Genomic DNA, 72089 nt, shown 5'->3' on the forward strand with positions numbered 1-72089 from the left:
TTTCAGTGCCCCTTTATTTTCATTTATCACTTTGATTTTATTTATGTATATTTTATATTTTTCAATCAGTATTACTGTTCTGAGCATTATTTTTTTTTTTTTATTCTTTTAAATCTTTTTTTGAAAATCTATTTATTTATTTATTTCCCAATTTATTTATTTTTTGGGTCTCTGAGGAGGATGGACTGTGTGTGTACATATAAATAAAGTTTTAGGAAATGGAGAATTACAAAACAAACAGATAGCAGGGCTTTTATATGTGCTGCATTCTGCAATCATGCCTCTATACAGCCTTGTTCTGGCTTTGAAATAAACAGTTTTGAATATTTTTAACAACAACATTGACCTCCAGCCCATGGTGTTACAAAACATCAAACAAATGTTGCATTCGAAAAGCATTTTCAGGCATTGAATACACAGTTTTCTTCTCCATTCAAAACTTTTGACTGTTGTGAATAAACACAGCATCTTCTTATGAGGGTAGATTTTTTTCCCACAAAGCTGCTTTCTGTTCCACTTCTGTTTAGCACTTATCAAGTCTAACTAAGAGCAAGGAAATATTTACACCAATTACAAATCACAAGGCTTTTAGATATATTGCATTATTAGCAACTGGCTTTGAAATGAACAGTTTAAGACTTGAGCGTTGACCACTAACCCACAGAGTTACAAAACACTGAACAACTGCTGCATTGTTAGCTATTTTCTTTTTGCACACTTGTGACTATTAAAAATCCCCCACGAGGACAGATTTTTTCCCCCAAAACTACTCAATCTTCAAAGACAAATGCTTAGTTTTTTTCACTTCCACTTATCAGGGCCAACTAAAAGTAAGTAAAAGTCATAAAATTTTCCAAAATAAGAAATTCAAATTTGTTATTTTGCTTTTGCAGAACAACGTTATTCATTAAAATAAACTGTTTTATACATGTTTGACTGTTAAAAATAAACTCAGCATCCCTATATGAGGACATCATTTTTTCCAATACTACTTGCTGTTTAAAGGCAATGCTTAGTTTTTATTGTTATAAGGTCCGACTAATCCTACATAGTTATGAGAAATCAAAAAATCTCAGGAGGGTAAAACACTTTTCAGAACAGAGCTACGAAGTGCTTCAAACAGAACATATTAAAAAAATGTACAACTTTTTTATTCCGTCTCAGTTTGTACATTTGCAAAAACAGTCTAATAGTATATGTATATTTGCATAAAGTACAGGTGCAACATAAAAGCAAAGCGAAGAAGATACATAAGAGATCAGTCTGTCAACGTGACTTCAGTTGATGTTTGTTCTGTAACAGATCCCAGATCAGATTACAGTTGATCTGCAAGTTACACAAGGACTACAAAAAAAAGATGTGTTTACCAACGGCCAGGTAGCACAAGAATCACTTAATGGATTTACATGTGACTGACAGAGATGTTAATGCACACGTTTATAAAAATGGAAACACACATATAAACTTGCAAATACATCAATACACCATCTGATGTCAAGACAAACCCCCCCAAAACTGACATTCAATACCGTTTTTATTTTAAATGTATTATTTCATCAAACATTTTCCTTGCCACCAAAAACTAATTTTCTCTCTCATGAGTCTAAATGCTGTTTTAAAAGATTTCTCACCATCCCAAATGTTCTTAATTGCTATTTTTGGCATGGAAATGCACAGATTAATACGAAACAAATACTTGGCGAAACAATAACTGCTGGTTGTGTTTAGTAGTGTTTTCTTTAACATATGCTTAGTAGCTATCAAACAATTAAAAAACATACAGCTTTAACCTGAGAACTGCAGGATGTAATGACTGCAAATGTGATTTGTATGGTGGAATTTAGACTTTGACAGTGGATTTAGATCAGGAGGCAACAACTGCAGTTTATTAAATGTAAAACATTGGCCATTTTAGGTTTTTACAATTTCTTTACCTAAAAAGGGTTGACCAGCAATATGGAATATGCAACATGTATAAATGTTGCTGGCAGTATACAGCACAACTGTTAATTGTGTAAACTAAAGTTGAAATAGTTAGTTGAATCAGCAAATATTTCAATAATCGATTGCGTTAGGCCATTTTTTTAGTTAAATTGCCCAAAACTTGACAGCTTTCTTCCTCTTAAATGTCAATATTTATGCTCTATGATATTAAGAAGAATGTCTGTTTTTGTTTTTGGTTTTTTTTTTGAAAGTTGTTTGGAAGAAACAAGCAACTAAAGACGTAACCTTTAGCTCTTGAAAATATTCATATTTACTATTTCCTGACCTTTAAAGCAAATAAAAGAGAAAATAATCTGTAATCAATACAAACAATTTTAGTTGCTATCTCAATATAAATAATATTCTCAGGATGTATTTGGTTCCTTTTCTGAACATGTTCACTTGATTATTACATTTACGATGAGAAATCTCGATATTTTCAAGTGTTCTGACCAAAAATGTGTGTTCACACAAACATTTATCAAGAGAAACATCCCACTGAAGTTTTGTTTCAGGTGATGATGATGATGATGAAGTCTCAAACTCACCTTAGTTCACCAACTGAAAAATATTTTAGCTGCTGTTGATTGGTGTGACTGATGACAGAAGTGAGACCCAACTACACAGTCCGAAACCAACAGAATATCTGTCATGTATATATCATAATATTCACAATATACAGTCATTTTGTCAAGACTTAATGTGATTGATATGGCTTCATGGAGTCAAACTGATAAGGGGATGATATAGAAAGCATCACATTATTGTGTGAGATGAGTGTTTTTGTTCAGCTGTTCATGTTTAACTGAACTGAACATCTGAGTTTCCCTTCAGAGCCACTTTTGGTCTGTTTTTGATCCTAATTATCCCAGAGGACCTCCTCGTTACCGCTCCAATTGATGGAGGAGGAAGGAAGTTTATAATCGTGTTCAATTAGAGCTCCTTCGCATTTTGTCTGAGCCTTTCCACTGTGCTAATGACTTATTTGTACCAATTATTTGCTTTGCTGAGCTTGTTAACCCCCGTGTTCACCTTGGCAGTTAAAGCGATTGCTGTGAGGAGCGTTTCACAGTTTCCCTTTTTACAGGTCCCATGAAATGAACAAGTGATTTTTCTGTTGTTACTTTGTGCCTGTGGGCCACTGCTCTGCTGTCTGATGTTGTTTATCACTTCCTGTTTGTCAAAATATGCATTTTTAACTATAGCTGTGCACCTCAGACCTCACTACTCAACATCCTGTCTGTTGTGACGATGCAGGTTCTTCACAGTATCTGAGGGAATGAGTCAGTTTAATCTCCAGCATCATGTGGATTTGTCTCTGTTGTCTGCAAAAAACAGACAAACAAAAGCTATAAAACGTTTTCTTCCTCTTTGTTTACTCCACCTCCTCAGCATGTGTGGGTGATAGAGTCAATTGATCTTCTAACCTTAAGTCTAAAGGTGTGTTTTGTGTGTTGTGCATCAACTTGTGAAATGAATAGTTTGGTAAGAATATGACAAAATGGCACTTGTACAGATTAATAAAAAAAGATTATCATGTTAATGTGGGAAACGTTTGAAAATAGCCAGCTGTGTCCCCCCAGGAACACAGGGAGCTGGCTGCAGCTTCATATTTACTGTGCAGACACAAGAGAGTGTCGATACAAGATGGGACTCGACTGTTCGGGCCGATTTTAAATAAATACTTGAAATTTTTATTCGATTTGGCTGGGTTTGTTCTAAGATGGGCTTACTGTCTGTGTTGCGTTACTTTTTGTCCAATGCTCTGGTTTGTTATTTATGTTATCGTTAGCTCGGTAAGATTGGAGCACGTCAAACAAAATTTGTCTTCAGCTAACGTTGCTAGAAGCTCACTGTGCTTGTTCGAGGCGTTCTGGCCAGTCGGCAACCGCGGCAGCGACAGGGACTTTAGCGTTGATGGAAGAACCATCGAACAGAGAGTGACAGTGCTGGAGCCATCCACTGTGGATGCTATCCGCTTCATCAATGATAAATCAAAATAAACCATGATGGTAGATGATAGTTCAGTTAACAGCAGTCATAGTTCATGACTTGACATGCGCCAATGATAAAACTCAAAATGTATTATTTAGAACTGCTGATAACATACAGTAGTGTGTGTTTTGTGTGTGTGACAGGTGTGTATTACTATACAGCCAGGCTGTAACTATGGTAACAGCAATAATGTGGCAGGGACAAAGCCAGTGCTTAAGTCACATGACTTGTTTCGGGCTTGGGTCGGGTTGAGACAGATATTTGCAGCCCGAGCCGCACTCCAATGTGAGTGGTACTATTTTTCTCATCTGTTTCCTAGCAACAAAGTCAATGAGTGTAATACCAAATGTTGAACTATTCCTTTAGGTCCCATTGCGACACGTAGACTGCAAAACAAAACTGTTTGACTTTTTTTGACTGAGGATGGGGTGTACAAATAAATTAGGACTTTTTGTGGAAGTAAAGGGAATTCTAATGCTTCTTTGTTATGTTGTAATTAAATAGAAATTAATTTTATTGCAGTGAAGTTGTTCTATATACAATGTTCTAAAATTAATAAAGTGATAAGCATCAGGGTCCTTCACAGACCTGGTGTAGATAATACCACCTTGGGTCTGGACGGTTTTATCAGCAGTAACCGCCGTGTGAGCGCAGTTCAGCGTAATGTTACATACATCCGCTCTTAGTACTTTTTAAGGAGCCATACTTTCTAATGGGTCTCTCCTGGATTCAACTATGTGAAGTGTAAAATATGGTCCTTTTATTTTGTCCAGCAGAGTTGCACCAGCACTCCCTGACCATGAACAAATTGAAGCATTGCAAAGTTTTTATTGCAAATGCATTGAGGTTTCTGTTATCCTGGCTACCCCCTGTGTGTATATAAATATATAGTATAGTATATATACAGTCACAGCGACATACTTGATATTCAGCATACAGTCAGGGTGCTGTTAGTTTGCTGCAGGATGCCTCCTCCTCTGTTTTGTTTTGTCTGTTACATGAATCCTTTCAAATCCCCTCCAGTCCTCCCGAACAAATAATTGTAGGCATTGTTCTCACCAGTCTGTGTGATCAAAGACCAAAGAGAAGGCTTTTATAACAGTAAAAGCATTGAATTATACATAACTATGAAAACTCAGCACACACACACACACACGCACGCACACACGCACGCACGCGCGCGCACACACACACACACACACACACACACACGCACACACACACACACACAAAGCCCTTCTCTAATTTGAGCCCCTGATCCTGAGTGGGCTCTTGTGTCTGGCAGAGACTGATGAAAGCTTCTCATCTTAAGGACAGGTCAGGAGATGGAGCGAGGCCTGAACGCTATCAAAGGGACCAAAATGACCTCTGGGAGCTGAAGCACCAGCGCTCTCTGCCTCTACACAAGCTCCCTTTAATCTCACACTGCTCTCCGCAAGCACTTGGTTATCCAGCGAGTGAGAGAGAGAAAGAAGAAGGGTTTCTCTTTTTTATCTTTTTTTTTTGAAAAAGAAAAAATACTGCATCCTCATACACTCCTCTCTGTTTTTCTTCAGGCTACTTGGTTCAGCCCAATCGATGTGGGTACACAGAGAAGACAGATGTGGAGGGGTGTAACTGCTGAAAATGGTATGGAGGAAAGGAGCCGGTGGAAGTGGAAGATGAAAACATAAAAGGCCTGTCTCGCTGAGAGAAGGGAGAGAGAAAAGTCTCATCATTTTGCCCTCCATTTCTTCTCACGGCACTATAAAAGAGAGATGAAATCAGAAGGCTGTCAGGTAAAAGGAGAGTAAAACCTTTGCCTCTCAGCTGAAATGGACCAAGGAGAGAAATGGAGAGGAGAGCGGCAGAGCGCCCTGCATCACTTCTCCTTCACGGCAAAAAGCTCTCGACTGTCAAGAGAACAAAAAACATCTTGCATCAGGATTTTACAGGCCGAGCCTTTCAAAGTGGCTCGAAGCTTTTTACTGCAGCGCAGTCAGCTTTTAGCAGACGTCAAGGGAAAACGTTTTTTATGAATTGGATGAAATTGCTCTTGAATGGAAAATGAAACGTGCCACATTTATAGTTTTGGGAGTACATCAAGATTTAGACAAATATAAAAAACAGAGCTATATCTGTGTATCATCTTGTTTCATGTCAAAGAATAACAGCTTCTTTTTTTTTTAATGAAGCGTGTCGTCAAAACATATTTACGTGTCCCACATGCACACTGACACATCCTGTTCATGTTACTGCTGTGTTACAGGACAGCCGGAGATGGTACTGCAGAAGAAGACAGCTTTGGTAAACAAAAGTTTACTTTATTGCAATTTCTATCAGTGGAAACATTTTCAATTAATGTATCTTTAAAGGATTCACTGTCATGTGTTTATGGCAGCTAAAATTCTTTTTAAATTGTGTTTTGGTCAAAGTGTTTGGTTATTGTTGGTGAATTATCTCCGTCTTGGTTAAATATTGAAGATTCAATGGTGACATAAGAAAGGACTTGTTCATGCCCCATATTGCATCTCTAAGCACCCTGCCCCCCTCTTCTCTCTCTTTCTGTCTCTCTCACATACACAGTCAGAAATCACAGCCTTACAGCCAGCACCCCCACAAGAGTGAAAATGAATGCAGTCACCTCCTGTGGTGGGAGCAGAACAAGAGAGTGGGAAAGGACGTGGGAGAGGAAGACTGAAAAGACATGGCAACTCTTCAGGGCAGTGAGTCAGGAAAACAACACACATTTATAGTACATATCATGAGTAATCTATGGAAGCCTGTGCCTGACAAAACACATGACAGGCAAAAAAGGCTCTAGTTTCTAAATCGACTTTCGGCCGTAACTGGCATGTTTTTAATTTTGTCTTCAAATCCAGTTTCACAATCATAACTGATATCAGCCACAAATTCCCGAAGTAGTTTGTCATTTTCTGAGGTGTGTGTGGGAGTGTGTGAAATGCGAGTGCGACTGAATGTGTCTGTGCCGGTTCTGTGATTCAAGTGAAGCAACAGAGAAGTCGTTCTGTGTGTGTGTGTGTGTGTGTGTGTGTGTGTGGTTTGGCAGGCCACACGGATCCTGAGCTGTGTGTCTCATCCCTCCCACCATTACTCCTGTCAGCAGGCCTGAAACCACAAACCATCCCGCCTGGAAACAAAGCCATTAACTCACAACAACCGTCTCGGTATCTCTCACACCTTTTTTTTCTCTTTCTTTCTTTTTTTTTAAACCTCAGTTTAGATCTCCTCTCTCTGTCACACTTCACTTGTTTCATATCAGTGTGTGTGTGTGTGTGTGTGTGTGTGTGTGTGTGTGTGTGTGGTGACAAATGTATTACAAGCCTCGGTGTCACAATCATGACATTTAACAGTTTCCATTACCAAAAATTACACCTACAGTAGCTACTTGTTTTCTCTGTCAGTAGTGACATTAGGTTCCTGTTTTTGTTTTTGATAACCATCCCATTTTAATGTGTGAATTTAAACACATTATTTACACCAAACTAGTGTGTTGATGGATCCGAAAAAGCACCAGATTGGTGTTCAGACTGGCATTTGGTAAAATATTTACTCTGGTAGATATATGGGGTGCTTCTCTCAAGAAGGGCTGAAACTAACAATTATATTTATTCTTGACAAATGGGTTTAGTATTTCCATCCATTAATCAATTAGTTGTTAGGTTTGTAAAAATGTCTTTCTGAAGCCGAAGATGACATACGCAAATGTTTAGTTTTGTCCACAACCCAATGATATCAAGTTTACTGTCATAAAGGACACAAGAATAAAAGTAAAATATTGACATCATATTACATAAGCATTTAGTTAAGTGGAATCAGAAAATAAAAAATTGTTAAAACTCCCGCAAAAAAGACGTAAAACCCCAAAACTTGGTTGTCAGCCTGCTGCTTGTTTAATTTAATTCTTTCACATTTAATTAGGTTTGACAAAGCAAAACCTCACTGTGACTTAAACGTAATCATTAATAAATAATGATAGTTCATCACATTCTGAAAAATATATTTCCTGCTATATGCATTATGGTACTTTCAACTTACTGTATAACAGATTTATTATCACCCACTTTAGTTACATTTACTCAAAGTGTGTGTATGCAGAAATATCAGATAATGAGGAAAAAATAGTCCAGAAGCACATTGGTAAAAACACAACAAACATGATTTTCAGTTTTCAGTTAAACTCATAGAACAACACTGTCGAACCAAAAGTCATTTCGATCTTAAATATAACCAATAGTACGATTTTGGCAGCAGTGGTGCAAGGTACATGTACTTACCGTACGAGTGATGTGGAAGTAGGCTACCTCGAATTTGTGATTAAATATTTCAGCCCCAAAATGTTCATTGGTACATGACTTACTAATCCCGTGTGACACTGAATTTGTGGAGGAAACTTTGTTTTTCTTGCACGCCTCCCTGGTTAATGGAAAATCCAAAAAATTAAAAATTCTTGACCGATTTAAGTAAAACGGGTCTTCTTTAACAACAAAACTATATGAAAAGATCTATCAAAAATGCCTTGATAAAACATGTTAAAAAAAAATCAGAGAAAAAGCAAAGCTATCGTATGACAAAAAATGTCAAAGATATTACCTTTCCGAAAAACTGCTGAAAACACCTGAATACAGCATGAAAAAGTGTGCCAAGACACGCCATGACATAAATTATGGCAAAAATTGCCAAAAACATGTTAATATAGCATGTTGAAAAAATGACCGAAAAAGGCAAGGCTATAGTAAGGCAAAAATGTCAAAAAATGACCCGTCCCAACAACAGCTTGAAACATGTTAAAACAGCATATAATAGCGTGCCAAGACACGCCATGGCATACAATGTTGCAAAAATTGCCAAAAACACCTTAATACAGCATGTTGAAAAAATGACCGAAAAGGCAAGGCTATAGTAAGGCAAAAATGTGAAAAAATGACCCGTCCCAAAAACAGCTAAAAACACTTCAAAACAGCTTAAAATAGCGTGCCAAGACACACCATGGCATAGAATGTTGCAAAAATTGCCAAAAACATCTTAATACAGCATGTTAAAATAATGACCAAAAAGGCAAGGCTATAGTAAGGCAAAAATGTCAAAAAATGACCGGTTCCAAAAACAGCTAAAAACACTTCAAAACAGCTTTGAATAGCGTGCCAAGACACGCCATGGCATAGAATATTGCAAAAATTGCCAAAAACATCATGATTTCACATGTTGAAAAAATGACCGAAAAAGCAAGGCTATAGTAGGGCAAAAATGTCAAAAAATGACCCGTCCCAAAAACAGCTAAAAACACCTCAAAACAGGACAAAATAGCGTGCCAAAACACGCCATGGCATAGATTGTTGCAAAAATTGCCAAAAACATCTTGCCAAAGGGTTAATAAACTGTTTGCATATGTGTTCTACCACTAACAAAGTTTGATTCTTATTTAAGCTTACATGTTTTTAATATGTTAATAAAATGACCGAAAAGGCAAGGCTATAGTAAGGCAAAAATGTCAAAAAATGACCCGTCCCAAAAACAGCTAAAAACACTTCAAAACAGCTTAAAATAGCGTGCCAAAACACGCCTTGGCGTAGAATGTTGCAAAAAATGCCAAAAACATCATGATTTCACATGTTGAAAAAATGACCGAAAAAGCAAGGCTATAGTAAGGCAAAAATGTCAAAAAATGACCCGTCCCAAAAACAGCTAAAAACACCTCAAAACAGGACAAAATAGCGTGCCAAGACACGCCATGGCATAGATTGTTGCAAAAAATGCAAAAACATCATGATTTCACATGTTGAAAAAATGACCAAAAAGGCAAGGCTATAGTAAGGCAAAAATGTCAAAAAATGACCCGTCCCACAAACAGCTAAAAACACTTCAAAACAGCTTAAAATAGCGTGCCAAGACACACCATGGCATAGAATGTTGCAAAAATTGCCAAAAACATCTTAATACAGCATGTTAAAATAATGACCAAAAAGGCAAGGCTATAGTAAGGCAAAAATGTCAAAAAATGACCGGTTCCAAAAACAGCTAAAAACACTTCAAAACAGCACAAAATAGCGTGCCAAAACACGCCTTGGCGTAGAATGTTGCAAAAAATGCCAAAAACATCATGATTTCACATGTTGAAAAAATGACCGAAAAAGCAAGGCTATAGTAAGGCAAAAATGTCAAAAAATGACCCGTCCCAAAAACAGCTAAAAACACCTCAAAACAGGACAAAATAGCGTGCCAAGACACGCCATGGCATAGATTGTTGCAAAAAATGCCAAAAACATCATGATTTCACATGTTGAAAAAATGACCGAAAAGGCAAGGCTATAGTAAGGCAAAAATGTCAAAAAATGACCGGTCCCAAAAACAGCTAAAAACACTTCAAAAAAGCTTTAATAGCATGCCAAAACACGCCATGGCATAGAATGTTGCAAAAATTGCCAAAAACATCTTAATACAGCATGTTAAAAAAATGACCGAAAAGGCAAGGCTATAGTAAGGCAAAAATGTCAAAAAATGACCGGTCCCAAAAACAGCTAAAAACACTTCAAAACAGCACAAAATAGCGTGCCAAAACACGCCATGGCATAGAATGTTGCAAAAAATGCCAAAAACATCATGATTTCACATGTTGAAAAAATGACCGAAAAGGCAAGGCTATAGTAAGGCAAAATGTGACAAAATGACCCGTCCCAAAAACAGCTTAAAACACTTCAAAACAGCTTAAAATAGCGTGCCAAAACACACCATGGCATAGAATGTTGCAAAAAATCCCAAAAACATCATGATTTCACATGTTGAAAAAATGACCAAAAAGGCAAGGCTATAGTAAGGCAAAAATGTCAAAAAATGACCCGTCCCAAAAACAGCTAAAAACACTTCAAAACAGCACAAAATAGCGTGCCAAAACACGCCATGGCATAGAATGTTGCAAGAAATGCCAAAAACGTCATGATTTTACATGTTGAAAAAATGACCGAAAAGGCAAGGCTATAGTAAGGCAAAAATGTCAAATAATGACCGGTCCCAAAAACAGCTAAAAACACTTCAAAACAGCACAAAATAGCGTGCTAAGACACGCCATGGCATAGAATGTTGCAAAAAATGCCAAAAACATCATGATTTCACATGTTGAAAAAATGACCAAAAAGGCAAGGCTATAGTAAGGCAAAAATGTCAAAAAATGACCCGTCCCAAAAACAGCTAAAAACACTTCAAAACAGCACAAAATAGCGTGCCAAAACACGCCATGGCATAGAATGTTGCAAAAAATGCCAAAAACATCATGATTTCACATGTTGAAAAAATGACCGAAAAGGCAAGGCTATAGTAAGGCAAAAATGTCAAAAAATGACCCGTCCAAAAAACAGCTAAAAACACTTCAAAACAGCACAAAATAGCGTGCCAAAACACGCCATGGCATAGAATGTTGCAAAAAATGCCAAAAACATCTTAATACAGCATGTTAAAAAAAATGACCAAAAAGGCAAGGCTATAGTAAGGCAAAAAACATCAAATTATGACATGAATGAGTGAATCAATGAATTAATCTTTTTATTGGCATGATACAAATGTACATTTAAACTCTGTGTGTCCCTTCTCAACACGAATCAAACAACATTCAAAAACACAAATCAAAATTCATAAGTAACGAATAAATAAATAATTTAATAGAAAGCAGCAGCGGTAGTGCATATATGATACTGACTTATATTAGGGGTGGGGCAATGTAGGACACAACTTTGGTTTAAAGTCTGTCTCAGTCGGTTTGTCTTGGCTTTGATTGTCCTTAACCTCCTGACAGATGGTACCCTTTCAAACATGGAGTGGCCAGGGTGTGTGACGTCTCTCAGGAACCTGTGGGCTTTTTTTTTTAAGTTTGTTGGAGTAGATATTGTCCGGTCCATGGAGCACTGATCCGCCATCACCACACAATGGAGTGTGTAACTCTCTGCGGGTGTGCAGCTGGCTTGCTACACTGAGGTGCTGTTGGTCAGAAAAGACTCGATGGTGCTTCTGTAAAATATGTCACAAAAACAGCTGAAAACGCCTCAAAAAAGTAAAATACTGCTTGCCAAGACACACCATAGCATACAATGTTACAAAAATTTCCAAAAACACGTTAATACAGCATGTTGAAAAGATGACCGAAAAGGCAAGGCTATAGTAAGGCAAAAATGTGACAAAATGACCCGTCCCAAAAACAGCTTAAAACACGTTAAAACAGCATAAAATAGCGTGCCAAAACACGCCATGGCATAGAATGTTGCAAAAATTGCCAAAAACATCATGATTTCAAATGTTGAAAAAATGACCGAAAAGGCAAGGCTATAGTAAGGCAAAAATGTCAAAAAATGACCCGTCCCAAAAACAGCTAAAAACACTTCAAAACAGCTTTAAATAGCATGCCAAAACACGCCATGGCATAGAATGTTGCAAAAATTGCCAAAAACACCATGATTTCACAAATTTTAAAAAATGACCGAAAAGGCAAGGCTATAGTAAGGGAAAAACGTCAAAAAATGACCCGTCCCAAAAACAGCTAAAAACACTTCAAAACAGCACAAAATAGCATGCCAAGACACGCCATGGCATAGAATGTTGCAAAAAATGCCAAAAACATCATGATTTCACATGTCGAAAAAATGACCGAAAAGGCAAGGCAAAAATGTCAAAAGATGACCCGTCCCAAAAACAGCTTAAAACACTTTGAAGCCGCATAAAATAGCGTGCCAAAACACGCCATGGCGTAGAATGTTGCAAAAATTGCCAAAAACACATTGATACAGCATGTTGAACAAAAATGACCAAAAAGGCAAGGCTATACTACGGCAAAAATGTCAAAATATGACATGTCCCAAAAAAAGCTGACAACAGCTTAAAATAGCGTGCAGAGACACGCAACGGCATAGAATGTTGCAAAAACATCCAAAACACCATAAGTTGGCCTGTAACATTCTATGCTACAGCATGCCTTGGTAGGCAATTGTATGCAGTTTTCAGATGTGACATGTTATATTTTGACATTTTTCGCAATACTATAGTATTGCATTTTGTGTCATTTTTTCGACATGCCATATTGTGGTGTTTTTGTTCGTGTTTGCAACATTCTATGCTATGGCGTGTCTCGGCACGCTATTTCATGCTCCAGATTGTGTTCACTGCGGTTGGTAATATTTACCTGCTAAGTGAGGCTGAAACAGTTGAGCATGTCCAAAAAGTGTATTGTTGTGTTGCAGTTAGGGGAGTCAGTGTGAATGTTGTAGTCACCTTGAAGTCAGGCAGATGGTGGAGCTGAAGACAGTTGAATGGTGAAATCTACAGTCTGTCAGGGAGGATGGGTCGAGTTTGGGAGAAGGGTATATGATGGCAGCAATGAGACGAGATGGTGCAACAGGGATGGAGGGTGGCCCGGGGGTTGGGGTCTTGTCCAGAATGTCACAAAAACGTCATAGTATCGTATGTGGTCCAGAATAACCTGAAATGGCACAAAATGGGACAATTTAGGATATCATTTGAAACAGCAGAAAAAGTCACAGTATGGCATGTTTTTGAAAATGTCATCGTATCTAACATAAACAAAATTAGAATCTACATCAAATTTGACAATAAAGCAAACAAGCTTTTTCCCAAATTTTCAAATTTTTTCTGTAAAAGTTACCTTCAAAATCCGATGTCATTCTCCCTCCGTTACAGGGTTTTTTTCGGGGGAGTTGGAGGGTGTGAGGGTCTAAGGGCAGAGGGCTATCGTATGCTGTAAAGCCCTCTGAGGCAAACTGTGTTTTGTGACAATGGGCTTTATAAATAAAATTGAAATTGAAGGAAATGGGCCGTTCTACAAAAACTGTTTTATTGATTTATTAACAACTGTACATCTCTTTTCAGTGCTGACAGCATTTGCTACATACTTTGGTGTGATCCAGAGGGACCGGGCGCATTTCGGCCCTTTAAATTTTCTTGTGGGAAATGCTGACAGGATCAGGAGCACAGTGTACAAACCAGGATTATTCTCTGTTGTCTTAACATGGGAGACACTGGATATACTAAAATGTGTTTATATTTTTGAAGTGCCATCCCCTCTGTCCTCAGGAGCATTTACACGTCTCTGCCAACCAAATATGTTCCAGAAATACTGTTTAGATACAAAGAGCAGAGGGATTCCAATAGCGCAGATTGAACCGTTAGTCTGTAGCCAAGACGTCGATGATGCGACTCGACATCCGTGTTACGTCACATTAGCAAAAAGCACATTGTCGTCCAGTTTGTGCCTGCTGCAGTGCTTCTGCTGCCAATTGAGGTCCAAGGGTCAGACTAAACATTAAACGTCCCCCATCTCCCAAAATCTAACAAGGTAAAACAAACAGGGAGAAAGATAGCACAGACTGAGAAGAACACTTTAAAAAGGGATTTTTTTATATATATGAATGAAATTTACATCCATCTGTTTCTGAATCATAATGTCCCGCTCTGTCCCACTGTGGTCCAAACCAGCCGAGGCTCTGCCAGAGTCAGAGGACTCCACGTTTTCTCCGTCCGGTAAGAGCACTGTGACAAAAGGCCATTTTAAAAATCTCCTCCAAACGTCCTACTTACAAGTTTCATGCTCCTCTGGTTTATTTCTGAAAAGATCAGCGCGCAGAATGTGCTTTAAGAAAATCAAACTGTTAAAAAGTCCTAATCTATGTTCTGCTCTCCCACTCAAATATCATGGCATCAGACAGAGTGGGTCCAAAAAAAAAAAAAAAAATCCTCACAAGTACACCCAGGACATGAAAATATATATATTTTTATATATAAAATGTCTTTTATTTAATCCGATATGTACACTTTTCACAAGACGTCTGGGGGAACGAGGTTATCAGAAATGAAGCGCCGCTTCATCCGGTCACGCCCAAAAATTCTCAAGGGAAAAAAAAAAATTTGAAATCACAAAAAAAAAGTGTAACCCAAAAAAAATAAACCCTCCAAAACAAAAAGGACAGAAAAAATAGTTCCAGCGCAAGAATCCTTCAGACAACAGCTCCATAGATATCCAACAAGTAAGATCCAAATGTGTCGTTTGTCTCTGTTGTAGTCCACAGACGGTCAGTCGGGAAAGTAAAAGTCATCTCGTCGAAGTGCTGAAGCAGAGCAGGAGCCTCCTTCCTCTCTAGTAGATGACCTCGTAGACGGTGGCCTTCTTGTCACCGGATCCTGTCACGATGTATTTGTCATCTGCTGAGATGTCGCAGCTCAGGACGGAGGACGACTCCTTCGACTGTGGAGGTGAGAAAGTAACTCGTTCGATTAGCTTTCTTTAATTCTGCGTAGTTATTGTTGAATTAGGATAAAGCAACACATTTTTACAAACAGTTAATTTTAGTGGCTGAAACTACAGAATGTTTGACATTTTTTATATTTTATATTTAAACAATTAATAGATCATTGAAATAGTTAAAATTTCAATAGTTAATAGTTAATAATTTATTTATCTTACTGTTAAGGATATTGTAGCATAGCATGTTCAAAAATGTTTTCATAAAACATCATAGTATATAAAAAAAAAGTCATACTATAAGTCTAAAAAAAAAATCAGAAAGCATTACAGTAAAATATGTTGAAAAATTTGTCATAGTAAAGTATGTCGTAAAAAAAACTCAAGTATGTCCAAAAATATTTCTAGTGTTTATGTGTTACCTTTTTAATGTAACTGTGCGTTTGTATTTTTTGTAGTTACCTGGAATATGCTGGCACCGTACGGAGTCCTCCACGCGTTCAGCAGGTTGTCCTTCCCTGTGCTGACAAACCATTTACCTGCAAACACACAACAGACGTCTTGAGAATATAATCTGAAGGTTTGTGTGTGTGTGTGTGTGTGTGCTCACAGTCATGTTTGTCTTTCCTAGTATTAGAATAGAGATTCACATTCTGCCTCCGGTCACAACAACATATGAGTCAGTAATAACCTCATCAATGGACATAAAAGCCTGATTGGATAAAAACCATTACACTAACAATCATAAAATGCACATAATGAAGAAGACTCACACTATTTCCACTCTGATAATTATTTAAATCACCCTCTGATTAATTACCCAACTGACTAGTTGGCTAATGATTTAATTAGTGGCAGCAAGAGCTCTGAAGCAGTGAGCGACATTTGAATTAACCAGTTCTGCAGTAGCAGTGATATGAGGCGCTGCTGTGGGGGGTCTCGTGAGGAGAAATGAATACTGACACTTCTGAGGGGGGGAAAAAGCGAGGCGATAGTGAAACCTCATTTGTCTAAGCCTTAAACTTGACACCAGCTGGTCTGCCCAGCAGGCACAATGATCTGCACCGAAAAAGCAATGACAAATTTAATGAGCATATTTATAAAAATAACAGCTTCCTTGTTAATGCAGGAAGCTTCGAGCCTTTGCTGTGTGCAGCTTAGACTGAACAGAACGACGAGAGCAAACGTTCGTCTGACATTTCAAACAATATAAACAGCGCTCATTAGGAGCTCAGAGAAAAATGTTCGAGAGCAAAAATAATCTATTTCAATCACACCCTAACATTGACTAAGCAACACTCGATGGATGTTTGAAGCATTTCAACATCGACAGAAACTGTTGCTTCCTCTTTGTTGTTACACAGAAGTGCTCATCATCTGATCATCTCGACTCCAGACTCAAGGTTTTTAACAGACTGCCCGTCAAACTGATTATGTAAAGACGAGCATTAAGCAGTCCCTCCAGGATGTTGGGATCGCAACAATTAATGCAAATTCAGCCAATTCCAATGAATTCTGAATAACCTTGCATTTTTTATAAAGCGACAAAATCTCTTTTCAGTGTACAGCTGTGTGCAGCGCATTGATTCGCTCAACCTTTTCCCGTGTCGTTTTGAGCAGAGCTGAAGGCGAATATGAAGGTCATGTCCTCCTACAGCTCTGCTCAACAGAGCTAATTTATTTTGCTTTCTTGTGCCAAAATATGGCAACAACACCCCAGTAAAACTCCAAGATCCCCAGTCGTGATGTCTTTGAAATAATATAAACACCAATTTTAGACTGACTGACCAAAAGTGCCTCCATCTTTTACACTAAAAATAACACCTTTGAGTTTTGGTTTCTGTGCTGTTGAATAGCTAAATGTTTGAGTGTTTCCCCACAGGTCTTTGTTGAGGAGCCTGTTACTTACCACAGTAGGCGAACTTGAGTGAGAGGACACAGCTTTCGTGCAGATGCAGCTGGTACTTATCAGGCTTGGTGTGGTGAAGCACCTCCACATTGCTGCTCTCCATGCCCACAGCCAGCCATTCTCCAGTGGGACAGTAACCGAGCGAAAAGATCTGCAACAAGCAGAGAAAAACAGATGTCGTCAGCAAAGATCGTCAACAGTATTTTCGAAAAAGGATCGCCTAAAAGACACACTGAATACATTCTTCTGCATGGCTTCTCTTTACCTGTGAGGTAAAGTCGTGTTGCTGGAGCTGCCGTCCCTCCCTCAGATCCCAGGAGCGGACCGTGTTGTCGAGCCCTCCGGTCCACAGTTTGGTGCCGTCGTGGGAGATGTCGATACAGCTGGCTCCATCTGTGTGGCCCTGGAACTGCCTGGAAACAGCACAAGACACAAAACACCAAGTCAGGAACAGACTAACAATGGACATTAGCTCTCAAATTGTGTAAATTGAAATTGCAAATATAAAATACGCCTTATGGAAATATGTCACTTTTGAAACAACATTCCATTTATCGCGAAAACATTTTTACGCTAGCATGAGGTGCTATTTCAGGGGATTTGAAGAGGACATATTTTGCAAAACTGCTATGGAAACATGGGAGCTTTTATAGTTCACATGATGCTATGGCTATGTGCTTGTCAGTAGAACTGGCTCCCTCAGGCGTGTTGCAGCAGGTGCTACAGGAGTTGTTTTTACATTGCGTGACTCTTCAAAAGTTGAGCGGATCATCTTGAAATTTTGAATCCAGGATTCCTCTGTGAAATTGTGGACCTTTACCTCCCAGAAACCCCTCTTATGTGGCTTCTCCCAAATATAAGGCTTTCCTTTCCATTATCACTTGCATATCACGCCTACGTCGCCTTCAAGTGGAAATAATGACAGCTAGTGCGGTCTGCAATAGAAATAAAGCTGCTAATGTTTTAAACATGTGTCGCCATCTCCAGAGAAGTCGCATTACATCAATCAAAGGAAACAGTGACATCTCAAAATTGTGTTTTATCGCCATTTTGAAAATATAGCTTAAGTTTTGTGCAAATCTAATGGAAATCTGCCTAATGAGACATCTTCAGCTGTTTTGTTTTTTTTTTTCTCACACACAAAAAGAATTCCTGTAGCATCCAAAGTGAGTGAATAGAGTCTTTCAGTTTGCTTTATTGGTGAAAATACGAAGTACTGACCTAACGAGAGTCTGGTTGTGGAGGTCCCACACGGCGATGTTTCCATCTGAGCAGCAGGAGAAGCAGACCTTGGCGTCGGGGCTGATGGCCAGTGCGTAGCACGCCGGAGCAGAGGAAGTGAGCTCGGCCTTTATGCGGGGCGTCTGTGAGGCCAGGTCCCAGATGGTCAACGTACTGGCCTCGCCACCCACTATTAGGGTGCGGCCGTCAGGCAGCAGCTTGCAGGAGCGGATGTAATTGTCCCGGTTCTGGAACAGAAACAAGTATCGTCACGATCCTGATGGTTCGTTGAATCTGTAAATTTATCAACATGTTTTTGTTGTGAAAAGATGTATGAGTGTATCTACGCCAAGATCACCTCTACTTAAACTCCAGCTGAGCTTTTCTTTGACAGGTGAAGTTTTTACACCGTTGCTGTCTCGTTCTCTTGTGTTAAAGTGAAAATGAGGATGTCAGCTTTAACAAGAGATACAGGGAGAGAGCAGAGCTGCAGCTGGCCAGGCTCCAAGAGAGCAGGAAGACAGATCAATAGGACTGTGGAAGCTCTTGGTCGAATTAAAACAGCACCCCGATAGCTTTATAAGACCCAATTGCACTCTGGACGCACCTTAAGGGCGTTGGAGGCCATATGAGTTGAACGGCATGAAGCCGCAGTATCAAAATGAGGAATGGGAGGCAGTTGGGAGGAAGTAATGAGCTGGGTAATGGCAGACAGGGTTGGCCAATCAGAACATCATTACTCAGCAGGCTTTTTTTCTCACCAAGGATTATTTCAGCACAGCAGAGAGACACTTTGCTGAATTATTCACATCTCTGTCTGTTGGGATCCGGGGGAGAAAGCTACAGAGGGATGTGAAGTCAAGCTACATTTGATGCTCAAGAAACTCTTAATGAAGGAGGCCGATTGCAGAGACCTCATGAAACATGACTGCGTTATGTCTCTGTGCTGCTCGGACACCTTGTTAGCACTCCGAAACATCCACAGAGATAACAACACACGTCTGAAACTCTAAAACAGAAGTCAGCGGCTGGTTACCAGGCAGTCGAGTTGGGACACTGGGCTCTTGCTGCCTGGTTGGCTGATGTCCCAAATCTTGACACAGCCCTTGCCGCCGGTGTAGACATGACGTGTTGGGTTGCTGATGGTGACAGCGCACACCACCTCCCCGTGGCTCAGTGTGTTGATCTGGCGAGCGTGGCGTGGGATGCCTGGGCCGATCAGTGCGTCAGGAGGGAAGGGCACAGGCTGCATCTGACCATCTGCACTCACGTGAAAAGAATAAGCTCTGCGGAGGACAGATGAAGGGGAAACACGGTCAGGCTGAGCTGAAATATCAGAGTTCATTAAGGAAAGAAGCAATGAGCAACTTCGCAAGAAATGTCCCACTAATTGCAAAAAAAATAGGAAAAGGTGACGAGAAAATGACCTGAAATTTCCGGACCTCTTAAATGTCGTGGTAATTTGGGGTCATTTCTTGTTAAGTTGCTCATTGCCTTCTTCTCGGGTTTCAAAGGGTTAGGCTCAAAAATAAAAAAGTGAAACCCAGAAAACAAAATGTTTTAGTCTTTGTGTTGCAAATCGTGTCTTCTATTTGGAGCAAGGATGTTAGATTATGTCACGTGTCCATGGGATAAGCACCTTGTACAACAGTAAAGCCATCTGTGCTAAACACAGGGTGTTGTATAAAGTTACATGGATTAAGCAGTGCTTCGAGGAAGATAATCTGCATCAATGGTTTTCAGGTTTGGTGTTAAATAAAACATCAAACAAAAAAATATTAACAAAATCCTGAATCCCATGTCTTCCCTCTTTTAAGATTGAAAGATTGATTTGAGACATTTTCATACTAATTAAGGCCTTATTTTCATATTAATGAATCCAATGCCTTGTATACTGATAAGAAAATAAGAAAATCCCAAACTGCTGATACTCACGGTTTTCCTCCAGAAATGGATGTGAGGCTGGCCGGCAGGCCCGGAGCTCTCATGTGAGGATGAGGGTCAAACCCCGCCTGCATGAAGAGGAGCCAAGAGTTAACAAACAACCAGTAACCTGCAAAGATGAATTAGACTAAGCTAATATTCAAATTAAAAACTATGCCTAGCTTTATCTGCTAACGCCCGGAGGAACTCTCGCACCATCGTTTCCAGGCAAATCCCTTGAAAGGCGCAGACTCAGCTTCGTTGCATACAGAGAAGCTTTACACAAGGCTACGACATCCCACTTGCTAATGCTAATGAAAGCCTGGGAGATTTTCAAACATGGAGATGCATTTTGGGGGCGAGCCTTTTTTTTAGAGCCTTTAGAATGCTAACTAACTAAGATCAAAGTAAAGGAGCCTGGCCGTCTTTGTACTTTCTCATTATGTACACACAACAAGCTGCAGCCAGCCGAGCAGAAATATTCATGAGTTAATGAGTTATGGAAATACAGGATGAATGCTTAAGTTTCTCAAAGTCATTTTGCAAACAGATTCTACAACCTACAGCCGCAGAAGATAATTCACACGGAGCCGGTGAAGGCTTGTTGAGTCAAACTGGTGGAATATATGAATGAATAAATGTGAAGAAGAGGAGCTTCCTCCTTCAATGGATTCATAGATTTTAAATAGAACTTACAATCGGTGAGCGTCCATAAGCGGCGGCAGCTGCAGCACTCATCTGTGGCGAAATGAGACCCGGGTAGACGCCTGGGCTCGTCAGTGATCCGTTCATTTCGTGATGACCCATCATAGCAAACGGGGAGGCGTAGGAACCCGCGATGGACAGAGGTGTACGCAGAGCTGGGGCGGCTGGAGAAGAGAAAAAAACATTTTAATTGATTTCTAGAGACTCAGAGACAATAATTTACAGCTGGAAACACTAAAATTTGTTTCATAACAACAAGTTAGGGGTTCCAACTAACAATTATTTCCATTTTATTCTATTCAGTGACAACCGGACAACTCAATCTGCTGAGGAAAATCCTGTGATATGACTGAAAGCTCCAGAACAGCTACCAATGGACCTTTTGGTGAGATTGTTTTGTAAACTTTTGTTTCCGAGGTCAAGAAAAACTTCCAAATATCAAGATTATTTTACCTTCAATGAATCTGGGGTTTATTTTATTGATTAACTGTCTCTTGTATTAATTGTATTGACTAATTACTGATAAAACTTCAGGAATAATATTACAGTTACCCCAAAAACAAATGACTTAATACAACTTTTCTTTTGTTTTTATCCCCTTCTGATCTGAAATCCAACAATCAATAACAGCCCGGATTCATTTTCGTAATCACACGTGCACGTCACCAAGCACCAAGCTGGTGTGGAAGGTGAAAACGCTATATTTCAGCAGCTGTAAAATATTTCCATTACTTTGATTTTGTTGGGAGGAAAGATGACCCCTTTGTCATGTGGGGTTGTAGGAGAATTACTATAACAAATTACTTTTGTCAGGGAGTAATAGTTAAAATAATATTACTTTTTAAAAGTGTAATGAGTAATAAGTTACATTTTTTGCGTAACAATCCCAACACTGATTAAGTCTATTAAATGTCACAAGATAGTGAAAAATGGCCATTACAATTTCCTAAAGCCCAATTTAAAGTCCTGTAAGAAAATAAAAGCATGTTATGCATCTTTGGAGAAACCTGATTCAATTTTAAGTACATTTTCAAGGAAAAATAGAAAATATCAAAAAGCTTATTGTCAGAGTCAATGAATGGCTTCAGTTATAAATGCAGTGACGTACCTAGTGCCTCCATGCCGGGGGGTTTGCCCATCGTCAGAGGCCGTAGTCCTGGAGTGGTGCTGGTTCCTGGTGTTGGTGCCTCGTTCCTGGGTGTTGGTGTGTTTGACTTCAGGCTCGGTGTAGACGACTTGTCGTTCTAAAAACAGAAATACTCTTTAAACCTCCGGGTGAAGCCTTCCTTTGTATTCACTTACTGAAAGTTCACTTACTCTCACTCTCAGCCACACACACGAATGTGAAACACACTGGAAAAAACCCCAAGTGAGTCAAAAATACCCCCATGAGCAGCGAAATCCAGAGTGACAATCTGAGTGGACGGCTCAAGGTAATCCAATCTAACACTGACACTTCATTACAGCCACAGCATGTGTGTGTGTGTGTGTGTGTGTAGGGGGCATAAACCTTTGCTTAGAATTTAAGCTTGTTAAAAGCGGCTAGACAAGCAAGATGGTGGCCCAAACACTCCTCTCATAATTAATCCATCTCTGTCTTCCTCTGCACACGGAGTTAGAGGAGTGGACGGTGGCTTTAGCCTGGTGACATACACTCACAGAAAACCCCAGGAATGAGTCCCAAAAACACAGAAATGAGTTAGCAGTTCAGCACCTCCAGTTCCCTCATCTGAAAGTCACTGGGTCTTTTGAATGGGTTTTTGGGAAGCCTGAAGGTCTGTGGTTAACAGACTGAGACTTTCATGTTTTGTTCTTTTCGTTCTTCTGCAGAATCCAAAGGAAAAATCCCATTGGCTTTTTGACAAGAGAACCAGGGCAAAGCTAACTTCCATGTCGGCCTACAGAAAAATGTCATTCCTGAGGCACTCTACAAGGTGTGGAGAGGTGCTGGGTGTCATAGAGAGCCTCAGGGCTGATGTTTTTCTGGAGGCTAACCCAAAAGCTAATGTCACCCTGGTTTCCTCGTCAAAAATCCACTGGATTTTGGATCACTGCAGAAAATAAGTTCTGTGGTAAACAAACATTTATGGTAATGTTCAGCAAGATATCCTTCACAAATAAACACCACTTACAGGATTTCTGAAGCCTAAATGCAATCACCAGAAGTAAAAAGTTAGACTAAAACGAACTACACCATGGTTGCATTGCCACCACAACAAGGCTGCAACGCCATGTTTGGCATGATGATGTTCTGTAGTCTCCTTCAGCCACTTGTTAGAGGCCGCCTATTTTCAAAACACATAAAAGCTTTAAAGTTTGTGAGTAGGGTATTTCCTGGCATATTTTATATCATACAACAAAACGTAAAAGTCTCTTCAGTCCCCCCCACAAAAAAAAAAAAAACATCGACTTTGAGACGTGGGAACCAGAGGTGCTGAAATGTTAACGGATTTCCAGGTTTTAGGACTCATTACTGGGGTTCATGATAGGAGGTGGAGGGTAGTGATGTGGACTATAAATCTATCCTAATCCTCTGTGCAACGTTTTTTGTAAAACCGATGCTGGAGGATTGTTTTAGCCCGGTTAGTGAGAGAAAATGAAGGAGAAGATGAGACGAGGCAAGAAAAAGCTGGAGACAGCAGTTCCCTCTCTGCTGTGTCTCTGGGTTATTTACAGCCTCGGGCCGAGGAAGAAATGACCATTTATTGGGTAAGCCATAAAGGAGATTGAGAGGAGTGAGCCACAGGGTTTGATTTCCTGAGAGTGCATCTCTGCCCCTTCAAGCCCCTCGTAGCAGCCGACTGCTAAGCCTCCTGCGTATTAGTCCTCCACACAGACACCCACTTCACTTGACAAATGCCCTTTAGTCTATCAGCCCCCCTCTGCTGTGACCGCCTTATATCATTCTCTCTCTCAGCGCATCCCCTCACACTCACATGGGCGTGGTCCTTTGCTTTGGAGGACGGCGTGCTGCCCGAGGAGGCGACGGAGGCGGGGCTGTTGGGGGCAGCGTCCTTCTTCAGGACTCGTGATTTATCCAGGCCGTTTTCCGGAGGAGAGTGAGCGGGGCTGACTCGAGGGGTGGCTGGATCCTGCACAGTTAAACGAGACAGACAGAGAGCGAGACTGAGCAAACAGACCGGAGGAAAGCCACTGGCATGTACATGTAGGTCAAACAAACTGGGGCCTCATGTGCAAACACAGATAAATATACTCGTGCGTGCTGGTTCTCCCCCTCACTCACACTCACACTCACACACACACACACACACACACACACACACACACACTTTTCATTCACCTGTAACTCCCTTTTCTCTTTGTATTCTTTGTGTTACTTTCTGCATGAATGGCAAAGGAAATACAGCCAGTGAGCACACACTCACGGCACACACAACCAATATTATGACAGACTTTTTGGCAGCGCTGTGAAAAATGTCGAGACTTCTACAGACAAATGACAAAAGAGTACTGTGTTTGGTTTCTGTGTTCTTAGTTTCTGAGGAATGTGGCGGAGCAGCTCCGTTCAAACGCAGTCTTACCTCATTGGAAACATCCACCACCAGGTCATCACTTTTGTCTCCGTCACTGTCCTGAAACGAAAGAGCGGCAGGCGTCAGGTTACTGGGAGACCACTGACAACACAGTCAGCACAAACCAGTGCAGTCCAGTTTTGTTGGCAACTAGATCAACATGACAGACCTGATAAATAGACTTTGTAACCTGTTTTTAGCATTTGTTGCATTTGGTATTTGCTTACCAAACTGTGCATACACGTAAAATCAGACTGGGTAATGATTTTCCCATAATTACAATTTCTTGAAGGTTTCCAGGAAAGAACTGGTTCAAGGTAAGCTGGGACACAGTTCTGAGACTGTGATTTTAGTCAGCAGTTGATATTCAGAGTATTTTGCTCTGTTCAACACTTATGTTCACAATGAAACAAAATAGTTGCATTTTGTTTTACAATAACCATTTGGGCAAAATGTTTCCAACTAACACCCCTGAATTGATGTTTTACTTTTCATTTGGTTACTGTAAAATTAGGCTCAAATTATTTTTTACAAAAGTCTTAAATCTAACCACATTCATCTGTAGGAACCCTCTTTATTCTTTATTTATGGTGAATTGTAAACTTAGTTGTTTACAAACTGCAAATGTTTGCATGTTCAGCTGATGTGTTGTGCACTGAGTAAAAGACTCAAGGATACACTAGTTTAGTCTTTAATTGGAATTAATTAATTGAATGAGAATCAACTGAATAAAGACAAATTACCGACTCTTCTCGAGGACACTCTCCAGGAAATCATTGGGAATTCACAGACCCATTAAAAACATAACCAAAACTGTGGTAGTTATACGATAAAATAATATTAAAATGGTAAGCACTGAGACGATCAGAGTTTAACATGAGCAGAAACAAACTCAGGACCCCACTGCCAGCTAAAGTAGGAAAGCTGTAAACTCATTAATGTAAGCCAATAAACACTCACATATCGGCTCATGCTGTCTTTGTCGTCCACTTTGCGTTTCTTGGAGTCGAGGCTGTAATCTGAAGAGCCGCGGTGCTTCTCACTCGCTGCGCGCAGGCTGTCTGATGGCGACACCGAGTTATTCTGCCAACAACAACAACAAGCAGCCAGAACACATCAGTTCCCTCTGAGTGTGATAAACCTGTGACACTATATAACCTCAAAAACTGTCAATAATCCCCTAATATACTGAAGTGGATGAAGATACTGTAAGAGCCACCTAATCACATATTTGTGATTAATCACTTGATATAAACTTTATTGTTGGTATATAAGATATATAGGTCTGTATAATTTGAATGGTGTTTAGACATAGACTAAGCTACAGTTATTTTTATAACAGCATCAGTCATTATGTTATTTCTGTCAGAACTCAGGCTAAGTTATGTACCACAGGTGCAGTGCCGTAAGTTGGTTTAGCATGACTAAAGAGGATCGAATGACGTCCTGCGAAAAGGTAACGAGAAGTCTGCGTAGGTGTGGATCAATTTAAGTTTTTGACCATGCTTTATCGAATTATGTGAGATAGTTCATCAAGTTGGTAGTGGACCAGACGAGATGTAGTTATGGAAGGACTTTGCCTGCTGTATTTTCCCGCATTCCAAAATAAATCTCGTAAAAGTTATTTCCTGCCATATGTGAGTATTTGGATTTTTCAATAGAGCTAGAACACGAGTCAAAACCGAGACACCTTGCAAACTAAGTGGCCTAGAAAACGGACTATAGATATGGTATAGACGTGGTTCTGATGAGCTATGTGTTGCAGATTTGCACCTTCAGCAAATATAATTTGAGGAAATGAGTTCTGGCTGTATTGTAATCTTCATCTTGCTTCATCTGAACTCATCTTGACTTGAGTAACAAACTGCTTGCAAATACATATTTGGTGCAAGATGTAAGTGATTTAAAAGAGTCAGCACTGCACTGCCAGTGTATGCCCTTTAGTCAAAGGACTGTTTTGGGGCTGAAATGCAGCGAGCGACAAACCCTCAGAAACCAAAAAGGCCAAAAACAACCAAATGGTATGTTTAAGTCCAGGCATGGCTCTGGAGCCGTTTCCCTTTTGTCAGAGCAGTGACAATATTGACTGTAAAGCTGAAACACACAATACTCCTGGACTGATTTGGGATAGAAGGTGCAGAAGAGGATTCTGGGACAGCTTAGCCCCACTGCTGCCAAGGCAGTGGAGCAAGGAGGAAGCAGACGAGGCGGCTGAACAAACCCACAAAAACGCCTCTGTAAGACAAAAGCATGATCTCGCAAGCAAGGTGATGCGTAGGACAGACTGAGGAGAGAAATGTGAGGCGGGAGCAGACACACTCGCGTGCGCGCACACACACACACACATCCTAATCCTCTTGCAGACCCTCGCAGTGACCTGGTCAGAGACACGCTTGAAGCAACATTAACAATTCAAACCAAACACAGCAACATTCCTGACTGTCTGTCTGTGGGCTCTTTTACACTGCCTGGTCAAGGTGGGAATACCCCGCTGTTATGCTGCCTGCCGTTCTGGTACGATCTTGGGATGGGGGAACAGAGTTGTCCCACCTTTAACCCTTTGAAACCTGGTTATTTTTTCTTGTGCAGCGTCCAGATGCCTTTCACAAGTATCTTTGGTCCCTGAGCAAGCTGATTTGCCATCTTTTGAAAACACAGAGAAACTAATTTTTTTTCTTTATTTTTTTAGTAACTTTCTAAACTTATGCGGCGACACGAAAATTAGGATCACTTTTAGGATTTTTGAAGCTTAAATGCAGTCGCCAGAAGTTAAAAGTCACCACAAGGCTGCAAAGTGGTGTTTGACACAGCGTGATGACAATCTGTAGTGCAATTTAGCCACTTGTTAGCAACCGCCTTTTTTAAGACACATAAAAGCTTCAAAGTTCACAAGTGGGGTATTTACTGATGTATTTTTATGTCGTAGAATAAAATGTGAGAGTCTCTTTAGCTTGTGTTAACCACAGACCTTATTTCAGACAGAGCAAAAAACTCACTGACTCCGAGACGAGGGAACCGGAGATGCTGAATTGCTAACTCATTTCCAGGTTTTTGGACTCATTACTGGGGCACTCTATAGCGTGATCTCTGTGTAAAAAGGGCATGTGACATGCAAGAAACATGTGAAGAAAAAACAAAATCTCTAACTGTTTAACTGTAAAAGCCATGTTAATGACTGATGAAGAGTTACTGAGTGTGTGTGCATGTGTGTGCTGAGGCAGGTCAGTGACTAAACAGCAGAAAATAACAGCAAAGTTCATGAAAATCAACCAGAATAAAAAAGAGGAAGGAAAGAAAGAGGCCATTGAAGGAACCTGGACAAGAGTGCAATGTGAAGACACAAAGGGGGTGTTGCCAGCAGAGAAAAGAGCCATGAAAGAGGCAGAGTGAGAAAATAAGAAGAAAAAAAGAGGAAGAAAGACAAGAGAGCAAAACAGGAAAGGAACTTGGCAAGCTATGAGAGCGTAGCAGTATGGCAATGAGTTCTCCCCACTAGTGGGAATGCTCGGACAGGCTGGCACTTTCTCAGAAGCTGCAAACGGGGTTTTTGTAGTCTGGGCACTGGTGTGGCGGGGTGGCACTGCCAAACTGGCCGACAGGCAGGCAGGGAGGGGTGAAGGCGTGCAATCCCTGAGGCCGGCTGAGACTGTCAGGCAGCTCAACAAATCCCCACCTTCATCAGAAACAGACAGATTCGGAGAAAGAGGGAAAAGGAAGACATCTGTCTGCAAAGAGGGGCAGCAGAGGACGGTAACAGCTTGATTGAAGGGGCGACTTAAAAAAAACAGACCTCTAGAGCCGAGGAGAATGGAGTTTGACGATAAAAAACACGGCTGTTGAGCAGTTAAAATAGAACTTCACCACTTTTCAACATTACCATCATCTACTCAAGTTTGCTTTTTTGTGACAAAAAAAACAACATATTTTTATAGTGTTCTCTGCGTCTCTGTGAGTTGCTTTAAAATCTGCTGTACTTGGGCCAGATGGTAATGTCAGTGGTACTCGGATGAAACTACAAGTTATTTCGGCTTGTATTTCTAGTCTCTACCTCTGAGTGTCCAGGGGATGTGCTTTCGATGTAACCAAAAAAAAACTTCCCTCTTGTCTGACATGGCAAACCAGCTGCATGTACGGTGGTGAAAGAGGATTTGATTTCTTACAGTCTTCTGGCCGACTCAGTTACACATCAGAGAGAGCCCGTGTGTGCGTTACTATTGCTCCTTGCTTGTGCAGAGGTGTGCGGGAGACAACGGTTGACCAAACTACAGTATGGCCAGCTGTTGTCACTTTATTTGGCTTCCACCTCTGATATGACCGGGTGCCGCTGCTTGCTGTTAGCTGAGAGACGGTGGGGAAATACAGCGTGTGGAGCTTTTCAAATTTCTCTGGTTTTGAGCCAACTGTGGCCAATTTTTGAGGCAACTGTAGCTGTTTTTTTTAACAAACTGTGGCTGTTTTTTTAGTCTACGCAGCAGCCTGGATCAAAGCGTAGTGTGACAGGCAAGAGCACTCACTCTGCTACAAAATCTGGTGACCAAAACTCCCCAGAAGCACATTGCACAGCACACAGACTAACAAAAATCAAAACGACGGCTCTACTTGATGCAATCTCGGTCAACAGAGAGGTCTCACACTGATGATTCGCATCTCCGACTCAAGGGGCAGCCCTCGTATAAAGGGCTGTGCAAGAGTTCTCTGTCAGTGCAGCACACACTGAGGAAGTTATTGCTTTAGCTGACTGCGTTTAACATCTACACTGATTGAATATCCACTCAGAGCATGGCAAATTTATCCTTTAATGGCACACACTTTCTGCCAGTTCCACATCCCTCCTTCCCATTCAAAATATGGAAATTTGCTCAGCTACTGTTGTGGAAAAGAAAGCCACACAGAGAGTTTTCGGCGTGAAGATGCCGCCCGACAGACAGAAATCTCCTACAGCCTGTCTGTGTATCTGAGCCCGTGACCTTTAAAGGATTGCTTAGACTCAATAACCCCACAGTCGCCTCCAACTCTGATATCAGATGACCTGAGACAACAGGACAGGAAGACTCTCCGTGTGTGTGTGTGTGCAGTGGAAAGGAGAGAGGAGGGGGAGGGTGGCACGGAGATCAGGTAAGGCTCTACTGGCAGCCGCTTGTCACCATATGAGACGGGAGAAGAGTTTGGGTTCCCTTCAGACATGAGTGGGCCCATTCAGGATGACCAGTCAATGGGAACTCAATCTGTCCGAGGAGATCCAACAGAGCGTTTCGCTCCAGCTAACTGAGAGCTTTAAGCCAGTCCAATAAACAAGGACTTTAACATGAGAAGGGGGAGAGATAGGGAGAGACACATGGGGAGAGGAGAAGAAGTGATGGAAAGAAGTACATGAGTGATATAGGAAGAGAAGAGTGCAGAAAGTATAAACAGAAAAATGCAAAACAGAAAGAAGAAAGGTGGATTAATGGAGTTAACTACTGGATGCATGCAACAGTGAATCCTCCAAAAGTAGTGAGGGAAGAAGAGAAGGAGAGTCAAAGTCGCTTTTAATTGTGCTGAAATTAAAGGAGGTAGCTGACTGCTAATCCTCGCCCCGTGATTGGAGTCATTTTCCACCTGGATTAGATGGCACTGGCTTATTTGGCCAGACTTCATTATTTGATTTCAGCCACCCGCTCCCCTGAGTACAAAAATGTGTGTGTTCTTACAAAGAGAGCACGAATTTCTATTGAACAGCGGGCTTAAGTCTACGTAAAGCACACCTAATCACCAAACACAGCGAGCCAGAGACCGGCAAAGTCAGAGAGAGACACACAGGAGACGGAGAGTCAACGTACCGTGCTCGACTCGCGTTCTTTCAGAGGATTGGCCAGGGGCGAGTGAAAAGATGAGGGGCCAGGAGAGAGAGAAGCAAAACACGAGTTATTATGGGTGTCACAACAACAACACTTCAATCAGACAACAGTTACACAATTATTACACAGCTGAGGGATTACTCACGTCTGCAGCTCTACATACTTAATTTTGGCAACACTTACTAATAAGCCACTTTTTATAAAAATTGTAACTAACAGCTTTATTAATGTTTGATCAATCATTTACTGACGCTTTATGGCTGGTGTTTATTAGTTCATCAATCAGGTTTGACCTCTGACCTCCTTGAAAAGAGCTGTGACCCTTTATCAGGGTTCTCATATTTTCAAGATAAATATTTTTAAAAGGTTTCTATGACTTTTCCCTCGCCTGTAATCGTAATTTTAGCTAGCTGGCATACGTGGAGGGAGAGACGAAACAACGGGAGAAAATAAAGAAACGTACGTGATGTTAAAGTAGGTCACACACTGACACATAATAGAGCTACCCTACATCGACAACTACAGAAACATTACGAGAAACGTTATTCACAGAAGATTACTGTAACAATTTAATTACACACAACAACATCCCATGACTTTTCCAGGTTTTCTATGACTGTGTGAACCTTCTTACTAATATTTACAACTACAGACTTGAGGAATTACTAAAAATAACCTCTATGAATTAATGTTCATGACTTCAGATGACTTACAAACTCAGAAAGCTCATGCGCCAATTTAATGGCCGAACGTCAAAATTGGCTGATATTTGCCTTTCTGCATTTATTATTGACTTGACAATTAATAATCAACTAGCAACACACAATTTTCACAATCTCAATAATATCATTGGCTTGTAACTAATAGCCAGAAGTTACAATTTAAACAATTTACATAGGGTGACTAATAAGAAAGTGGTACTTATTTTGAATAACACAACAGGGTTGTAATATCTGTTAGATGATCTATACCACCTACATTTCTGAAAAACTGCTTTATCACCACCAGCATCTGGGCTGATTGTTTCTACATTGTATTTTTTGCCTCTTCTTAAAGCACATTTATTCTATACACAGTGGTTAGTGTTGGTTGGTTAGATCTTTATTTCAATCATGCCAAATAAAATTGGAGAACAAATTAAAATATTAGCAAGAAAAACAACACCAGAGTGCCCATCAGACATATTCAGTAAGTGTTTCACGTCCGAAAAGTAGTAGTTGGAAGTAAATTCTTATCAAATCCTACTCTCTCTACTTTTTTTCAATTTTATAAAAAAGTTAATTTTAAACATGAATATTGCCAATTTAGGCCCCAATATTCACCATCCACACCTTGATCTAATCAAACAAGAATTAAGACAAGAACAAGAACAAATCAATCTGATTAAACTAATACACACTCCTAATGTTTTATTTTCATGTCAAAATATGTCTGTAGTAAGGCCAAAAATATTATACCTAACCCTGTATAAATATTTCCTCACAGTAATTCTGTACATAAACACTTACATTTCAAAACATACAGTGACATGTTTCTTTGATGAAACCAGTTAGCCGTTAAAACCACCTGTCACTACTAACATGCTGCAGGCTGTGTGTGTGTGTGTGTGTGTGCGTGTGTGCGTGTGTGTGTGTGGCAGGCTGTGCTCCTCACCTCTGTGCTCCAGGTCGTGGTGGTTCTTCTCATCCTTTACAGGCAGGTGGGCCTGGCTGCCAAGAGCACCCAGAGCCAGCAGGCCGGAGCCAGCGCCCGTCACAGGTGGGATGCCGGGCGGCTGCAGGCCCGAGGGGTGTGGGGGCAGCTGGACTGGCGGGCCGTGGGCCGCGTGAGAGAGGTGCTGAGCCTGAAGCTGCTGCTGCTGTAAACAAACGCAGAGAGACAAGACAGAGGACAAGTGGGTCGGCTGGGAAGTGAATCCATGAATGACCGCACTCCACTCATGCATTAGCGCTGGCTCTGACAACATTTAGTTCAAGGCCAAACCGTTTATGCCTAATAGCAGACTGACAGCAGCTGCCAACATGCTGATCCAGCTCATTCACTGTCACTGCCACTGTGAGGGGAAAAACTGATTCTGTTCATAGCTGTGGATGTACAGTACGGTTATCGTCTGGTTCAAAGTGTCAGAGAACTGAAAGACAATACTTTAATTATGTTAATTATAACTTTATCTCCCATTCTCAAGGTCTTTAGTGTTTGGCTGTGCTGTATGATCCCAAAATAGACAAGGTTGGCACCATGGGGCAGCAGTGTGTCACATTATAGCAACTTAATCTGTTTTTAGGCCGATTTATAACACTGATTACAACCTGTGCTGGCACAGCAGTGCAAAGTAGAGCTGCAACTAACAGTTTAACACTTTCCAATCAAATTAGGAAGTGTATACGGATTTTTAAACACAAGAAATGCTGTTTAAATAGGTAATAGACTACTTTCCAATTGCTAGCAGTACACAAGTACACCTTTCTGATTCCTTTTTTCCCAGTGTACCACATTCGACATCTTAAACTTGCCAATAAATAGGTAAGTGAATAGTAGAAAGCAGCATGGAGGCCAGTGAAAGTGTTGCAGTGGTTACTTTTTCATTTCTTTTACTTATTTAGTCTTTCTTTTTAAACACCTTGCAGAATAAATTTTGAACGAAGTTCAAGAGCTGCTTGAACAGAGATGGTCGGTATTTTCTGGTGCCAAAGGGGCTCAAATTAATGTGCCTACCCCGGTATCGTATTTGTACTACTGCCAATCAAAGATGGAGCAGATAAATACCTGTGACTACTGCAAAGTCATTTACTCTGGGAGTGAATAGAGATTTTAACTTTTCCATTAAAAGGTGCACTATTTAAGATCTGGCCATAATTTTAGTTTAAAACATTTAAAACTAACCCTATCAACCAAGTGTGAAGAACACCTCTGACGATATGTCCAAGATGCCTACGTTTAATACATCCTGGCCTGAGAGGCGATAGTGAGCCGCTGTAGTCTCCCGTGTGCCGCAGGAGAGGATGAAGAAGTTGAGGCGGCAGGAGCATAGAGTCAATGGATACAGCATAGAAGTTACAGTCTCAGTGAATTAGTTAATGTGTAAGAAACACAGCGATGGCAGAAGCTCCAGGAAAACGACTGTTTTCTCCATCACAAGCATGTTGACAATTTACCGAAACATATCTTCAGAGGATAGCAGCCTGATTTTGACCGGCTGTATTCTTGCTCTGCTGTCAGTTGTGAGTTTCCTTCACTTATGACTCATGACTGTAAACTGTGATTGTATGAACAGAGTAGTAGACCAACTAAAAAAATGTCGACCATTTCACCTTAATGTAACCACTTGACATTGCTGTTATGATGATGAGGCTTGCACTGGATGGCTGGTAATTAAAAATAGGTCATTTAAAGGGTGAAATACTTTCCCCCATCCGGCTCGATTGTGTGGCTGGTAATTACAAATAACTCCATTAGGTACAAAAGCCAGATGTTAGTGGGTGTTAGGTTATTTTTAATCTACAACAAAAGGGGCTTAATTTTCATCTGTCGTGTATTTTTTTTTAATCAATCAATTCATTATTTAGAGTGTAAAGTTCCATGAAATGGTGAAAATTACCAGTCACCACTTTCTAGATCAGTGGTTTCAAACTGGTGATGCTTGGTCTAAAAGTGGGTCACAGGTCCATTCTGAACGGACAGCAAGTGACTTGTGAACATGTCGAGTTTGTTAAAAAAACACCCTTTTTTTTTGAAGTACATGTAATTTGCGGCAAAGAGCTTTTATTTTGAAGTGATGTTTCTGTTTATTCTTGCAATATGTTCATTTCTTTGTGTTCTAATCCATTGTGTTGCTTATATTTTGTGAAATAAAATTAAATATCTGGTAATTTATCTAATGTGCGGACCTTGAACTAATGAATCAGAAGAAATCTGGACCTCACTGCTGGACCAATTGGGAACCTAAACTGATGTCTTTGCATTATTGGTTTTGTTTGAGTGACAATTTTAAACACAAATATATTAAATTTGCAAACATATAAAACAAAGGAAAGCAGCAAATCATCACATTTGAGAAGCTGGAAACATGCTTCGACAAATCAAATCAAAATCGCTGTTGATTAATTTTCTGTCTGAATCTGCTCTGTGCTAATGGTTTGCACATGAATGATCTTTGCCTCCAGGTTTATACTTCTGACCTGCTACTCTTTTCACATCACGCTCTGCACTTATTACAGCTCTGCTCCACTGTTGTTTTTGCTTATTGTTTATTTATGGTACGAGACTTTTCTTGGACAACTATGTCCAACTCAACAACATGTCACCTCTGTTTGTCCAAAATGATCCAGACCGCTTTTCCCTCCCTGCCAAACTGCCGTGCTTTATTCATAGTTGTGACAGTTAAAAAATCAATAGGTCTACACTTGAAAACCTCAAAACCTTTCAACACTTTGGAAAACCAAGCAAGCGTGCCCACTACTCCAGCAAAATGCTGTTAAGCACAGACACCGTGGAGAAAGCACACACACACACGCACACACACACACACACACTCACACTTCCCAAGAGGCCATGGCCGTCTGTGAGAGCAGCCAGAGAGTAGTGAGTAGATAGACAGGAGTTAAATAGCCACTCAGGCAAGAGGGAAGCAAGTGCTTTAAAACAAGGTTAAATAACACTTAGCACATCTATCAAATGCCTCTCCAAAGAAGACAAAAAAGAAAAAACATGATTGCTATTCTGCTTGCTGGATAGAACTTCAATAGCCTCATCCATACATTCATTACATAAAATGGAGAAAGTAGACGAGGGTGTATCTAGTGGCTTACCACATTTAAAGGTTTATTTCGCGGCCGGCCATTATTCAGGCAGCTCATTATGTCGAGCTGGACCTGAAATCGCACGATGGATTGAAGCAACTGAGGGGCGGCATTGTTAATCGATATTGTACTGGTGTGCCGAGCAGCCCATTTGTTGTGGAAAAGGAAAAGCGAGCAAAAAAAGGAGAGAAAGAAGGGCAGCTGGAGCAAGAAAAGAAGGGAGAGGCAGAATCAGAAAATAAGAGAATGAAAAGAGAGAGTGAGCGAGGGATTGAGGCAGGGACGTCCCTATTGAGTGTGCCTAATGAGGAAAAGCGTGCAGGGATCATTATCAAGAAGCCTCATTAACGAGCTATGGCTGAGGAGAGGAGCAGAGGAGAGACGAGGGAGGGGAGCAGTGAGGGAGAGAGAGGGAGAGAAAGAGGGAAAAAATTCAGAAAATAAATTGCTTCCAATTCAATATTCATGGATAAAGAGCTGGCTTCCTTTCACACTTATCTTTTTTCATTATGTGTAAATGCCGCCGCAGCTCAGGCAACTTCCACAGGAAACAGGCAATTAAAGTTAACTAGGCGAAGCTGGCTCCCTGCAGAACAGTACTGTCAGGTGGAACAAGCGTCAACAGCACCAGCACAAACCAGCTGGCAGACTGGCTTAATAAGTCTGGCAATGATCGCCACATTACCTACTTATCCTGTGCTTTACAACAGCTTCTGTGGATCATCATATTTTCTTCAGTTGTCGCGACAAAGATTAGACTACATCCCACGCTAAAAACAGACCTGAGTGAGCTCAGTATTGGAATAAGGATTGAGACACGGAGAAACGATTTTCTTTTTAGGTTAGAAATAAAGTGCCGTCAAATCTGCGACACCCGAGCAAGGCACACAAAGGACAGGCTGCCAAAAATATAAAAATATAAAAAATAACACACACAATGTCATGCTTTATCTCTGGAAAGGCATCAGTGTCCCCTTACACAGACATGTTAGACTCCCAGCAAGCAATTCAGAACACTCGTTAAGGACATATTGTTTGTCTACGTTTAGAGAGCTGAACACTGACCATGAAGGCTGGGTAGACGTTATGAGGCGGCTGCTGCTGCTGAGTCAAAGAAGAGAGGAGGACAGATTCAGCCAGAGATGATACACGCAACAAAGCTAAAGAGGACAGTTACAAATCCTGCATATAAAAACTGGAAGACACGCCCAAATTTTCCAGAGTGCAAGGTGACATTTGCTTGTTTTGTGCAATCAACAGTCCAAAACCCCAAAATATTCAGTTTACTGCCAAAGAAAGCAAAGAAAACAATCAAAGATCCACACTGAAGATAGAGATATTCGGATACCATTTTTACTTTCTGGTTAGCTGAATTTGAGTATCAGCTGATACGAACCTGACACCATTTGAGAGCAGCTTTATAATAAAGTTTGTCCTGTATTTTTCTCTTTTGCTTTGATGAACTTTTCGTGCTCTTATGGGTGATGCATCTTCTAATGCTTTATACCTCTTTTCTACCAAAATTAGCGTGTGTACGCACATTTTTGCTAAACTATGGAAAACCTGCTAAGAATAGCTTATAAACTTATTTCTCTTTGCCAATAGACTAACTGTGTACACAGTTCTGCAGCTGAAAAGTATGCCTTTCTGTTTTTTTTTTGTTTTTCCTCTACTGGTGTGTCATGTTTGACATCACAGACCAAAAGAGGCCAAAAAATAGGTTAGTAAACACTAGAAAGCAGCATGGAGGCCAGTGAAAAATGTTACTGTGGTTACTTCTCTTTACATATTTCTTATTCAGTCTTTCTTTCAAACAGACTAATTTGGAAAATTGTTTCAGCCCTGCTTAGGTCGAGATGGACAGTATATTGTGTCGGTGTGTCATTGCATCTCGCCGGTAAAGGGGCTAAAATTAGCGCATTCACTCGGTTGTTTCTATCACTGCCAATCAAAGTCAACTGACATGCGTGTTAATGTCAATTGTAAACTTTCTCATTACACAATAAAGCCAGATGTTAGCAGGTGTTAGTGGGTTTTTGTGCAGTCTGTAGAGGCTACAGATTACTGGTGTTAAAATTGACAACACTTCTTCCCATTTGTAATGTAAAATTTTGCCTTTTTGCTTGCGGCTTATGTTACACAATTTACTGGAAATCAATTATTCTGCACTCTAGAACAGTAGTTACTGGTGGCTGCACAATGCAACTTGGTGCATAGGCTACTGTTTAGAGTGGCAAAATAGAATTGATTTCTAGTGAAACTGCCTTTTTCTCCATGTGTGAATCTATTTTAAAGTTTAATTTTGTGGTATTGTACTGGTTTATAGACTCACAATTGCTAACATTAACATCACTAATAACATTATTTGATTCTTCAGGCTCAAACTGGTAAGGTTTTACCGACCCTATAGGCATGTTTATCATAGCCTTATGTCAAAATCTGATCTCAGACAGCCTTGACATCATTGATCTGTGCTTAGCCAATCAGAGTGTTTCACTGATGACCATAAATAAGGCGTGGGCTGTTTCTTCCGCCTAACAGCAAAATCTCTTCTGTTTGTGGGAGAGACAGAAAGAGGCCCTTGGAAAAGCAGAGTAAAATCAAATCCACATTTTTTTTTGTTAACACAATTACAGAAGTCTTTCATAGACCCATATAAACAGTGCAGATGTAATTTTAATTGTTTAAATATGGGACCTTTAAGAGGCTGGAAGCAAGGATTATTTGGAGGCAGTTTTGTTTAAAAACCTTACACGATGGATTATCAACTACAAATTAATTAAAAAAACACCACTAAAACTAAGCTTGAATACAAGCTAATATCGCATTTGTAAGTAACATAAAATGAAATGGTCAGCTCCAAAAGACTAAAAATCCTCATGGCTCCATGTGCGATGATCCTGAAACCCTGAAAAAAACCTCAGACTTTAACAAATGCGTAGCTGCTGATAACTCAAACCATGTGTCCGTGTGGAGACTCTTACTTAATAAAAAAGCCTACACACTCAAACCAGATGGACATATGACCTTTTGTAACAAAGTAAATATGCGCACGCAAATAAAACATGCAAATATTTCACAGAGGAGATCACTGTTAGCAGAAGCAAAACCAGGCAGAGTAAAACTTCACATTGTGTGCTCCACAGATTAACATTTGAATAAGGGTTGGTGATAAGCAGCACAACACCTGTAACTGACTCGTTAACCATTATCTAAGTACGATCTTACTTTGTGCTGACATCATGGAAATGAGTGTAGGAGAAATGGAAATGAGACAGCACCTCTGACACTTGTCAAATCAAACTCAATCATGTGTCGCCTCGAGCCAAAACTCATGCAAAACAGAGAGTGGGATGGAGGAGACTAGTTTGCATTTTTGTCTTAGTTTTCCTGTCACCTTAACACAGTTCAACTCGCTAAGGTTGTAGGTAACTCATGTTTTTGTATGATGCAAACAATGTTATCATTTATAAGCTCTGAGTGTTCACAGGTTTTTATACGTCCTTGGTGAAAACAATCTGGCAGCTCCCTCATTGTCAGGTGAATCCACCTTCACCTATTTCTGCATTTGGCGGCAACTTTAAGATGGATTTCTATAAAAAGAGGCTATTTTTTAAACCTCTTTAACATTATTTGATTAAAAATAGGAAATTAGGGCTGCAACAAATTTTTAATTCATATTTTTCAGTTAATCAATTACTTATTAAGTCTATCAGGTCATTTAGTCTACCAAAATCATTAGAAATGGCCAGCTCAGTTTCCCACAGTCCAGATAGTGCTGGGGAGTAGTAAACTAAGTGTAATTAAACTAGTAGTTTAACCACATTTTGCAGTAGCTTGCTGGTAGTTTAAATACATTTTTGCAGCGTTAACGACTAAAACTACAAGCAGATCTGGACCATAAAAGGTAAGGAATGATTTTGTAAGTTCCCTGACTAACTGAGTAATCCTGCTTGGTGCAATACCCCAACGTGGACTCTAGTTTCTGACGGCAGGTGTCTGATGAAAGCATATACAAAACCAAAGCTGACTTTCCTGCACTTTCCCTTTAATAGTGTTTTTTTTTTTTTTTAAATTTAAGACCTGTGAATAAGTGGGCATTTTTCGCGGTAAAGTGTTTTTTTTTTCTTGCATGTGACTTTTTTTGAAAATTATATTTCGTTCTAATTTTGTATCACATAAACATTATTATTTATAAATCTTTTATTTTTTTACAAAGTAGCTTAAACATTTTTTTCTAGCTAGCTTTAGTTAACCAAACAAGATTTCTCCGTGGGGTAGCTTTACTGTAGTTCAACTTGCTCTGCTATACATTAATTGGTAGTTTGCAAAACATCTGGTCTAAGGTGATGTCTTCATATTGCTTGCTTTGTTCAACCATCAGCTTAACTCCAGAGATAATTCATTTAGAGATATTTCTTCCCTTTGAGCAGCTGAATCTGGCAAAAGTAGCTTGTCTTTTTACGCCATATAAGACTTTCAGGATTACACTGATTATCCAAATAGCTGGCTATTACATTTCTAATGATATATTAATAATTTCAGCCTGATGTAAAATAGCATGTACATAATGTACATATTGCATCCAAAACAACTATCAAAGTATCTAGCCACCGTCTAGTGTGTGTGTGTGTGTGTGTGTGTGTGTGTGTGTGTGTGTGTGTGTGGACTCAAACCTATTTTCTGATCGAGCTGCTGCAGGAAGCTGCCAGAGTCTGATGCTCTCTGAATATCACTGAGACTTTAATGACAAGAACGCCACGGCAGCACCGCCTCACTCACACTGCAGGGACATGGAGATTGATCACCTGCCACCATGTCTTCGCCCCAATAATTAAAGTCTGTTTTTCTCTGTGTGTGTGTGTGTGTGAGTGTGTGTGTGCGCGCGCGCACCCACCCTTAATGACGGCAGGGTCACTCCTGTTGTCTGACCAAGATGGTTAAAAAAAAAAAAAAAAGGAAGGAAAGGAAAGGAAACAGGAAGTAATTACCTTGAAAACTGGGGGTTGTGCTCCTGGCTCATTTACCTTAATCGAATTTCGATATCTGCCTCTCATTAGACTTGACCCTCTACCACTGGGACTAGCTAACCGCTGACTAACCTCTAATTACAGAGGGCTAATCAAAAGGGTCAGCTATCCATCTGCGTCCAAGCTGGCTATTAAAAAGCAGCTTGGCTGATAGTTTTTAAATAAAAGCAGATGGAAGATCAAATCACTAAAAAGTATACATGGCCAGAGTGGATTTTGTGTGTGTTTACAGTTGTGGGTACAATTAAAAGGTCAATTACTGATTTTTGAAGTCTTTTCCTCTATTAAAGTTTAGATCACTGTAGATGCTCTCAAATGAATCAAACATAAGAAAATGTACTTTTAATATAATAAGGGTTAAAAAAACAGCAAAATTACAAGCTAAATGTTCTTAGATCTCAAAAACCTACAGAGAAACACAATAATACAGAGGTAATGTTGTTCAAACCATAATATCAAGTTTGTTTTGATCTAACTCCCCCTTGACTTTAGCGCTTTGTTTACTTTCGCTGTTGCAGATTCAATACCCTGAATCAGCTGTAAAGAAGCCAACAAGGGCCAAACAAGGGCCAAACAAGGGCCAAAAAAGGGCCAAAAAAGGGCCAACAAGGGCCAATGGTGCGGGACAAACGCAGAGAACAGCACGACAGAATCTCAGCGCCGGCTCGACATTAACCGTTAGACCTCCAACAGCCTGGTCTGTCAGGGCATTTACACTTGGAAGAAAAGCCAATATTAGCACCAATAGAATTAATTCAGCTAATTAACAAGGGCCTATAATACTTCTTTTCCACGTGGTTTTACTTCAACAGCAATATAGTACTTTTAATAATCCATTAACTATTCAAGTCACTTTTCAAGAAAATTTTTTTTTAAAAAACTGCTGATTCCAGATTCTCAAATGTGAGATTTGCAGCATGTATGTGTTGTATGTGATAATAAATAAGTAAACATCTGGACTGTTGGTCAAACAAAATAAGCAAGACGTCACTCATAGCTTTATGAAACTGTGATGCACTTTTTTGGTAGTATTCTGAAATTTTACATACTAAATGATTCACTGATTAATCAGTTAAAACAATGGTTAGTTGCAGCCCTAGAAACAAAAGTTGCTCATGTATATGATGTGACAAAGTTAGCACTGTGTGAATGCTCCTGAGTCAGAAAAACATGAGTTTTTCCTCTTCTTCCTTTCTGCCAACACTGTTTGGATGCAGCCTAAATCTTTCACCCACTACACCTTTCAAGTGCTCAGTACCTGCTTTCGTCCACACTGCTAATCTCGGTTACAATCACAATGCTTGTCCCAACCTGACCGCTCTAATTCCTGCTGCTGCAGGGTCAGAGGTAAGGGTAAGCTTGTTGTCCGGATCAAAAACTAGTGTGGCGCTAAAGTGAAATCTGAGAAACACCACAATCTGATCTGAGCCTGGAGTCTGTTACTGTATATCAGATGTTCCCTGACTCTGCCTGAGGAGCACAGCTGCTGCTAGGAACTGCACACAGCGTGCTGACAGGTCATGGTTAACCAACAATCACAGAAATTACAGCAGTGAAGACCATATTGACAGCACCAATGCAAACATTGCAAACTTAAATCAAAACATAATAAACTGCCGGAGACTGGGGCAAGTCTGCACAAGTGAGGAGGACATGGCATAGCTAGTTTGTATTCAGTCTGAACGCTCAAATGCCACAGACTGGAGGAAAACGTTTGCAGATTAATACACTAAGCTACTCTTATTCCCTTTTCACCCCTATTTTCCTCCCGAATCCATTACCCTTTCCCAGGTTATCCTTGACATGCACCACTTCAGCTGAAGCGCATAAAGGTAAAATAAACCCGTAAGCGTAACGTGGCACGTTTAAACAGCGTATATGTCTGTACTGGAGTGCCGGTCCTCCTCTAAGCATGCAGTTTTGCCCCTGTCCTCGGGTCAAATGAAGGAAGAAAAAGGGGGTATACACACAGTGAGAGGCAGATTGGGAAGTCCACGTACCCCGATGATCGCATTTAGCTCAGTCATCGTCACCTGCTTGGCCCGTTCAACAGCCTGAGCAACCTGCTGTTGATGCTGCCGGACACACAAAACACAAAGATTAGACTCCGGATGGAGGAGAATTCATTACAAAAGTCTAAAAAAAGCTCATATTCAGGCCTGTACTGAGGGTTTAACCTTCAAAGTCTACAAATAGGCACTTTAGCTAAGGGGGGAAAATATGCTCCATATTGCACAAAAGTAATTTAATCCTGCTCAAAGTCACAACAGTCCCATAAAGAGACTCTGCATCTGCATTATCAGCACTGATGTACATAATAAGGAATCTCTTAGTAATACAATATACAATAACAAGGGATGTTTATGATTAACCAATGATACATCAATCACTGTTAGGAATTTAATCAAGAGTATATCCACCAATGAAGCACAGCTTTGGCATAACAATGTTTGTGCATCCCTGAGGCATAATTTACATTGATGTGGGCGTTAACAGTTTTCCTTAAGAGTGACAGTTAGGATAACTTTGCCCTGCCGTACCGTGAGAAATGAATAAAAAACGGTTCAACTGAAATCTGTTTCAGGAGATCAGGAAAAACAATTTTAGTTTCCTACAGGTCAAAAGAATTTGCTTGTTTTTATGGTTTTTTGCATGTTTAGTCTCACAGTGCAGAGCAGCACTCTCATTCTAGTCTGGCAGGTGACTCAAATATCTGTCTTGTTTTTATTTAATTTGTGACTGAAATGTATTATTCAGTGGGGGATTGTGCTGCTAAAATTCAATGACCTTTAAATGCTTAAAATAATTGCTCAGAAGGGTTAGGTTGTATCTTTTGAAGTAGGTCTGTACGGGGTTCTTATCCATAATCTGTGTATTACAAACAGCAGACATCAGTCAGCTCACCTGCATTTTGGAAAAGCAGGCTGGAGTTTGACACAGAAGCTAAGCAACCTACTGCTGTGGACGGGGTCTGCCACAAAACTTGTTTTAGCCAACTAAAAAAACATTCCCACCTCAAAAAAATCAATATCAATTAATGTGTATGCTATATTGAGAGTATTTTCACAAAATTGTTGTCAGACAGTGATTATTAATTGGAAAATTAAGTCATTATGTTGCTCTCCTCAAAGCCAGACTCCACTGAGAAAAACAGTGATTTAACATCACTGAACACAGGAGCTGCTGGTCGACTGCTATCAGTTAGTTTGCGTCATTATGTGACTTTGGTGGTTAAATAAGTTAATTTGGATTGACCATAGTCGCACAATAACACTAACTAACTAACTGACCGAAGCAGTGACATAGACCAGCAGCTCCTGTGTTTAGCCAGCTAAAATCACAGTTTTTGTCAATTGAGTCTGGTGGCTTTGAAGACAGCATAACTGGGGAACTAAAGCCAAATCTGACTGGAAGATAAACCAGTAACAGTACTCTCAATATAGTGTACACTTAAACTGATATGGATTCTCTTTTCTTTGGTGGGAGTTGTTTTAAGTGGCTAAAATATGTTTTGTTGCTGACCCCCATCCAGAGCAGTATATTGCTAAGTTTCCATATCAGACTCCAGCCTACTTCTACTATCCCTTTAAAATCTATAGTCCCATTTCTGCATTAAATGCACGTCTTAGACTATTTCAGATGCCTTATCATTCTAATACATCCCGTGGACCGAGTCTCTGCACAATAGCCAGCAAAAATCAAAATTACACTTATTGAACATAGTGAATGAAATTATTCTCACACTAAAAATGCTGCAAGCTGGAGTGACACTCACCTCTTGTGACAAGAACGGCATGATCTGAGCCAGAATTGCATTGAGACGTTTGGCGATCTCAGTCTGTCGGAGAAGAGAGAGAAAACGTTAGAACGATCAGTATACTGCGCATTACTGGCAACATTATAATCAAGCAGTTAAAGTACCTATAAAACAAAAGGGTGGGCATTTTGTGCACACAAAATGTTTGTAGCGTCCATCTGGACAAACCCTGTATTTCTTCACTAAATTGGGACCGCCTTAGAACAAATTTACTTCCCCCTCTCTCCTGCCTCCATTAGACTTCGGCCTTATTTTATTAGGAGGCTGAAATATGCTAATGCCATCTGGCTGGAGAGGCCATAATGAGGTCTATACTTCATAATTACGGCCCATAGAGAGGGGGGTGGGGCACGCTGAAGCAGACAGGTTAACTCTCTGGTCCTATCTATCAGAGGCATCTTTGGTATCGACCGCAGAATATTAGCTGGGAGAGTAAGATGATACTGCAGGGCTCGACGAGCATAGAGCACTTTGCAGCGCTGCATTTGGACAAATGGATATGCTGCGCTGCCCGCCTACCGCACTCGAATGTCCCAAGACATTTTGCCCAAACCCATTTCCTTTTTTAAAATTTCCACAGAGACAGGAGGAGGAGAAGAACACAAAAGTGGAAAGCAGAATAAAGGAGACGGGGTGGGGTGTGGTTGTGAAGAATGGTGAAGTGAAACGCGCTGATTTGACACTCAGGTAATGTAGTTTGACTGAACCGGGGGAGGTGAACTAATTGATTGTGAGAGATTAGGGGTGGAGGCCCAGCAGGTGTGCAGGGGGAGGGGGGGGTTCGTCCTGCCGTTTTATATGCTGCCGCATTCCACTCATTTTCTCTCTTAACCTTTTTTGACTGTGAAAGGGAGGAGGGGGAGGAGGAGAAAGAAAGAGGAAAAGGGGGGACAGGAGGTGCTGGAGAAGAGAGAGGGAGGGAGCACGGGGGAGACGCGTAAGCCAGAGTGGAGGAAGGGGGGAGGATAGGGGGGGGGGGGCAAGAAAAGGAGAAAAGAGGAGGGGGACAGAGCTTTGCTGGCCTGTCAGGAATTATCTCACAACCTCCTGTCTGACCTTAGACGCACTGTGCTTTCTCTCTCTTCCTCCATACACTCCTTCACACCCCCTCCCTGCTAATCTCCACTTCTCTCCTCTGTGCCCTCCCTCCTTCCTCCTCTTCCTCGCTCGTCTTCCCCCTCTTCTGTTGCTGGGGCAACGCTATCTGGCACGGCTGATCGTTATGTAAATTGGGCTGGGGCCCTGACCAGAACAGCCTGTAAAATCATATTAGGCGCAGCAAAGAGGCAGGTCATTAAATTGAATTTTCGGCCTGTCGATCTGATCGGCACGGGAAATTAATGAGGGATAACTGGGAGTGGGGAGGTGGGGAGCGGGCTGCACTGGAGGAGGGGTTGTGGGGGGGCTGACATAGAGAGAGCGAAAGAAGAGAGAGGGAGGGAGCTCTACGGAGACTCATAAACCATCATCATTAGCGGGGGCTGGATACAATGACACACAGTAGGATTAGAGTGTTTCAGTATCACACCACTTCTCTGGAAATGGCTGCAAGGGGAGCAACATGGGGCTTGTAGGAAACAGCGGTATGCAGATACACTCGGCTATTAGAGCAACAACATTACAAACCCTCGCTGCAAACCGATTCACAAAGAAAGGCATCCATTTGTTCGAAGCAAATCACCACTCGAGAGCCAAAAAACATTCATGGAATTCAGGTGCACTCTGCCCTTTGTGTTGGATTGTTCAGTGCAATGTACTAAAAAACACAGGTTTCTCTCTGCAGTTCATCCTGAAAGGCGAGCTGGAGCACCAGGTGCTTTGAGAGCTGAGATCATGTGTTCACAGTTGGATTTTTTTATTTTTGAGGGTAAATGTTCCTGAACCTTTAGTTTCCTCTGAAATTTACCCCTGAGTCAAAATATTACTTTGGAGCCAGGAAATAAAACAATAGAACAGACTTCCTCTGCATTTTTGTTTTTCTTTTTCTGGCCTTATTTTTGATACAGCACATTTTACCTGTGACAGCTAAGGAGAATGTGAGGGAATGCATGAGTCACTAGACATGGGTCGATTTCCGCTCCAGTCCATTGTACGAACTTAAACCTTAAACTTTGATTTATCAAACTGGCTGAAACAACATTTGGGTGTCACATTCTGGCAGTTTTAAAAGTGGCCTACCACTGCGCTAAATTCAAATAAACTGGATTTTTAAGCAATGTGACAACGTAATTAATATAATATCATGTTTGTTAACTTACTGATGAAGCAACTAGTGTCACACAGGTCGTGTGTAATTTACTGCCAAGTGGAGGCAGCCGGTATCAAACATGACAGAAGTCACATTTCAGGAGAGGGGGCAGAGCGACACACCCTGCTGACACTTGTTTACTTTTTGAGGAGATGAGAAGAGACAAGGTGACATGGAGTTATTCTCTTAAAAGACTAAAACTTCACCAACATGACAACATTTTGGATTTGAAGCCGATGAAAGAACTGTCCTTACTGCAAGTAAAGGGCTGTTTCTAACTGTCTCTAGCTTTGGAAGTGGATGAGGACCGGCTGATTCATGACATTAAAATGTAGAATTATTCATACAAAACCTACTTTTTTCACTACAAAAACCTAAACAAGTTGTTATCTGGCTATAGGGAAATCACCTGGAAGCTGAAAGTTTCTGCTGAGGTACATGAGCATCGCTAAAGATAAGCTACACTAACAAATATCACGATATTAAATATGTGTTTTCTTAATTAAAAACGTTACAACCATAGAAAGATAGCACGTGGGCTACCTGCTCATCTTTTAAGTGTTTACATCTTTGGTCTGATCTCAAGTGTACAGCTGATAGCTACATGGTTTGTTTACATAAAGTACCAGAGGTGCAAAGTTCATAAGTTTAGAGTGAGCAGATAGCTCCGGTGTTACGCGATGCTACATGATAGTGAAACGCTTGCTTTCAGCTGGGACACGTTGTCATTATGTTCCACCGAGGACTGACTGCTAAGTAAAGTGAGACAGCTGGTAAAATTCCGTAAACTAGTCCTGTCAGGTGTTTGGCTTCATATCGAACTGGTATGAAATTTTCTCACTAGCTCAACCCTTCTGAATTGCTGCCTTTATCAGCTACATCGCGTCCTTCCTTTTCAAACTGAGCCACTCCACTCTGTTCAGACAGAGTTCACACATGTTAGGGAGGGCATATGGGCCCATGGCTTATTTACGTGAATTTTTCACAGCCATTTGGCAGGGAAAAATACTCGTAACACATCACATCCAATGACTCGCCGCACTCTTAAATTACTCCCGCTTTACTTTGGAGGCACTATTTTCCACAGTGCTTTTAGTGGCAGAGACAGGCACTGGAAAGAGTTTATTGTCACTTAGAGCCACTGAAAACAGAAGCCTTTGAGCCGACAGAAGCTTTTCACTGCGGCTCCACAATTACAGGTACTCAGGGTTTTCTAGTAGCACCAGAGCTTGGAGAGGCTCTCTCTCCATTGCATCCCTCTGTCAATGGTGCATTGAAAGCCATTTGGCTGTTTGTCGCTCCAGGCATTAGCCCCCAAGTGGAGAGCAGAGTCTCTGACGAGGATTCAATTGGCGAGGAAACCAAGTGGCATATGATGGTAGTAGTGGTGGTGGTGGTGGTGGTGGGTGGGGGCTGTTTGGGAATTATCTTCTCAGGCAGAGCAGAGGAAGAAAGAGGCACTTAGAGGTATCTTGTTCATTACAAATGCATGAAGAATATTTTGCATGTCATTCTATTTTCAGCTCATACACACAAAACTGAAGTGACATGATTTTCTGCAGGGGAGCATATGGAAATGGGCTGTTTTCCAACAGATTACATCCGATTTCAAATCACCATGTAAACAATATTTTTTATAGATCTCATTTTGAATTATGCAGTTAAGGTGCACAGGCACACACATCAACACATCATCAGCTGGTTGACTGCACACACACCAAGACACTAATTGTGTAACACTGTTCTACCAGACTTTCTAGCCTGGCTATCAAAATAAACCAAGTCTCACAGCCTCCAATAACCTCGTCCACCTCCCCTGAGAGAGAGGGAGAGAGGGAGAGTGTGTTCTTGCAGTCAGTTTGTTTTGGCTTAGAGACAGGTCGGCCATCATCACCTTGGCAAACAATTCCAGGAATCCTGTATAAATTATTCATTTGCACAAGCTCTCTTTCTCCCTTCCCTCTGCTCCTCCTTTCACCCTCTTCCTCCATCCAGGAAACGGACATGACTCCTCTTGATGAAGCGCTTTCTCCGTTTCCCCAGTTCACTCAACAAGTGAGGAAATGGACACGTACAGCTGATACACAAAATGGCTACCTAAAGCTTTGTTCCCACCATGCAGTCAGTTTCATTTTAGTTCAGTTTGGCACACATTAGATTCCTTTTTTTCAGTTTTCATTGTGAAAAATGGTGTATGGTACCAATAGAACTGGGGAACGGAGCACGCTGACCCGGTACTAAAAGGTGGAGCTGTAAACACTACGGCTGGTTGACTGGTCAGTAGAGAAACGTCACTCTTGCTCTTCAATGAGTTGTGGCTCGTTTTGAAGCTTAAATGTAACCACTGTGTTACTATGTACTGTGACTTCATACAAGTTTTTCATAAATTAGTAAACTACAACTATGAAATGAAAGGATGTTTCACAGCCTCTAACAGCAGCTGTACACCGAGAAAAAATATTTTAATTCAATGGGCCGACTGCCAGCAATTTTTAAGGTGGAACGTTTACTTGCAATGTTACTAAATGCATAAGTTAACGATGTGAATCCCTCAACACACCTTAAATTCCAACATGAAAACTCTGACCATTGATTTGTTTTTACTGTCTCTCTTGAATGACAGTGATGACATATAAATGAATTTCGACAGGCATGAAGATATAAACTATAATTCTCAAGATTCTGATGGATTGCCTCTTTTTTAATTAACAGCATTTACTTGTCATTTTACTTTCAATACTTCAGCACATTAAATGTCATAAAATTACTTTTGATTCTTAAGTAGAATAAAGATTGGATACTATGAGACTCTTACTCGAGTAATATTCTAATAGGTGTCGTTACCTACTACCAGAGTCATTTTCTGCTTATAAATCTGTACTATCATTCAAGTATAGCTTTCAGGTACTTCATCCACCACTGGTAGGAAGCATTGCATTAGATAAGTTGATGGTTACTCTTTCTGTTCCTTTTGCTTTCAATTACTAAAAGAGAGAAGTGGAATCAAAATGAAGGCAAGCGTACAAGAGAGATAAACACGGACCACAACAGAGAACAGAGGTAGTGAAAAACAAAGCAGCCCCCACCACACCCACACCACAAAGTCAGCAGGGCATGTTGCTGAGGCAGCCTAATGAGCTGCGCTAATTAAAATCACTTATTGACAGCAAGCGAGGGTGATTACCTCCACCCTGCACTCTTTGCCATCATAAGAGACACTGTCAAAACAAATTACCCCCCGGCAACCGCACAGATCCCTCCACTAGCAACCATTCAGCTCGGCAGCAGCATCGGGGAAGCTGTGTGTCTGTTGGAACATGAATTACTGTGTGTTTGTGTGTGTGCAAAGACACTGTTACCATGTAAGGGATATGAGTATTTATTTATATGCGCATATGTGTGTGGTTTGTGCCTGCTTTTCAATCCAGCTTTGTAGCGATAACAACACAAAGTGAGTTTATCACGTCTTTTTTCACACTGCAATAAATCTTCAACACAAGCGGAGTAATGTGCCTGCCTGCATCCAATAATCCACCCTCCCTCCCTACCAATAACAGGGACAGCTAAGGGCTGTCTGTTTACCTCTCGCTGATGTCATCACAAACACTCGTTCACCGGGGAGGGGGAGATGGGAGAAAGGGAGGTGGCAGGAATCATGCATTATTCAGAGTCGACTCCACCGGGCTTATTGATAAACAAAGGAGATGCACAGGAGAGGACCAGTCGATTAACCCATTTACCCCGAAGCCTCTCGCTCCTTCCCCGTCTCCATCCCCCCTTGTTTTGTCCACCAGCATCCACCCACAACAACCGGCTCCGCCCCCACCCTGCAACCTTCTTGTTGGTGATAAGTGCTTGACAGAAAAAACACTCAAAAACGGACGGGCGAGGAGGGGGCTCTAACAGCTAGTTAGCACATACACACACACGCCTACAAAAAACGTCTACACCTGATGAATTGTGCAGTGTGCTGCTCTTCCAACTGGGCTACCCTCCCACTGATGCCATTAACCTTCTGGATCTGTGGGCCATGAAGCCTCTCCTCCCCCCCCTCTGACAGACTCCCACTCTCATACATCATATCACACGGCTAATGACACAAGGGCCATCATTCACATCACATCGTCAGGGTGGCGGGGCAGACAGAGGAGGGGGAAGCAATGAAAAGACGTAAGGGCACGAGTAGGAGGTGGGAAAGGAGAATCGAGGAGGCAGAGGTGACGAAGGGAAACAGAAGGCACGACAGAATCACAGAAAATGGAAATGTAAGTGTAGAGAGATAAAAGAGGGGCATCTTGAGATCACAGTTAATCTTTTTTTCCTCTTTTCAAGTGAGTTGAATAAAAGATTATGCTAATGGCGGTTAATAGAAAAGAAAATGTGGGTTTCACACGGCTGACTAAAAGGCCCGGGGTCAGACCCACGGCTAAACAGAGTTGTTTTTGTGGTGTTATTTACAGGTGTAATCTGACTTTTATAAAGCACTGATGTTTTGCATTTAGGACATTGGTTTCTGCAGTAACAGATCTCTTATCTTAACCACACCAAAAGTTAACCAGACAGATGGCATGCATACTTCTTATCTTATGGCCTGTAATATATACTGTTATGTTACACTAAAATTATTAAATTTTGCAAACCTTGGGCTGCAACTAAAAACTATTTTCATTATCAGATGCATCTCTCCATTATTTTTTCTAATTATTTAGTCCACAAATGTCAAAATAATAATACCAAATGATTATTGCAATTCCCCAGAGGGCATAATGTCATCTTGAGCAAGCTCATTTTGTCCAAACAAAAGACTAAGATATTCAATCTAAGATAATTTAATTCAGAGAAAATAAGCAGATAATTATGTTTAAAAAAGATATCATGCACCCTTATTTTTTTCTTGATCATAGATGTATAGAAATTGTTCTGTCTACTCTTTGTTCAAATTGTTTGTTGGTTCTGCACCACAGAAATTGTTGAATCCGAGGGATAACATGTTAAAGTGAGAACACCTGCACATGCAGACACATAAAGTCACTGAATAAAATACTTGTTTTTATACAGAAGACTTTAGGAGCTCAGCTGACAGAAAAGCTCTGCTAGAGCGGCTGAGCTTTTTGTATGTTGCTGTGGGTGCAGTGTTGGCGGTGCGGGAGGTTTTAAGCTAACTAGGGTTAGCACAAACACTAAATCAACACACCTCCAAAACTCTGGACATGAAGGACCAAAGATCAACTGGAAGCAAACCAACAAAGGAACTTGATGCGAAATGTGGTCAATATTTCTAAAGCTAAGACGACTTTAACATATCTGCTCCCCGTTCCTTCATGCCTGCATGCTACTGAGCGGCTCCTTGGGTGGTGTAGAGGAAGCTGCAGATATTTTCGCCCTTTTCATCTCTAGAAGTCTTTCCACTGCAGCATGATGCCCAGTGCTGGGTGGCAGCTGAACTAATGAGCTTTTAGCCTGGCTGGCACTCAGGAGGCAGACACAGAATAGTGCGGGCATATGTGCATGCACACACACACACACACACACACACACACACACACACACACACACACACACACACATTCAGAAGGACAAACCACACAAAAACACATCCTCTCAGTCAGTCTGCCAAATACTTCACTTTAATCTTATCAAACCATCCCCATCAGGCAGCGTGCCCTTCGTGTTGTTTAGCCTGTCAGCATTTTCACTACAGGAAGCCAGTGTGTGTATGCCTCCTGAAGCCATTTAAGGATGAGGGTAGAAAGTAAGGTCAGGTATGTGTGTGTATGTGTGTGTGTGTGTGTGTGTTTATATTCCTCAATCACTAGGGGAAAAAAAACCCTGTGTTTTGGCTGTACACAGACAATCCCTGATATGGCTACATACCTGTTTGTGCATCTCAATGTTGAGCCCATAGGACATCTCATAATACTGTAAAACAGAAGAGAGGAGAAAACATTAATACATTATAATGTTACTCTAAAAACTGGCTTTTAAAAGATGCATTTTCATTTGTACACTGAAACAAAAAAGTAATTAAAGACTTGATTCCAGAAATGATATCTTTAGTTCTTAATTAGGTAAAACAAAATAGGACTTCTAAGTTATTTGTGACTTTTCTGTACTAAAGAACTGATCATTTCTTTGTGCAACAATGCTGTAAAAAATGTTGGTTGACTAGTATGACAGTGACTAGGATTAAGTGCGTGGCATATTCCATTTTTTGTTCTTATTCTACAACATTCCTACAAAGCTGCTTACATGGCTAATGAAAATAAACATTCAACTAATAATCCTGTCTACATGCAGCCGTACATACTCTGAATGTGCGCTAGAAGCGTTGCAATATGTTCACATATCCAAAAACCTGTTGATATCCAACTCTTTCATAATGCTTAAGAGGAGGTGTGTTTCTCCAAAATTGACCAGAAATGTGGACTTTCCTTTTTGGCATGCATCTCTACACCAGTTTTTTAAACTATTGGCTAGCAGGTTTGTGTACAACGCATAAACAAGCACAAGGCAGTGTATCGCAAACCCCAATTGAGATTCAGATTCTGAATGTGCTGCATACATGTCCAAAGAATGCTCCTAATAATACCAGCAAAGCCCACATGTCTTAGTTGGAAAATGCGCTGATTTGCAATATTCAAATAGAATATGCTATTTACATGACCCGTATCAAATTCTGAATATTGCCATATTTGGATTAATACTGGAATATTATTACGCATGTATTGTTATCAGTCCTGTAAAGCACCCAAACAATAAAAAAGACAAGTATGTGTTTAGAATACTTGTTGCAGCACTCAGGGTGAGCTATTGAAAACACAATGACATTAACCAAACAGGTTGAAAACTTCATGGTCCTTGTGCAACCACAGCTGACAGACGACTGGCTCCTGTTCCCGTTTACTTCTACCGGCACTGCCAGTCTTAGAGCTGAAATCACTGTCCATGGCTTCAAAAACAAAGCAGAACGCCAAATACTATCACTGACAACAACATTAACTGCTGTTGATTGCCAAAAGCTTCTGAGCCCACCAACAGATACAAACTAAAGCCTAGTAGTTTGTCTGTCTTGTTTATCAAACACACAACAAACAGCTTCCATTTATAATAGCTACTCCCACCACCTTCTGGCTCCTCGCAGGGAAAATAATATTTAACAAACGTACTGCTGCGTTTGGTTAAAGTCATTCCTTTCATGTACAAACAAGATAAGCACGCACATACACAAAGTAAGAGTGACGTCTGAGTTACAACACTCATCAGATAAAGAAGTTCTTTTTCCATGCACACAATGCAACTTTAACTGTGTTAGACAGAACCTTTGAGTTGGGTCGTCTTTGCAGAGGCACTTATTCCTTTTGTCTCCATTTGATAATTATGTAATATGTTTTAATTGTAGTATTTGAGAAACTTTACATTTAGCTGCTTTGAAGCTCTTTGATAGGAATCAAACAACTATCTTAGCAATAACAACAACAGAGCTGCAGCTATTACTTCAATCACTGATTCACCAGCTGACCTTTTTCTCATTTAACCCATTACTCATTTGGTCTTTAATAGTCAAAAACAGAACAAAATAGGAATAAATGCTTATCACACCTTCTAAAAACCCAAAATGATGTCTCCAAATGTCTTGTTTTTTCCGACCAACAGTCTTAAATCCAAAAATATTCAGTTTGCCGTCATAAAAGACAAAGCAAAAGAGCAACTTCTCACCTTTGAGAAGCTGCAACCAGCGAATATTTGGCATTTCTGATTGAAAAATGTTAATTCATCAGATTTAGAAGGTCATAAAATAGCTGCTGATTCTTTTTCTCTGGGTTGACTGATCAATTAAACTAGATAAATCACCATCTTACAAAAGTCTGTCGTCCAAATTTAAAACTTGTATTGTCATGATAGGCAACTATTGCTTTAATCACTGATTTCACAAACTAACCCTTTTCACATTTAACCCATTTCTCATTTGGTCTATTACGTGCCAAAATAGGAACAAATGTTCCACTGCAACTTGCCAAACCACAAGATGACGCCTTAAAATGTTTTGGTTTTTTCCAACCAACAGTGCAAAAGACAAAAATATTCAGTTTACCATCATAAAAGCAAATTCTAACATTTGAGAAGCTGGAATGAGCAAATGTTTGACATTTCTGATTAAAAAGTGAACTAATCAGACCTTAAATGTCTTAAAATAGTTGATTAACATTTTTTGTTGACTAATCAATTCAACTAGATGTTATCATAGCACATCTTCTTCCAAAAGTCAAAGAAAGTTTTTTTGCTGAGTTTTGTCTGACAAAATAGAAAACTATTACGCATGAGTAGCATGGTTGTATTGTAATTATAATAGAGCGGAAACTATAACTTTAATCCCTGATTCACCCTCTGACCATTTTCTCATTTAACCCATTACTCATTTAGTCTATAATATGTCAAAAATAGGAACAAATGTGCTCACAACTTCTCAAACAGTCCACAACCCAAAAGATGATCACTTTACTGTCATAAAAGACAAAGACAAGCAGCAACAAATGTTTGGTATTTCATGATTAAAAAGTGACCTACAATCACTCTTTAAGGTCTTAAGATAGTTGCCAGCTCATTATCGTTTGGTTGACTAATCTATTAAACTACATGCATCACCATCTTACAAAAGCATGTTGTCTAAATTAAAAGCATGCTGTACGTTTTGACTAATGAAATACAAAATAGTGAAACCTGTGTAGTTAATTTTACTGAACATCCATCTGATTAAAGTCGATTTTTCATGCATTTCCCATATTATGATATCAACAGTGGAAAAATGTTCTAATTTATCTTGTGATATTGATTTCAATGACAGTGCCTGGCCTCAACAAGAAGCCTGTTATTTTTATGGTTGTTCTCCCCGCATTTGAGAAACCCCTGGGTGTGTCAAAGTGTCTGAATGACCCCATGGTTCACCTTGGTGGGAGTTAAAAATACAGGAAACCCTCTGATTCATGCACAAAGCCAGCAGACCAGTCATTAACCCCCAGTGGGTCATGATGGGTGTGAGAGGGAGGGGTAGTGGGGGTGGTGGAGGGTCATAAAGAGGACCCCAGAGCCGTAGAGGGGGGTCGTCACACCCCACAATCAATAGCTGGACATTTGACCCCTGCTAGAGTTTCAACAGACCCCTTCACACACACCCCACCGCCACCTTCTCATCCAATAAAAACAGAAAACAGGCGTGAGTCAACAGCACCAAGCAGGGACAAATGCTAACATGGCCTTTGGAAAACACCAGGGCTGCACCACCTGTGACTGTTCACCTGAGGCTAAAGGGAGGGTACGCATAAATCACAGCTGTACGGTGATTGCTCTTACCATGACGTAGTGACGCTGCATCTCTGTCTTTTCGTTAGCCAGTTTATCGTACTCCACTTTAAGGCTTTAGGGAGAGAAAAGAGATGTAAAATTTAGCTTTTATGGAGTGATATATCTTGATATGGGTATATTACACCTTGTTAATAATTCAGAAAAGATGTATTTATGAGGGTAGGAGCAGTGTAAACTTGCATGAAGCTACACTGTAAAATCTGACAATCTGATCTTACTTAAATCAATCTTGGAGACCGAATGCCTTGAAAAAGAAAAGTAAATGTAAATATTAACCTTAGTCTATGTTTACTTTACATTCAGTTTATCTAATTATTAAATTTACTCAAATTTTAGCTGTTTTTAGTTAATGTTTGTGAAGTTGTTGCAACTTAAAAACCAAGTGGAACCACCTTGTTCTTTCTTAGTTTTGGCAACTTCAGCAAACCAAGTTAGTCTGAGGGGATTTGGCCACTGATGAACTTCGGAGATCTAATAGTTCTATTGTGCTAACATGTTTACGAAAATACAAATATGACTGACAAGTTTGCAGCCAGCAGAATACAGATATATAGCACAGTAAGTTTACTTAAGTTGCTAAAACTTAGAAATATTGATTTAATTAAAGTTGTAATTTCTAAGTTGTAACAACTTCACAAAATTAATATAACTAAGTCTTCAACAAACTTAATAGATATAAAGTAAACGTAAATTTCGGCTAATAGTTATGTTTACTTACATCTTTCAAGGCAATCGGTTTCCTAGATTTTTTCTCAAGAAAATTCAACTTGTCAGATTTTACAGTGCACAAACATGGAACAAGACAGCAGCAGCTTCCTCTTCCTATTCTTTCCAGGAAGCCAATGCTGTTTACAGTAGCTCGTCATTACCTGTGGTACTGGGCCTGCAGGAACTGAAATTCGTCTTTGATCCTGTCGCAGGACTCTGCCACTGTGAACTTGAAGCCAGGCTGCCCTGGCTGGTGAGGTGCCTGAAAAGGTCGGGAGATATCACAGGTGTAAATGAGGCCATCACAGTCCAAATAATAGTCTCATCTCACTCTAGCCGCTTCCTCCTCAGTAAACTGTGGTGTTTTTTTCTCTTGCTGGTTTGTCCTCACATTTCCCCTGAGCCCTGAGCGGCAGAGGAAGGAGCTGCTTTCACTCAGCAAGATGTGCAATGACACAGGCGGGTCACTTCACCCATCCTCAAAACAGGGTTACAACGCTGTGCGATTTTCACGGTATGATAACGGTCTCAGAAAATACTGCGGTTTCACGGTATCACAGAATTTGTCATTAACAGCAACAACGCTTAACAGAACGAAGACAGAAGGTTCGTTTTGGTTTAACAAATGTTTTATTACTATTATTACGACTTTAAAACATTCTCCTTTTTGGAAATTACTAAAATCAAGATTCTGTAAAAAAAATCATTCATTTTCTGAAAATCATAGATAAGCAAATGTACACAGTATGATAATCATCAACTTTTATATCACAGTATACCATAAAACCAGTATGTGTTGCAACTCTACCTCAAAGTAATGGTGAGGGGAAAAAATAATGCATAAAGTTGTGCGTTTTCAGTGTCTGCTGCAGAAAAAAAGCTGCATTCACCTTTCAGCAGTGCAAAAATGCAACCACAACAACCTCCACTGAGAAATGAAGTCAGACTACAGCAGGAGGTGATGATCCACTTCCCTGAGTTCAACCAAAAGCTCTGATCGTGTCGCCAATAAACACGAGTTTCTCTCCTGCCAGAGTGAAGCGTCTCAGCAGCACCGATGCAGACCATAAATAGTAAGGTGCGGATCAGCAGCTCCACTCTGACGAGCTAATTAGGCTACTTTGAAGAGCGGTGCATTTGCATCAATTTACAAATACAGTAATGACAAAAGACAACTATGCACTTACCGGATGCCGGCCTTGTGGATACATATCGCGTCCTTTACACAGGGGAATTCGGTGTGTTTTCTCGCCTCCTCCTTTCTTTCCGTAATCCCAGTGAAGGTGCGGTAAATCACCGCCACCCCCTCCCCTGTAGACGCAGGATGGCGGCGGACAAAGCCCTGTTTCTCGGCTGCGAGGCGCACTCTCAGACCTCGACCACTGGATGTATCACCTCTCCTTTGTACCTCTGCAAACAGAAAACGAGGCACAGCTGAGGGGCTGAATCACTTTGCAAGCGGCTGTAGCACCTTGGCTGTAAATCGGCAGGAATTAAAGCTTTATGAACTTGTTATCTACTCCAAGACAAAATGAGAATAAAATGTGTTTTTTTTAATCATACTGTGGATTACTGATATGTTTTTCTTTTAACATTTTCTGTCAAATAATCTAAATCTGTCGCCTCGATTTGCATAACACAGTGGGGGGGGAAAAACAAGAGTGCCAGCAAAATGTGTTTGATCCCATGTATCAAATAAATCCCAAAGTTGATACTTTTGATCACAACCTCAACGACATGATGCTTTGTTTCTCTCGTAAATCTAACGACATGTCTTCCACAAAGGGAACACACACAACGGGCTTGTTTTGGTGGTCCGGGAAGGGGAAAAAAATCAGAAACAAGGAGCTGCTGCTTTCAAAGTCGGCTGCCATGAAGCCACACCACCACCACCCGTCTTGTTAGCGGCTCTCTTCATGTCGCCCTTTTTACCTTTGTCTGGGCTGATTCCTCCCCTCTCTTCAGCACAGGTAAAAAAGAAACAGTATCCAGACACAAAAAGCTTAATATCCGTCACTTGTAACCGTCACCACAGAGTGATAAGGGCGGAAAATGTCCGTCGCCGTTTCTATTTTTCACACTCTTTGCTCCTTGAGAGTCCTTTAAAACCCCGGTGATCCCGAGGCGGAGAGCGTCTCTCCGTCCGGCCGGACGCTGTTGCAGGCATACAACTTCAAACAGATCCAGTAGTAGCACACGAATCCTCCAGTAAGTCCAAATATTATTTTTCGGGGCGAGTGAAACGAGTTAATTTCTTTGTGAAAATGTCGGCCGTTGTGAAATACACCACGAGCTCGCTGTCGGGTATACCCAGTTCCTCCGCCGCGCGCTGTACCACACACAGACTGTGCACTGACACGAGGACCCGACTGCCGAGAGAGGGCCCGCGCGAACCAATGGGATTCTCCGAAGGAGTTTAGCAGCGGGGGCCAATCACAGCGCGGCGGCCCCCACGTGGGGTGCTCAGCGCGCCGGCTTTCTGATTGGGCCGCGATGTGTGACCTCACATGTTCGCCATTTTGGATTTGAAGTGACATTCGGTGCGTTCAACAACTTGTTCAAAACAAATGGAAATAATTTATAATTCTGTGTATTTTAAGCGGCGTTTCAGCGTTTTACATTACGAGAATTTACCTGCGAGTTTCAGCATCAACGTGCATGATGTATTGTTGCGTATTTCCAATTTTTATTGTGTGTATATATTGTATTTTTGTACATAACCTTTTCATTTTTTATATCATTTAGTATGCTATGGACATTTGTCTGTGTCCTGAATAAATATATTAATTATTATTATTATTATTATAAAACTATGCTGATCAAAGCACTTGATCTTGGTGTAAATAGGAAAACTATATTCAAACAGAATTTATGAATTCATTGTTAAAATCTATATGTGTGCACATACAAGGAATTTGACTTTTTTTGTTGTGCTCAATGTACATACCCAGAAGACATACAGTAAAACTGAACAAGGTAAACATCTGACCATATGTACATTCATAAATCAGAATAAGAAGTACTTTATGGTAGACTTTTTTTGCTGTAATATGAAGTCTACAGAATTAAAGAAAGTAGAAATAGGAAATATTAAAATATGAAATAAGTAAAAATATAAATAAAATAGTGTTTTATTCAAAATATAAAATAAAATATGTGCAGCATTAACAAGTAAAAAATGTAGAATATGTATGATATGTTGAGTATGTGAAGTGTGAAAAAATATAAAAAATAAAAAAATATGTGCCTTATGTTAGCTAGCATTTAAAAGTTTAGCAATATTTAAAAAAAATGCATAAAATATACATAAGTGGAAATAAGAATAAGAGATATGTACAATACGTACATTATATGTGAGACAGATATAAAGTTCATAGGCTATGTTTAAAAACAACAAAATGAAGTTTGTAAACAGTTGTACAAAAGTGCAAAAGGTGCTGGAATAAATACAGTATGATTAATTAACAGGCTGCTTATATTCATGATGTAGGTGAAGGTGACTATATGTGCAGTGTGCACAGCATGAACCTGTAAATGTGGAATGTGCTTATAATATGTGAACAATTACTTGTGAAGCCGGTCTGACCCTGAACAATAGTTTTAAATCTGAAACAGGAAGATCACACTTTCTGCTCTCAATTCAAGGAGAGGCGGAGAAGCCAAGAAAAAGAAATAAGTCCTGTTACCATGCCAAGAAAAATAAGAGCACATAGAAATTCATTCAACAGCCGAAGTGCGCAGAAAGATGTGAATACCGCTTAATCTACAGCAGAGTGTCCTTTGAGTGACTTGAATTGATCGACCTATTTCTAACGAGACCTCGAGCATCTACAAGGTAGGCTACAACACGTCTGCGCGTGAGGATATCAGCCTATCAAGTGTTGCTCACTATGCCCGGCCCCCACGTGGGTCCTTTTCCTCCCTCTTCGCTGTTTTCTACCCAATGGCGTCGCGGCTGTCTTGCTGCGCGGCTTGTGATTGGCTGAGGAGTGGAAAAGCTGTCAGTCAGGAGCCCGGGTTGTCAATTAAACCCACGTTGGGTACGGCGCTGACAAATGCCTGTGCTACTCTCCCTCCTGCCTGCGAATAGTGCCTGGAATGGCTGCTTAATTAGCTTCGAATGGCTTTTCCTTTCAGCTCAAACAATCTGTCACTACCATGTGGTAAAAAGAGCCTTGCATAAAACAAAAGCAGGAGAGAAAAAAAAAAAGCCAGTAGGGGCTAAATATCAGTTTGATTCCCCCCCTCCCCAACCCTTCAACCCCTCCTCCATGAAAACATTTGCTGCAAAACAAAGCCTTTACCTCGCTCAAACATTGGCTCGTTTCGCTCATCTGTTTCTGCCCTCATTTTCTTCTAAATTTGTATTTATTTGTTTATCTGCACGTCCATTCAGCCTACTCATATTTGAATTTTAAACATGGGTTTCTCAGTGGTGTGGTGTTGGTTGGTGAGGTGGGTGGATGGGTAGGTTATAAAGAAGGGTGTAAGCATACTATCTTACATATTCTAGGCCCCCAGCAAATGCCCCAGGCTTTAAAGCCAATTTTTGTAGAGGCCAAACAGTGTAATAACACAGTCATGTGACGCCCTGCGGCCCAAAATGACTGGGTCCCATTTTCATGCCGGCATACGTCTGTGGTGCACTGAGTAGGTGGAGCCTGCACACCATTTGCTGAGTATTGTTGCCAGATCCGTTGCTGAATTTTAGCGGCGTATATATCACCACAACCACATGCCCAACAAAAACACATAAAAGGAGACTATTGTCCATGTAGGCAATTAGTTGTCAATTAGTAAAGCTATTGTGGAATTTTCTGTAGACTAACAAATGTTGTTTTTTGTGTCATGCATTGATGTATTAGAAGTCTGGATATAGCCATGGAGGCAGGGCCTCGTTCATTCCTATAAGAGCTACCAATTAGCATATGAAGCAAAAAAAGCTCTTTTTCTGGGCATAAAATACAATAAAATAACCGGATCTACTGCCCCATTACTTTCACCAGCGGAGCAACCGACCTCCGGTTTAGCGCTTTGCTAGCTTGAATGGCAGGCTAAAAAATGTAATCTTGCAGCTCTTTTAGACTTTCCAAATATGAGAGAAATGGATGGCTTAAATCTAGTTATTTTGTGGGGGTTTTGATGCTTGCAAAAAAATTATTTTCTAAATTTACATACATCACTTTCCCAATGTAAGTCGGACATACCTCTGTCAGTACATCAGTTCTCCCCCAGTGCTTGTATACTGGGATGAGGACAGTAGTCCAATTAAATGGCCTTACATTGATATAACCTTAGCTGCACTTAAAGGAAGAAATGAGCATGCTATCATCTATTACAAGACCCCAAAGAAGTGCTCCATACTTTTAAGTCAATTTTCATATGGTCCAAACAGTGTAAAAGACTTTTTCCCATCGACTTACAGACTTCTGTAAATCAGTAGAATTTTTTTAAAGAGAAATGACTTGTTTGACTATTGAGGTTTGATCTATTCAGTCTGACAACATTTGGAAAATCCACAAGATCATATCATTGTATTCCCATTCAAGTTGGTGGTGCGCTTCACCAGAAATCAGCCACTTGGCTGGCTGAAGTAAGCCACATGGCCGCAACTTTACAGAGTCCACGCCACGCAATGAAAAAAAAAAGTATCTCAATTTAGTATTTATTTTGATATGTTTTCAGCGCAAGGATCATTTGAGCAAACTATTTCTAAAATGCAGATACAACTGGCACTTGTACACTTCAGACCTAAACTCAGTATTGCTACATTTTTAACCATTTGCAGCAATACAATGAGCCCAAAAGCCAAGATGTATATCAAATTTTGAACTGTAGCTAGCATACTGCGAGCTTTAGCTGTTGCCTAGCAACAAATGCATCCCTCCTGCAGATGCTCTGACATGAGTCGGGATAATAAGTCAAAATCTGAGGGCATGTCAGTGAGCTACAAACTCAGTGGGAGACTTTAAAGAAGATTTTTCACACAAAGCTTCCGTAATGATAAATTATCTTAGCAGCGCTGGTTGTAATCAGTCGTTTGAGTAGAAACAGACTGTAAACACTATGTGCAACAAAGTTTTAGCACTTCTTAAAATCAAAGCTCCCCAAGGGAACACTTATTTCTCTCAGCTGCTTGTAACAAGCACTGATTTGCACTGACCAACATCACCACGCTGCCGATTCTGACAGCGATTCTGAAAACATGCATTCAGCTGGAAACTGAATGATCTATCACCATTACTATACAAAAAGGTCAATTACAAATTACAGTTTGTTAAAGTTTAACAGAAAAAGGAACAAATAACCTTGTAAAGTGACAACACGTACCTTTTAGGAGAACTTTCCTTCCCTTCATACACTGAAGCACCTGAGTTCCCAGGATATTGCGGTGGCTCAGGTAAAGTGTAAGCAGATGCAGAATAGCACAGATATAGAGACTACAAATTTGGCTTCAGTATGACTCAGCCTTGCCAGAAAAAGGTGGAATAATAAAATAAAGGTTGGACAAAAGTTCATTATGTAATGCAAGCTATAATATGGTGATATGTTCCAATCTTTAATATGCTTGATGTATTTTAATAAAAAGTATGAATAGTTCATTATTGAGTTATGGGAAAAAATCTGACTATCATCTCATCTTTCTGTAAAAAGAGAAAAAATCCACAAAAATAATTTCCTCTCTGCCTCTCCGTTGTTCGACCTTTGACCTTGGACTCACATCCTGGCAGACTGCAGGAGTCCTGGCTGCATGTAGAAGAAAAATGGACCAAGACAAGAACAGATATATAAACTCAGTTTCCACTGGTAATTTAGCCTCGAACTATGTGTAGGCTCCACTCTAAAAACCAGGGCCCCGTTGCCAAAAAGCATCCCAAGTCTAAGATGAAATCCACTTTACAAACTTTCTTAAGCTTCAGAGGTTTACCAAAAAACACCAAACTAACAGCAGACGCTCTTAGGAATGATCAACTGATTGACAAGTGCCTCCGGTCCACTCGTAGAAGGCATATAGCAACTAACAAACCTCCCAATCACCACAAAAAGTTAGTATTGTTCGTTTTTGCAAACCACAGATACGTTACATTTGCACATTATTTTGTTGCGAACATTAAAAAAGTTTCTCAACAACAATGTGGTGAAGGTGTGGTTAGGTTCAAAAATCACTCGGTTATGTTTTGGCTTTAAACACCTATGTTTGGTGGCACAAAAGTTGCTGGAAAAGCAGGGACGTGTTCGTCAGAAACACCCAAGTTCCTTTCCACAAACGCTGCTGGGAAAGGCCATGATGTGCTGCTAAAAACACCCAAGGTCATTGGTACAAACACCAGCACAAAAACAGCGAGGGGTAGCCAAAGAAACAAGCCGTGTTATTGGTTTCGAACAGTGTTCTCATCCACCATCCCCTCCTCCTCCCAGTAACAAAGTTCAGCATCGGGTCACTTTAGTTTGTAGAAATGTTTAACGCAAACATTTTTTTTTGAGCAATAGAGACAATTCAGTTCCCAGTAAAAAAAAATCCTTTAAGTCTGGATCATCAGTTATGAGAGAAAAAGTGAGCACACATTAGCAGGAGCCCTTAGAAGACCCTTAATAGACCCTCCGCATCATGCCAAACAACACTAATTTTTAATATGAAACTGTTTTATTCAGTATACACCAATTTAACCTGGTCTGTGTGTTTTAGAGAGGAACAAACCTCTGCCGATAATTTTTCTCTCACTAAAAATATCCGATCGATGAAGGAAAGGATCCTGAACCGTCTGCAATAACACTGCTCCATCGTTTGATTGAGAGACCCCTAGTGGCAGAAAATTACTCATTGTTTGTTTAAGGTGTCTCTATCTGAATATGGCAACCTGCTCTCTGTAAACACTTAAATCTTTTAAAAATCACTGCAATCTTGGAATGGCTACATGTTTTTATGTACTTATGTGTAATGAAAAGTTGAGGCGTTTAAAACAGAGTAAACCACAGTTGTTTTTGTAAAGTTTGCCAAACTGAAGTTCCCAAAAAGAGCTGAAATGCTAAAAACCTCTTCATCCATCTCAAATATTGGATGATGCCACGCTTAAAGAGGGAGCAAATAACTATAAGTACAACTAAGTATTTTACGATCACTTGTAGGTAACTTGCCAAAGGACAGTTTCAGTCTACTTATTTTCATGTCACTTTACAGAAAAATGACATTGAGATAAATTTGGGAAGTTTGATTCATGTTTAAAAAATGTCTGTGTCTTGGCAGCTTTTACTGTTGTATGTTTATAAACGTCAAAATCATTTTATCAACTCTTTCCTACAAGTAATATGATGAATAGAATTTAGCATGGAAACACTGACTACATACACGTTTATCTTGTCATTTTAATGTAAAGGAGTTAAAAAATAAGTACATGAGGATGTTCTCTACTGTCATTAAATGAGCCACCATGCTGTTCACGCTCCTTAGCCACGTAGAATCTGAGTCCAGATCTGAAAGGACCTAAGGACAGTCAGACCAAATCTGACGAGATCTGAGGATAATGATACCGGAACGACCTGAAACGACCCTCACCGCGAACAACAGAAGCAGCAGTACGCAGCGCCACCAATTAACGAGCAGCCGCGGGCCAAAATTTCACAGCTCACACTCTCCATCTCTCATCAAAAAACACATTTTTCTCCGGCGATGATTATGACAGAATCAGATAGTTTGCTATGATATAATTGGTATTCGACACTTTGACACACAAACCCGAGACCAGCGGCAGTACAGTGGGAGACCACCCGACCCAGTTACATTGAAGATATTTTAGACCCTTCCCAATCCAGGTTCAACTCTCTGTGGGTAGGACCTGTGAAGACCTTGACTTTTCAGTGAATGTTGTATGTCAGTTATGTAAGTCTCTTTACACTGCCTGTTCAAGGTTCACACTGTTGGTCTGACCTGCAGTTTCATGTATTTCTTTTTTTTTCTTTTGATAAAAGGTAAAATTGTGTAATCGGGGCAGAGTTGGAGAAAGTAACAGTGCCGAATGACCACCTCTGTAAAAGGGACAGCCATCAGGACGGGACCGTGGGTAGGACGGGTGAGACATTTTGGTGACGTATTATGTGTGCGACCTACCAGCAGGAGAAAGCAGCTGGCCGCAGTTAGCAGCTAACTCAAAGAAGAAGCGCAGCGTCCGAAAATGTCCGCAAATTGGGAAAAAGTCAGGTCTAGCCCTCAGAGCTGAGGACAAAATTAGCTGCTATCAACGTCTTCTGTTCATCGTATCTCAAGCGGGCAGGTACTGTTGATTTATGCAGAATCACTGATCAATCGTGACGATATTTGTCAGTTTGCTCTGCGTTGAGGATCCTGGGATTGCTATGTGTAGGTCCAGTGTAAAGGATGTGGGTTATCTGGGAACGGGCAAACACAGTGGCGGTCTCCACAGGCCCGAGACTCTGATTCAAGAACCACATACAAACAGACATTATCATACGGCTTCATCTCGCACACTGAGGACCGTGGATATGTCACAAACACAAACACACACACACACACACACACACATCCACTTTTCATCCCACTCAATAGAGAGTGGCCTAGATTAGGCAGCAACAAAGGAGTGGGCTTCACCTCTGGGATAAGGGGGGCGGTCCCCCCTTGTAGACCTCTGCACTGTTTATTTGCACTGGAAACCCAGACGCTGTGAAACTCCCACTCTGAGGCACTACACAAATATTGGGGCTATTTGCAGAGGTGGTTTTAATTCTTTACAGAGCAATGATTGGCTCTTTTCACTCCCATCTCTGCAAGAGCTCGGCCAATGGATTCCTTCATCCTCCTTCAGCCCCCCCCAAACTCACACCAGCCCCCAAAATAAACAGAACTGATGTATATTTTCAATGGCTTTAGTGGCCACTGAAGACTCAAATCCCATTTATTCTGCTTATGGTATCACATTCTCCGTTCAAACAACTCCTCAACACCGAAACCGCAGCTTCTATAAGCGAACCGGTGCTTGTTCCTGCTTCTGCTGTATACAAGGATCTTGATACTTCCTGAGAAGAGATGTTCACTTGCCTTTTTGGAGGCCTCTGGTGTGAAAACAAGTAGGGCCTGTGCAAAGCAATAAAGCTGTTCTCGAGATATCTGGTGTGGTATGTGAGAAGGTTATAAATGAATTGCTTCAAAGCCTTGATTGGTGCTTTTCTCCTTGTGTAAGTACCTTTGTGAACTTGTTTGATTATCAGCGTCCATCAGATTAATTACTTCACCCATTCAACTGTCCGCTCTTTCAACCATCCCAGTCACTTTTTTATCTTGGAGGAGAGCAAAATGGGGCCTGTTTCCACAGTGGTCTGCTTGGTGGGATGGTCGCGGCGGTATTGTGAAGCACCCACTGACTGGGGATTATTGACATGCTTTCACAGGCGGGTTCAGGCCATGAAAGGAGACATTCCTTGCCACAATGGACCCAGTGTGTGTCGCGGGGGCTACAGACATGAATAGGGCCCCTAAGTGTATCACTGTGACTCGTCAGGCTGTAATCAATGCAAACAAGATGAAAGGGCCTTATCAATAGAGACAAACACAGACATGAGCAAAGTCAGAACATGGCTGAAGTCCATATATTTGTATGTGCAATTAATGTATGTGTGTGTGCGTATTTAGGCATGTTTGGAGAAGAAATAGTGGAGCTGAACACAGTGTTTTGTCTGACGTTATCATCCGTGCTGCAGAAAGTAGTATTGTCAAAGCCTGTGGGCTGCCTAACAGGTATGACACACCGGCAGAGAACAGAAGTAAAAATATTCTCCAAATGGTATTTTATTCATTAACGTAGGAAGCTGAGCTGAATTTCAAATACAGAGCGGATGTTGAGGAATTTCTTGTTTCAAAATCCTATCTGCTGTAATCCTTCCTTGAAAGAGGGCCCCACACTATGCAAAGAAAACCTGTGACAAGTAAGCTTTTTAAAAACACAGCTGTCTATCAGGGCGATTTGTTACAGTACCAAAGGTAAACATGAGTGAAGAAGTGAGAAAAGACAGGAGGCTCCTCAAAGTGCCTCGACAAATTTTTCCTTTTGTTTCTGTCTTTGAAAAAGCTCGGCGATATTAACACTCAGAGAGGACCTGGAGGACTGCCTCATTCAGCTTATTGGTACAAGATGTTCAGATTTATTCTTAGACACATTTTGGCTACATTCAGACTGCAGGCAAATCAAATTTGTCCATCAAATCAGATCTTTGAGACGGACTGCCCAGACTGTTATTTCCAAGTGATCAGATCCAATTTCTGTATCCAGACATCACCGACCTATCTGCATGGGCTGCTGTGGTACCGACGTAAGTCATTATGCAGTGACGCCGGTGACACAGCTTTCTGACGCAGAAGCATGAGAAATACAGGTCCATCATTTCTCCCTCCAAACAATCGTGCTGCTGAGTTGTGGCTTTTTATTTAAATTTATGTCAGCGCCTGTTCACGGACTGTTGTTCTCATGTTGTCCTCCATAGCCTTCAGCTAATAGCAGTAATCTGCTCAGCACTTTTGTCACTTTGGATCTGATGTTTCGTGTCGTGTTTTGCTTTACGACTTTGAAATCTGATTTAAGCAGCTGGAGTGTTCGAACCCATATGCCTTTAAAAATTAAAAGGAATCGCAAACCACCTCCAAATGTGGTCTAGATCTTGTTTGCATATTTCATATTTAATGTGGGTATTTTTTTGCTGTCCAGATTTTTCAAATGTCCTTTTATCCTGCCTGTTCAAGACAGGAATATTGGGTTGTTATTTAGCCTCACAGTTCTTTATAAATGGTACAATTGGGAGGACAGAGTTGCCTCCCTTAAAGCCAGCAGCGGAGGTAAAAACAGCACAGAAATGCTGTTTGTGTGAAAGGGACAGCCGGCAGGACTGGAGTATTGACGGAAAGAGTGTGACATTTTGATGTTGTTAAAAAGCAGCTAGCAGCGAATTCAAAGAAGACGAAAAACAGATGATAATGTTCGCAAAGTGGGAAAACAGTGAGTTCCAGGAGCTCCTTATCCTCCAGGGAGAGGACGACATCTACTGCTATATTACGGGGACAGTAAATGTTTGTTATTGCCATGTTACTCCATTGTTATTATTTAGAAAGCTCTGCCGAGACATATGATACATGCCCCACTAGAGGTCGACGTTGTTGTGTTGAACGCAGTGACATTTTGATTACGTGTTATGTGTGCGACCCATCGTGGCAGATTTAAAAAGCAGCTAGTAGCAGTTAGATGCTAACTAAGAGAAGAAGAACAGCTACCGAAATTGTCCATTTATAAAGCGACGCCTTCACGTATGTTATAGGTCACACTAGAGGCTGATGCTATTGTGTGAAACATCACGCCCGTCACACCTCTTTAGCTTCCGTGACACTGGCATGCTATCTAAAATCACACACTGGGGTGGTATGATGCTGCCGTTATATAGTTCTGTAAGAAAAAGCAAAGATGGCGTAAAGAAGGGACTTCATATTGGCCCTATTAGATGATCTCTGCGTAAAAAGGGTTTAAAATAAATCTGGATACAATCTGGATATTCCATAAAACTGATTTGGGCCGGAACAAGGATTTTATGTGGCATTAACCATCCACAACTGGTATTATTAAGAGAAAGAGGATGATTCTGTCACTGATAAAAATTTGAAAAGTAGTTAAATATGAAAATAACTTACTAACTGAAAATCATATCATTGAGTCATTTTGCAGTTTACTTTGAACAGCTGGTTAGTTGTATTGTTGTTGTATTCCATGGACCCATCGACCTGGAACATAATATTAGGCACTCAAGCAATTTGAGTGTTTGTTGTACACGAAGCGTCAATTTGAAGTTCACAGCTGTTGATACCGAAAAACATGATTTAGTCTTTTTTTTAGGCTGCTCTCTCTGCTGAGCATTAATGAATTAAGAATGGCTCTGCCTCTGGTGCCGTCTGTGATTAATGAGCTCATTTAGTCAGCACTCATTGTGACCAGGTCTACAGGCCGGCACGGTGTAAGGCTCTTTAGTGGGTTGGTGTTATTTTTTGTGATTACCATCCAAGTGGCTGCTGTAAGGAGCAGGTCAACAAAGTGACCTTATCCTGTCCTTCAGCTGGAGAGTGAAAAGGAACCTGGTGATGATGGTGAGGCCCACTCTGCCTTTACCAAGTGAATGATAACACAGCCAGGGACGTGCTGAGCACCCCCTCTACGATTACTGCTACTGCGCCAGTGAAAAACAGGACAGTGTCTGCTTATATTGTGCTGACAAAAGCTATCTGGGTTTTAACAAGCAACAAAAGCACTTAAAGTTGAGGTCTGGAAAAAAATTGAGGTTTCATTTAAATGTTGACTATTACTTTGTGTCTCGTGACTCAAGTCAGTGCGGACATTTGCTGTTAACCCGCACCACAATCTCTCCCTAGTCTTAAGATTATTAAACCTTAATAAATTATTATCAAACTATGTAAAGGGTAATGATGGGTTATTAAAATGTCCATAGTTTTACAGTTTAATAATACTCACCATGAATGGATCCTGCATTGCGAGACTGTTTTCTTTTGGTGGAAATATGTCGTCAAAGAAAATTTTACTGCTACATACATAAACATTTGGCGACTTGCCAGGTATGTTAATTAATAATATTTCTTCATTTATGTTAATAGAACATGTAATACAAACAGCTTTATACCTTGTTGCAAATAAGTATACATAAATGTAGTTTCTAGGCAACATAGTTGGGTTTAGATGACTACAGAGCTTACATTTTATGGCTCTTCATAAATCAGGATCATGTTGTGACTAAATTCTTCAGTTGAAATATTCTGTTTCAGAGTGAAGTGAAAAAATTACATTGACATTTTATGAAAATCTTTACACATCTTTTTTGCAAATTCTCCTGAATTGTTGGGTATTTCATTGTTTGAATTATGTATTATGTATTGCGGACAAGTGGGAATGCTTTGCAAAAAATAAGTTGTATTTGTCAGTTTGATAATTTTGGCAAAGTAGTTTGAACTACTTCTAAGTAGCACCAGTTATCCAAACTAAATTTCTCCCTAAGGTAGCATTACTGTAGTTCAGCTTCTTCCAGTGTGAGGTATTTGGTGGCTTAAAAAAATACACGCTTTCAAAGTAGCTTCCCCAGCTTTGACAACCACCACAAACATCTTTTCTGCACCAAATGTTTTTGTTTATATGCACACATAGACATTAATACTGATATAGCTGCAAAAAGCTAGTATCAGACAATGTATCTGTCTAGCTATAGCATTTTTTTTACAAGTATTGGTTTCTTAAAGCATATGCTCAAAGGTAAACTATGCAAAATTTCCCTAAAAACAATATATAGACTCTTACAAAAGCAATCAAAGACTCGCTAGAAGTGTGATGGTGCATTTATCTGCAGAAACTCTGCCTTCTGCCTATATTATTTTTTTTCTTAATATTTCGCTTTGATCATCACACTGCTAACGTAACACACAGATGAAGTCAGGGCTTTATAAAATGCCCTCGACCAGGTGCTAGCCCATAAGCAGCAGAAATACAAGAGAAAGCTACAAAAATTGTAAACACAGAGCTACAAAAACACAAATTTAGCGAGGCAAAATTAAAACAGTATAGTATACCTTTAAGTTTCAGATCTCTGAATGCATTTTCCCAATACTGCTGCCACCTATGGTTTGCCATTTTTTGTACAATAATAGTAATCAATTCACAGACTGTTGAAACTGGCTTTTGATGTAAAAATTATTGACATTGATATCAACAAATGACAAATATCATCACACATTAATATCATGACTATCAGAATTTTAATTTTGTCCTCATCGCCTCGCTGATTCAAAAAAGTGATATGAAACCAGCAGGGCATTTTATCATTATTCATGTATTCGTGTCATTATCACTGTATACTTCTCTGGTACCATCTACAATTCACCCCTCTCTGTTTGTTCATGTGTTTTATCTTAAAGTATTAGTGGTGAATATTTTTATTCCATTATTTTCATGTTCACATGATGGTTGGAAATTCTAATGATCATCTTTAAAAAAAAAACATTGGAATGATATACATAAAACTTCTGCAGAATTCACAGCTCTATAAATTGGAAAATATTTATTATAGGCTTGTTCTCAACTGGGAGCCTCTTCGCATTTATGTAAAATTTCAATTAGGAATGACGGTAAAAAAGGATCTTCAAGTATGTAAGAGCAGCATGACATCTTGGTGACATTTTTTTTTAATTTATTCGATAGGACAGATTAACAGCGTGAAAGGGGGAGAGAGAGGGGACGACATGCAGCAAAGAGCCTCAAGTGGGAGTCAAACCCGAAGCCACTGCGGCAAGGACACTGCCTTCATTTATGAGGCGCCTGCTTTATCCACCCAGCCACCAACACCCAAACATCTTGGTGACATTTCAAATGTCTCCTCGATGTAATGATCTTTTTTTTCATCAGTGACTAGGCGGGCAACCAGAGTCCATTTTGGACCAGAGAAAGCAGAATATGGTTTCCAAGGGAACAAGCCCCGACACGCAGTGCCTCAGGACTGGCGGCAGGATGAGGTGTTTGCTCTCATGTATAGTTCACAGGGAATTGTGTAGCATTTATGCATGCTTATGGAGAATATGTACTAGTGTGCAGGGCCTTGTGTGCTCTTTCCGTGCATGTGGACTCACTCAACCTTGTGAAATAAATGGAATGAGGTAAATCACCTGGGAGATTGCAGCCAGGCCATCGATTTCATGGGTCATCAGATAACACCGGGGCTTGCTGAGCACATGCCCTTCAGCG

At 40.5% G+C, this 72089-nt stretch overlaps 1 protein-coding gene and 1 long non-coding RNA gene across 10 annotated transcripts; both read right to left on the minus strand.

Annotated features, from left to right (window-relative positions):
• Nucleotides 1-11649: 11649 nt before the first annotated feature.
• LOC121947001 lies at nucleotides 11650-13705 on the minus strand. The gene is made up of 3 exons (XR_006106052.1): nucleotides 13622-13705; nucleotides 13231-13438; nucleotides 11650-11976 (listed from the first exon to the last, which is right to left on the minus strand). It is a non-coding gene; the product is annotated as an uncharacterized LOC121947001 (long non-coding RNA).
• A 91-nt stretch (nucleotides 13706-13796) lies between these two features.
• Nucleotides 13797-57608, minus strand: tle3b (TLE family member 3, transcriptional corepressor b). 9 transcript variants are annotated; one of them, XM_042491604.1, is made up of 21 exons: nucleotides 57492-57608; nucleotides 56466-56566; nucleotides 55585-55648; nucleotides 52111-52155; nucleotides 43947-44009; nucleotides 42142-42246; nucleotides 36207-36245; nucleotides 31996-32200; nucleotides 30325-30341; nucleotides 25466-25588; nucleotides 24515-24565; nucleotides 23909-24064; nucleotides 22081-22216; nucleotides 20964-21136; nucleotides 20280-20356; nucleotides 19381-19630; nucleotides 18345-18592; nucleotides 17389-17536; nucleotides 17124-17274; nucleotides 15677-15753; nucleotides 13797-15217 (listed from the first exon to the last, which is right to left on the minus strand). In XM_042491604.1, exons 1-21 carry the CDS (start codon nucleotides 57513-57515, stop codon nucleotides 15110-15112), a joined length of 2361 nt encoding a protein of 786 aa, XP_042347538.1. In that variant the 5' UTR covers nucleotides 57516-57608; the 3' UTR covers nucleotides 13797-15109. The 9 variants fall into 9 exon arrangements, with proteins under 9 accessions (XP_042347538.1, XP_042347520.1, XP_042347589.1 ...); XM_042491586.1 differs by having other exon boundaries at nucleotides 30325-30383; XM_042491655.1 differs by lacking the exon at nucleotides 36207-36245 and having other exon boundaries at nucleotides 31996-32197; nucleotides 42172-42246.
• Between the last annotated feature and the right edge of the window lie 14481 nt (nucleotides 57609-72089).

This window comes from Plectropomus leopardus, chromosome 1, assembly GCF_008729295.1.
Source record: "Plectropomus leopardus isolate mb chromosome 1, YSFRI_Pleo_2.0, whole genome shotgun sequence".
Classification (NCBI taxonomy): domain Eukaryota; kingdom Metazoa; phylum Chordata; class Actinopteri; order Perciformes; family Serranidae; genus Plectropomus; species Plectropomus leopardus.

Coding starts and splice junctions, on each gene's coding strand:
- tle3b (XM_042491586.1), bottom strand. CDS start 57,515: ATGTATCCACAAGGCCGGCATCCG. Junction 52,156..55,584: donor TGCAGCGTCACTACGTCATG/GTAAGAGCAATC, acceptor TCTGTTTTACAG/TATTATGAGATGTCCTATGG. Junction 36,246..42,141: donor TTCCCAATCTGCCTCTCACT/GTGTGTATACCC, acceptor TCTTTGACTCAG/CAGCAGCAGCCGCCTCATAA.